Here is a 72,089-nt window from a genome sequence, read left to right as displayed (position 1 = left end):
AGCTGATTCTGAGGAGCCTGTGGCTTATGAATTGTATTTGCTCTCAATCTCTTCCTCCCTTTGCCAGTAAAATCTGACCAGCATAATATGGGAGCTAGTTCTGGGTTAAACTGAACATTTCTCACCATTTTAGGAATATGTTATAGTAAGTTATTTCTGCCTCTGCTCTGACACATTTACCATATATTCTGTCAAATTTAATTAACTAGAATTCCCTTTCAAGGTCACAAGTACGTCCCTCACCCATCTTCAACCATTGCAGGTTTCTCACCAGACAAAATTATTGCTACTTGGAGGACTCCCCTGGTACTGCCATGAATGCTACTATTTTCTCAGGGGGGTCTAAACATGATCCACAGAAAATGTGACACGGAATCGATTTATAGATAAATACACATACTGCATGTGTTCCTCATCTTACCTAAATTTTGAGAGAACTAAAATGACATCATTTATGGTTACGTAAATATAAATTTGAAATAAGAGTAGCTTTTTACTTACATTCTTAAGTTTATTTTTTTACAAAAGGCTTAAATTTGTTATAAGAAATTAGGACAATAAAATTACATAAAATTATGGAATCCAACTGTCCAGCGGTAAGCCCTATTAATACACATGTCTTTTCAGACCTTCTGTAACATATACACATGCCTGTGCGCACATATTTTACAAAAATTGTTGATATAATATTGTCATGCAAATTTGTTCTTTAATTTCAACACTGTAACATAGTCAGCTTTGCATACCAGGCATAGAAAATGAACCTAATTATTTTTAATAGTTTTATAAGTATTCCATGGTACAATTTTTTTCCCTCTTTTAACATATGTAAGAAAGAAACCAAACACATGAGCAGTTATAAACAATCCTAAATATTCTGTACTCTGCCTGCATTTCTAAAAACCTCTTAAGTCAATGTTGATTATAGACTTTTTACCAAAAGGTTCTTTTTTGGTGGATAGCACCCCACTGACACTGAAGAAAGATGCTTCAGCTGAAGTTGTTGCGGTCTTCCTTAACTCACAGTTGATGAATGGACTTGAAACCCTGTGAGTCTCTCTGAGAATGGGATAGCCTCAGGGATGATAGCCGTTATTCTTTGATTTTGTGAGTTTTTTCTTGTATTAAAAAATTTCAAAAATATCCAGTTATTCAAACACTACTTTAAAAAGAGTATATTTGACTCAAACAATATTTAGATAAGTATATAATGTCCTTTTTAATTCCTATCAGTGAACATTATATGATTTACATGAGTGAAGATCAAGAATAAGAATTCATGATGTCCTATGTAACAATCTGTTTCTAGTCCCGTTTGTGTCAACTTAAGCTAGTTCCTTGCTACTGCAAGAAAAGGGAAGTTTTATGCCAGAGAAAGGCAAAGCTGCTACCTAGAACTTGGAGACATCCTAATATTTAGATGACTGTATTCTTTGAGGAAGAAAAAAATGAATTATTCTTTTTTGTTGAAGTATAGCTGATTTTCAATACTGTGTTAGTTTCAGGTATATGGCAAAGTGATTCAGTCATACGTGTGTGTGTGTGTGTGTGTGTACTCTTTTTTTCAGGTTCTTTTCCATTATAGGTTATTACAAGATATTGAATATAGTTCCCTGTGCTATACAGTAAATCCGTTTTGTTTATCTGTTTTATACATGATAGTGTGTATCTGTTAATCTCATGCTCCTAGTTTATTTCTCCCCCTCCCCTTTCCCCTTTGGTATCCATAATTTTATTTTCTTTGTCCGTGAGACTTTTTCTGTTTCATACATAAGTTCATTTGTATTATTTTTTAGATTCCACATGTAAGTGATACCATATAATATTTGTCTTTGAATTACTTCACTTAGTATGATAATCTCTGTGTCTATCCCTGTTGCTGCAAATGGCATTATTTCATTCTTTTTCATGGCTGAGTAATATTCCATTGTGTATATGCCACATCTTCTTCATCCATTCACCTGTCAGTGAACATTTAGGTTGCTTTCGTGTCTTGGCTATTGTAAATAGTGCTGCAGTAAACACTGGGGTGCGTGTATCTTTTCAAATTAGAGTTTTCTCCAGATATATGCCCAGGAGTGGGATTGTTGGATTATATGGTAACTCTATTTATTATTTTTTTTAATTAATTAATTTATTTATTTTTGGCTGCATTGGGTCTTCATTGCTGCACATGGGCTCTCTATAGCTGTGGCGAGCGGCGACTACTCTTCGTTGTGGTGTGCGGGCTTCTCATTGAAGCAGCTTCTCTTGTTGCGGAGCACGGGCTGTAGGTGCACGGGCTCCAGTAGTTGTGGCTCGTGGGCTCTAGAGCACAGCCTCAGTAGTTGTGGTGCGTGGGCTTAGTTGCTCCATGGCATGTGGGATCTTGGCGGACCAGGGCACGAACCCATGTCCCCTGCATTGGCAGGCGGATTCTTAACCACTGCGCCACCAGGGAAGTCCCTCTATTTTTTATTTTTTAAGGAACCTCCATACTGTTTTCCATGGTGTCCGCACCAATTTACAAAAAGGAATTATTCTTGTGAGGTTTCTGTGAGTATTTTGACAGTGTGGACAGATCTTAGTGGCAGTATCAGAAAATTTTAACAGCAGAAGGATGGAAATAGCATACAATAATAATAACAAGAATAATGCAGTAGTAGCCGTAATCCTAAAAATAAGGTACTGAGGAGAAAGAGCTACACATGGAAGCTTCCTCAGGCCCAGCATGCATTTGACAGTGTGTGGTTCTTTTCAGGACACTGGCTGGTTTTGTTCCTTTGCTTTCGGCAGTGTCAGCGTGTTGAAATGATTTGTGAGTAGGGCGGAGTGAGGTAGCTCCAGAGTTGGCCTGTAGGGGGCCTCAGCGACCACCTCTGTGAAGCTTCTTTTGAAAAGAAGTGACCTGACTGGTACCTTAGTGTGTCCTCTCTTGGCTTCTTACAGGCTTCCTCAGTCTGGAGAAAGTGAGCTCTGTGATGACTGGAAAGGGCTCAGAACATGCCACCCCAAAATATGCTTCTCTGACGTGTTGACTATTTCGAGTCAAAGGCACTTGGAAAACAGCAGATACAAGGAAAACACTCTAACTTTCCTTCTTAAAAGCAGGAGACGAAATTCCCTACTAAAAATGTCCTCCCTCTATGAGGACAGTGACGTTCTTCTCATCAAGGATGGGAAGTTGAGACTGAGAGGATTCTATACGGACGGACCTTGTTAAAACAACCCTTATCTTCCTGTAGCTCCCACAGAGCTGAGTCGCTTTCCCACAGTCTACCTCTTCTCTTCAGCCTAACGTGAGAGCAAGCACATCTCCCCATTTTTGGGGGTCTTCATTGCATGTGAGGGCTCCCGTGTCACGTAAAACTTGTATGAAATAAATCTGCGTGCTTTTACCTGTTGATCGGTCTTATGTCAGTTTAGTTCTCAGGCTCAGCCAAAAAGAACCCTGGGGAGGGGATAAAGGTAAACATTTGCCTCGCCTAAGGCTCACCCCACTCAACGCCCCGCACTCCACAACTGACTTCATCTTCCACATTCTCCTCTACGTGCCTGAGACCGTCGGGTCCTCCAAGTCACCTCCCGATTGTTTAGTGCTATGGATACCAAGACTGGGCAAAAAAGCGCAGGTGCTTGGAGCAGAAGGGCTTGGTGAAAGAGGCTGTCTGTCTTCGTAATTCAAAGCCGAAAAGGGGGAATACATCTGAAAACCTGGGATGAGGAATGAGAGTTTTCTATTGTGTTTTGGAGGCTGAGAGGCTAAAAAAACTGTGGAGTGAAGACTCTGGAGAAAATAGAGCACAGTTGTCAATGAGCTTGATGTATTAGATTCTACTTAATATACTTAAATTATCAGTTGTGTCAAAATGTGCTTTTTTAAGTGTAAATTTATTTTATGGAATATAACTGACGTATAGCGTTGTGTGAGTTTAAGGCACACGATGCATTGATTTGATACATTCATATCTTGCAGTGTGATTACCACAGTAGCATTAGCTAACAGCTCCATCATGTTCCATAATTATCATTCCTTTTATGTAGTGAGTACATTTAAGATCCAGTCTCTTAGCCACTTTGAAGTATATGATACGGTATTAACTGTAATCACAGAACTGTCCATGAGATCTCCTAGAAACTGTCATACAGAGTGAAGTCAGAAAGAGAAAAACAAATACCATATGCTAACACATATATATGGAATCTAACTGCAAGATTGTACCCTTTGATCTTTTTAAAATGTGACCTAGCTCCTGTAGTCAACCACCTGATCTGACGCTTCAATAAGGTTATTTTCTTAAACAATAACACCAGTGTGCTAGAAATGCTTGGCATTGAGATCTCTTCCTATGCAGCCCATGTGCTCTACATCTGTGAGGAAGGCTGGGAATTTCTGTCTGGTTTAATTATAGGAGGGAAGGAGATTTTAGTCTGTCTGAAAATTCAAACTGTTGAAATGAATTAAAACCCAGAAAAAGGAATCCATTTTCAGAGGAATCTGAAGATGCATTTCTTTTTTTTTTTTTTCTTTTTCTTTTTTTTTTTTTGCGGTACGCGGGCCTCTCACCGCTATGGCCTCTCCCGCTGCGGAGCACAGGCTCCAGACGCGCAGCCCCAGCGGCCACGGCCCGCAGGCCCAGCCGCTCCGCGGCATGCGGGATCCTCCCGGACCAGGGCACAAACCCGCGTCCCCTGCATCGTCAGGCGGACTCTCAACCACTGCGCCACCAGGGAAGCCCGATGCATTTCTTTAATATCGCTTATGGAGATAAGGCATCTAAGGAGCTCACAGTATTGCCATTTATCTGGGTGCTGGAGAGAAGTCCTAAAAAAGGCCCTAGTCAGGAATGAGGTGAAAATAAAATGCTAAAGTTTCATGCTTGGGAAAGAAAACTCTATTGGAAGCTTCCTGGCTGTTAAAGATCTAGAAAGGTTCATTTAAAAATGGAGATGAAGCTGACAGGGGGAAGGAGGAAGGTCTGGAGTCAGTGAGCTTGAAGACGTATGATAAACAGTGGTGAGAACAGTAAAGTGAATCATGATGGCAGCCCCGAATGACTAACATGGGAGTGGTGATTTTTTTAATGCAGCTTTAGTGAAGGCAATAGGAAACGCATTCAGGAAAATTCTGCTAAGCAGTATTCAGGTGGCTGAAGGGAGACAAAGAGTACAGGGGAGGAAAGGAACATGAGAAAAGGAAAGGAAAGGATAGAAGGAGCCCTGCCCACCCTCACCCCATACAAACAAGAGTTTATTCTGTCCAGAGGATTTGTGGTTTTGTTGATGTGGTTTGTAGAGTTGTTTGGGTTTTTTTTTTTGGAGCAAGCTGAATTGGAGCAGCTGGGGTTTCCAGAAGCCTCCGTAGAACTGCAGGCCACAGATTGAGAAAACCCAGAAAGATCAAGCCCCCTCAGCTGTTCCGGGTAATGCATGTGCAAACAAGCCTAGAACAGGAGGAGGAAAGGGGATTTGAGTCTTACCTACTTGTCTCTGAATTAGTAAGTCCTATTTCTCATTGGATCTGTTAAGAAAACCTGTGTGTGCTATTGCTGCTGTAACAAGTGACTGCACGCTTGGTAGCTTACGAGGCACAAATTAATTGTCTTACAATTCCAGAGGTCAGAAGTTTCACGTGGGTCTCGGGGATTGAAATACACGCTCTTAGGCAGAGCTGCTTCCTTTCCGTAGTGTCTCTGGGAAAATCTGTTTCCTTGCCTTTTCCGCCTTCTAGAGGCCTGTGACTTTCCTGGACCCACGGTTCCTCCTTTCACTCACAGCCAGCAAGGCTGCGTTTCTCTGACTGTTCATTCACAGCAGCATCTCCTATGACCCTCCCTCATCGGGAACAGTTTCTTTAAATGTGATGAAATTGGGCCCACGTGGATAATTCAAATAATTTTATATTTGTTATGTTGATCAGGGATCCTCAGCGTCCTTCATCTCGATCACATCTGCAAAGCCTACTTTCTACGGGCAGACCTCGTTTTGTTGCACTTTGCTTTATTGTGCTTTGCAGATACTGTATGGTGCTTTTGTTTTGTTTTGTTTTGTTTTTTTGTACAAATTAAAGATTTGTGGCAACACTGCACTGAGCAAGGCTGGGGTACCATTTTTTCCAACAGCATTTGCTCACTTTGTGTCTCTGTGTCACATTTCATTACTTCTCACAACATTTCAAACTTTTTCATTTTTATTATATTTGTTATGTTGATCCGGGATCCGTGATCTTTGATGTTACTACTACTCCTCTCTGAAGGCACAGGTGATGGTTAGCATTTTTTAGCAATGAAGTAGTTTTTAATTAAGGTATGTATGTTTTAGTATTTTTTAGACTTAAGGTTATTGCACACATAGCAGACTACAGTATGGCATAAACATAACTTTTACATGCAGTGAGAAACCAAAAAATATTACTTTTTACTTTATTAAGTAAAACATTTTTCTTTTAATTAAAATTTTATTTTTTACTTTATTATTTACTTTATTAATTTATTACTTTATTGCAGTGGTCTGGAACAGAACCCGCAATATCTCTGAGGTCTGCCTGTAATACAATATATTTACTGTTTCTTGAGAATAGGACCGAACCTTTTGGGGGTGGGAGGACAGATGTTATTCCGTCTACCACACTTTGTAAAAATAACTTTTCTTCCCCATCTGTTAAATGAATGAGGAGTAAATGACATTATTACATATTGCTGTACCTGATCAACGTCTTGATGCATGAAAGACTTTATGTGTTTCCAAACAGTCACGTTTTATAACAAACATGCAAGCACTCTGGGAATTACAGACACAATAATAGGATCAAGAGCAATTGGCCTCTGTAGCCACAAGTATGTGTTTCGTGCACAATTAGGTGAATAAATTTCTACTCTGAGTCTATGAAGTACGCAGTCCAGAAATGGAAGTCGGCAGTGACTTTCATTTCCATCAGTTTAGTAACGTGTCTTCATCTTTCTTGCATGGAGCACACTTCTAGGTGAGCAGCCACATGACATAGTCAGTGTGCTCATTCTTACCACCCTGCCCAGATGATTAAGCCTCAGAGTAGAATTTAAAGTCAATGTCATCTCCTTTATTCTGCCCTTATGCTCGGAGCAGAAGGCTTAAATGTTTAGATGCATAACTTTCTTGATAGTGTAGCACCTGTTTATCTTATTTGCAGATAAAATAATGATTTGAGGACTCTGACAGTAGGAGAGTTCAGTGGGGCAAGCAGCATCTTTTCAACTGTCTGTGGCTAAAGTATCAGTGTTACGTGGTGGAGAGAGATTTCTTGGAGGTCAGAGAAATTCTGGATAAAATCCCTGTTGTAACAACAGCAAAAACAAATCTGTGACTCTTGACGGCTCTAGCCAAGCTCATGATTCGAGGTATAAAACCTGAAGTGGTACCACGAACCTGAGATTGAGAAACTGGAGTAACACTGGGGTCATTATTCTCCACTTGAATCAGCAGCTTTTGTGCAGTATAGGTGTGCATGTGTTTATGGAGAAATTAATTAAATGGAATCAACAAAAATAATAAAACTTCTCTTCCTCATTAGCAATTAAAAGATGCTGATTTGGGCAAACACTCATCACCGTTCTGTGGTCACCATAACAATTTTTGTTCCTTCATTGGCATAGCAGTTCTATAAAACAGGAAGACTGTGTGTATAACTTGGGCATGTGCACTGAGGAAACATGAAGATACATTTGAATCTATTTAATTAAGCAAATGCTATTTTTAAAAACTTGAAACAAAGTATTTTTTCCTTTAGAATTCAAAGTCATTTGTCCAGGTTTTCAGAAATAAGAAGAGAAGTCATATTTATTCCTGTGAGTTGGAAAACAGTGACCTTCATTGAGATTTCCAACAATGATAAAGTATTTAGAGCAAAAAGAGATTGGGGCCCACTGTTTCCAATTTGTAACTGAAAAAACCCCTGATTTGTTTCATAGAGTTCATGGTTTTGAACGCTAAAACCAATTCTCAATTTCTCTGGAAAATGCATGCCCTTGTGAGTTCCTGTATTTGGGAAGGTATGCCAATAAAAAATAATGGAAAGCAATATCTTTCAGTCATGTTTTGAATGCAGTGAAACTAAGGGTGTTAAACAGAAATCTGAGATATAAAGAAGAAGGCCTCAAGGCAAAAGGAGAGAGGTTAGAATTTATTCATCATATATCCCTACATTGTAGCTTATAGCTATATATTTTTAATAGAATGTGCCAGAAAAATAAAATTTGGAATAATAAGTATTACTAGCTCATCTCCTACAATTTTAGGAAAGTTACGGTTGAACTTGTGTTGCAAAACCCTTCACATGTAATTATATTTATGTTACATATCTAAGTTATTAAGTACATTTTTACTATTATAAGTTCTCCAGCACAATATACTACTTATAATCAGAACATTGCAAAAGGAGTCATGTAGAGAGTGAGCTTCGGAAATAGTCCTAGAATCCAGCCTGGCCTCATATTTTCACTGGCCTTGAAGAATTTATTATTCTCCTAGTATCTCAGTATTCTCTGTGGAAATAAATATAGTCATATCCATATCTCACATATGTGGTGATTAAATAAACTAAATGTGCATGGAAATGCCCAGAAAATAGGCAGTCAGAAATTACTTATTTTCAAAATTGAGTTTCATTAAACCAGCAATGAGATACCACTACACACTTATTAGAATGACCGAACTCTGGAACACCGACACCACCAAACGCTGGTGAGAATATAGAGCAACAGGAAATCCCATTCACTGCTGATGGGAATACAAACTGGTGCGGCCACTCTGGAAAAGTGTTTGCTGGTTTCTTACAAAATTAAACGTATTCTTTCAGTAAGATCCAACAGTCATTCTCCTTTGAATTTACTCAAAGGAGTTTAAAACTTATGTCCACACATAAAAATGAAAAGATAGATTTAGACCACATTTAATCAGTTTAGATTATGAATATTCAGGAAGTTACTTTTTAGTTGAAGTGTAGTTGATTTACAACCTTGTGCCAGTGGAAGTTACTTTATAATGAAAATATGACTAATTTTGTTGTTGTTTAAGAATAATTAGTCAAACTGGAGATGCTAGAAGGATTGAGTGAAGTAAAATATTTGAATGAAAAGACCAATTAAATAGTCAAAAAAAACGTACATCCACACAAAAACTGGAACATTGATGTTTATAGCAACTTTATTTATAATTGCAAAAACTTGGAAGCAACCAAGATGTCCTTCAGTAGGTGAATGGACTGATATAGTGTGGTACATCCAGACCATGGAATATTATTCAGCACTAAAAAGAAATGAGCCACCAAGTCATAAAAAGACATGGAGGAACCATAAATGCATATCACTGAGTGAAAGAAGCCAGTGTGAGATGGCTACATGCTATATGATTCCAAATATATGACATTCTGGAAAAGGTAAACTACGGAGACAATAAAATGATCAGTGATTTCCAAGGGCTGGTGGGAGGGGGAATGAAGAGGTGGAGGGCAGAGGACTTTTAGGGCAGAGAAAATAATCTCTATGATACTATCATGATGAAAGCATGACATTATACATTTGTCCAAACTCATAGAATATACAGCGCTGAGAATGAATCCTAAAGTAAACTGTGGACTTTAGGTGATTATGATGTGTCAGTGTAGGTTCATCAGTTGTAACAAATGTCCCATTCTGGGGGGGGGGGGGGGGGCTGTTGAGAAAGGGGTAGTCTATGCATGTGTGTGAGCAGGGGCTTTAAGGGAACTCTCTGTACCTTTCTCTCAATGTTGCTGTGGACCTAAAACTGCTCCCCGAAAGAGTCTTCAAAAATTGAATGTCACAAGAACATTACCTCTCTAAAATTTCAAAATTAAACGATAGTATATTTTTGATAAGAGATTATACACACATATATACAAACACATACACATGTCATTTATCCCAAAATTAAGAATTCATGTTAAGTTGGATAATTTGTGAATGTTGATTTTCTTTATTTTAATGAATATGTCAAATTATCCATATACTTTACCCTGAAACATCTATTAGTAGTAAAATATTACAATAAAAACATAACACATTTTCTAGATTACATAGATGAGTTTTAATTCGCATATTGTAAATGTGAATTAACTCATATTTTCTAAATATGCATACAAAAGGGATATGTGTGTTTCTCCATTCACGGGTATATTGTTTCCGACTGTGTTTTTACAGTGCGTGCACTGTGGTTTAAGAGATGCACCAGCATGTTGTTTTATCCTTTCGCTCTTCTGTTCTTTCCTTTTCTCAGTGAAGCACTGAATTCTAAATGACCACCTGTCTAAAGAGCTTGTGATGCAGGTAGGACTGATTTATTTACAAGGCACATCCTGGCAAACATTCTTAGATCTCACCGGCAGTCTCAGGAAAACCAGAAGCGCTTTCATCGTTCATAGGATCAAACGAGAGTACTTCACATCACTTTTTGTCATCAGCCAGGAGCATATAAAGTATTTAAACTATCTGAAAGAGGCTGAAACCGTGCTTTCTCGACTACTTTGGGCACTAACCCATGCATGTGGCTAACATAGAAGGTTAGAACGGCAACCCCCGGCTATCTATAAGCCCCAAGAAAGTAGATCGCCATCATCTTAAATAAGGAATTTGCCTTATGTAGCACTTGTACAGAGACACACTGACACACAGAGACAATGACAAACAGACATGTGGCTATGGGGTGAGATCACGAAGAACTTATTGAACTCACTTCTGTGGAATAAACATCTTTTTAAAGGAAAATGATACTACACTGATGTTAGTCATATAAAGGACATTTTAAAACTGTTATGCTTTGACCAAACATTTGGACTCAGATAAAAAGGAATGCCACAGCAGTAGTCATTTTGTGTTTTGAGTCATTTCTATGCTGTTCAGATCTCCCTGGACTTACAATGGCGTTACATCTTGATAAACCCATTGTAAGTTGACAATATCATTCATTGAAGATGTATATTTAATACCGAACATCGTAGCTTAGCCTAGCCTACCGTAAACATGCTCAGAACATGTACATTAGCCTACGTTTGGGCAAAGTCATCTAACACAAAGCCTATTTAATAATAGTGTTGAATAGCTCATGTAATGTATTGAATACTGTACTGAAAGTGAAAAACAGAATGATTGTACGTGTATGGGGTGCTTACCCTCGTGGTCACATGCTGACGGGGAGCTGAGGCTCACTGCTCTGCCCAGCTTCATGAGAGAGGATCTTACAGCATATCGCCAGCCCAGGAAAATATCCAAATTCAAAATAAGGTTTCCAGTGAATGTATAGCCCTTTCGCACCATCATAAGTGGAAAAAAATCATACGCTGAACCATCATAAGGCAGGGAGAGTCTGTGTACAAATATGGTACCTGGACTTTCTTTTACAAAGAAACAGAACATGGCAATATTCAGATACTAAATATATTTTGTTTTAAAATATACACTGTTTTAAGGTGGTTCTGTAATATTCAGTGATGCTATCAGTATTGTCAAAGACCCAACTAGGCAAAGTAGATTAGCTGATAAAAGGAAAATAACTCAGCTTCTCATCTCTGTTCTGATCTAAAGGCTTCTAGTGGTGAAGGATCAAAAAACAAAAAAGTCGTGGTGTGATGGCCAGATCTGCAGGAGATTGTAAGAGGGCTGGGTGGAGTGCTGAGCCATCCTGTAACCAGTTCAGATGATGTATTCAACCCTAAGTATGCAATGAAATAAAAACAAATCAGTCGACCAAAAATGTTTAGGCAACAGTAGCTGAGTTGATCCAAAAGGAATTGATTAACAATACATTTGTTACCAACCATGTCCCACTGATGGAAGAAAGCTTGGATCAAAGTATTTTCTCCTGTGGGGCATAAAGGGATTAGATTAAAAGAGGAACAAATTGCATTTCTATCTTTTCCTCTTTATTCATTGTACCTAATAGCTCTTTAGGGAGAAAAACAAAATACTGGCCCATGTGTTTCATAAAAATCTCTTACTTCCATTGAATTAAATCATGCCTAGAGATAATTAAAATAGGTTATTCATTAATCAAATATTCCAGAAGCCATTTTCCAATAATTCTTTATCAGGGGACTAATTTAACAAAATTAGTTTTCTTCATTTGGGACACCAAGTCAGGAAAACTGAACTACCATCAGAAACTAGTAATAGGTCTTGAAATGTAAAGACCAAGAAAGGTCTCGGGTTTCTTGGCTTCATCGACACTTCTCAGAAACGGAAATGTCAGTCACTCTCTTATTTTCTACTTTTGGCTTTATGAAAATTATTTTCAGATCTGTACTTGCATCCTCATTAGCACATCTGATATATATTCTTCTACAATAATCTTATGCATTTAACTTTCTCCTGGACAGTTTAACTGAGATGCCCTATGCTATCATCACAGTCAGGGTGTCAGGAAGTCAATTCTTGACCCGGGTGTAAATGATGGCGATAGTGAAAAGGATTGCTAAATTTATATGGCATTTTACTATCTATATAAGACTATTTTGTACATTCACTAAAAGGCCAAACACACATTAATAACTTGCCAATGTTCATGGAGTTAGTGACACAAGTAGAATATAAAATTTATCTCTTTTCAACAGTGTATTTATTCAACACATATGCACTTAGTACCCAAAAGTTTTATTGGTTCTGAGGATATGAGCACGAACGTGAGACATTTCCTTCCTTTGTAGAGTTTATGTGACATTTTGATATTGAGTTAGTTTCTTAATAGGTCTCCTTGCTCTTTGTTCCCATTACACATCCTCCTATATTATACTGACAGAATCAACTTGCTAAGAATATCACAGAACACGTGTTCTCCCATAACCCAGTAATATAAATGATTGTGTTATTAACCACAATTTGAAGTTCAACAGTCTTAGCTCAGCATACGTGACCCGTGATGAATTATCTCCTTCATTTACAACATCCTTCTTGTCTTTTAATATTGGTGCATTCAATTATTGCCCCAAAGCATGTTGTAAAATATTCCAGGGATGCCTTGGTTAATGCCACTCATCTTCACCAGCCTCACCCTTTTTCGGTGTGAGACCAGTCCTCAGCACTTCACCTCAGTCCTGCACGTTCCCAGAATCCTTCCTTGACACCCATAGCCTCTGTGAGGATCTCACTTTCTAATATGCCATAGCAATCATGATTTGTATGATTGCTGGTACTTACCGTAGATTCTAGCATTATTTTTCTTTTGTATGTGTGTGTGTCTCCTCAAACAGATTGATAATTCAAAGAAGAGTTTTTACTACACTATCAACAATCAACACAATGGTTAATGAAACATAGTTTACTAAATAACAGTATAAAAATACTTGCTTAATTGAATAATTCCTTGATTTATCAGTTCTATTACTTATTATGGCATGTGCCAGATGAGGTGCCAGAAGCTAAAAGTGGAAGTAAACATGGAGAAGAAAGCCAGTGATTCCTAGCAATAATAAAGATGACACCCAAATAAATGTATAATGTTCACAGTGCTTATCATTGCATGTGACTTATTGAATTTTGTTAATATATGTTTATTTTTACCTTATAGTCAAACTAAATAAATATTTTCATAAAATAGAATTGTCCCTAAAACTTATTCTCTTGTTTAAATTAATAATTTACATAATCCCTTTTAAAGAAATCTAAATGTGAATATTATCAATTTACTAATAGTTATCCTCGCTCTGTCCTAAACAAGATCTATCTTTATTCTCTCCCTGTGTCCATGAACAGGCTGCTAAAAATGAGAAAATATCAAAATGCAGGAGGAGGATATGAAGTTACATACTCAGGAGCAATCCAAGATATGACAGGCAAAACAATGCAGTTATGAAAAGGAAAATAATTTAGCAGAAATCCAATAAAATCTCAGTAGTCATTTTTGAATTAACTTGGGAATGTTATCAGGTAGAGAAAGAAACCTTAGTATTTAGTAGATATATTAAAATCCATTCAGTAATAAAAAGAACATGCCTTAAACAAATCAAAAGGAGAAAACTAATAACTTTGAGTCAATTAGAGTAATTAGATGGCACTGGGAAGAAAATAAGAGTCTAAATAGTATACTTTCCCCCATTGCTGAACAAACTCAATTTCATACTTTTGTCTCTATAAAACTGTTTCTTCCTTTATATTCTTATATTTTCATTTATTTTCCTCCAATTTCAAAATACATAGCTGTAAATTGGAATTTACTATTTATCTATAATGATATTCCCTGACATTTATTAGATCAGTTTATTACATATGTTTCAGCACAGTTAAAGGCAGAAACACATCATCACATATTTCTTGACTGCTTCTTATGTGAAGAGTACTAGTGCTACTACAGTCTTGAATGCTATTATCCATGGATTATTCAGGAGTCATAGTAGATTAGAAATGGAAAGAAAATTTAGATGCCGTTGAATCCATGTCTTTAAATAGATTGAAGTACTGAACTGAATTGAATTCCAGATGTTTTCACAATCAGAAAGTGAGTCAGTACAATCCAGGTCTTCTAACAGGATTCAGACCTAATGCCTGTAAATTCTTGCTTTAATTTACACACTGAAAAATTGCCAGTAGGTCTGTGTAAGAGTTCTGAAAATTCAGAGACCAAAACCAGTGCATCATTCCACTGTGCAGAATCGTTTCATTGCTCTGAATATATATTCTCTCTCTCTCTTTCTGTGTATATATATGTACATATATAAAATTCACATACATATGTAAATTCCTTCAGTCAATAAAATTTTATTTCATGGAAAAATATTTAAAGCCTTATGCCAAATAACTGGCATTAAAAATGCAAATAGTGTAAATGTACTAATTTCCTCGCCTTTTATGGTGGTGAATCAACAAATGCAATTTAAAGGTCATAACTCAAGTAATGGAAGTTTAAGCGTATCATATTAATATAATGCCAAAATCTAAAAAATAGAAAAGCAGAAATCAAGTGTAAATCATTCAGAGTATTTAAGTGCAATTAAATACAAGAAAGACTAATAGCAAACAAGGAAATTATGCATTAAAATTAATAAATGAAACATGAAATAAGGTGACATATCAAGATGTGAAAATGTGATAAAGTCAACCCCCCCAAAGAGAAAAAAATAAATCATTGGTTAGCTAATAGGGGCAACCATGACATCTGTACTAATATCTTTTAAAAAGCAATTGAATAGTTTGGAAGTAAAAGGATAAGAAAACATATACCAAGCAAATAAACAAAATAGCAATCAGGAGACAGTATATTACCATGAAACAAAAGCAGCCACTTTATAATGGTGAGTGCATAATCTGTGATGAAGATCCAGTATTTATTTCATGAAGAAAATAACATAAAACTATGAATTAAAAAATTTAAAGGGAAAACAACAGGAGAAATAGGAAGACGTATTATGAGAGTAAAAGGCTTTAACTGTCTTATCTCAGGGCACAGTTAATAGAAGTAATAAAATAGTTGACCTCCAAAGCAGCAAGCAAAGTTTCTCACCAGCTGCCTGAGAACCTGTTTACAAATTGACTTGTGAAATCACAAGGGAAATAATGGGAAAATAGCAACTGGTATCTAGGAAATTAAAAATAGTAAGTAAATATTTTATTCAATTATATATACAGAAATCTGGATAAAATTAATGCCTTTCTTTGAAAATATATATTATGTTAACTCACCACAGAAGTTAATAAAAATAAACTGTAAGCAAAGAATTACATACATCATATGAAACTTATGAAACAAGTATCCAGGGTAAACATTTTAGGAGGAAAATACTTTCAAATTGTCAAAAATAGCTTTTATCCCAAATTTATTTAACTTATATAAAATGCTAAGAGAGGAAAAAATGGTTTCTTTTTTTTTTAAACAAAGCTAACACTGTACTAATAAAACCCAAACACTGTAGAATATTTGTAATTAAATATGTTGATAAAAATTTCCCTAGATAATATATTAACAATAGAAGTTTCAGATTACTTTAAGGTCATTTAGCTAATTTCTCAGAAATTAAGACAAGAAATAGACATAAATGCATGTAAGATTTCAGTGTACTACTAGAAATCATAGGGGAAAGATGGATTATTTAACCAGTATCTACAGCACAATTTGGTACTATTTAGAAAAACACATATGCTGCCTATCTCCTTAAAGTAGCTAAATTCCAGATTTAGAAGATATTACTTTGCTTTTTAATATCTTCATACCCACATGCAGGGCCATTTATATAAAACTTTACATAAAATAATATATCAAGTATGTTTTTTCTCTGCAAATACATTTTCGCTCCTTGTGCTTTTTTTTTTCTTTTTTTCCTTTGGCTCTGCCCTTCTTGTTTTCCATCTGTGTAGAAAAGCAATGTCATCTATCTCCTGTGGTAATACACTAAGACAGATTTTTCCATATTTTCTCCATGTTCATATAACCCTAGGTAGATGAATATGCATATCATATGAACATGACTATTTTCAATCATAGTTTTTAGGGTTTTGTTTTTTTTAAAGATAGTTTTTGTGCCTTGCTTTTCTTCTCAACAACACCTCATAGTAATTCTTATAAGTCAGCTTGTCAAATGCCAACTTGTTTTTAAAACGGCTCTGTTGCTGATGGCAAATTCTGAGACTGCTCTTAAGAATTTCTTTCTGTATTTTTGTTTTCAGCAATTACACTGTGATGTACTTGGTGTTGCTTTCTTTGTATTCATACTGCTCAGGAGTTGCTGAGTTTTTACATATGTTATTTGATGTCGTTCGTCAGTTTTATAAATTCTCAGACATTGTTTCTTTAAACATTACTACTTTTTATTACTTTGCTCCTTGAACTTCATGCTTTTTAAAAAATATTTTTACCTTTTTTTCCCTGTTGAGTGCTTTTATTTGGTTATTTTCCCTTGGCCCGTCTTCCCTTTCACTAATCTTCCTTTCATTCTTATTAAAGATAATAAACCTGATATTTTAAGAACTTTGATAACAAAGCCATTATCTAAATCCTCAGGAATCATTTTCTAATATCACTTTTTTCTCTTATTTTACCTCACTTGGTCCTATATTGGCCAGCCTTGTTGTTTTTTAATGGATGCCAACTGTTTGTATGAAAAACAGTGGAGATTCTAAAAGAGCTTACCTTCCTCCAGAAAAATATGACTCTTCCTCTTCTCTCATGATTTCTCTAGGATTAAGGTATCTGAAGTCCTGGTGGATGAAATAGCTTTTCAATGTGATCCAATACATTTTTTTCTTTATGTGATCCTTTCATAGGAAATTTTCTACTGTTTCCTAGTTACATGTTTTCAGAGGGACATTGACCTTTCACAAGCAAATGCATGATAGCCAAAAGCAGGTGATCCTTAATTTTGTAAAACAACATTTCTACCTGTTAGACTGACAGATAAGTAATGAGAAAATGCATAACTGAAAGTTTCTCTTCACTCCTGATGACTGCATGTAAATTGGTAAGAACTTTTTCTAGTATATTTTTAAAATTCAGAATTTTTAAAATTCAGAATTGTACATAACTTTTACCTAAGAACTGCTTTCTTTTTCTTTAGAAATCTTTACTTAAAAAGTACTCACATAATACTGTAACAATGCACGTAAAGGATTTTACTGTGGCATTTTAATAAATGTAAATGTGACTATTGGCATAAATATTGATTGATGGGTGCCTGTATGATCACATGATAGATTATTAGAAATACATAGAATATTTAATTATAATGCTAGATATAAAATTATATCTTTGGCTTATTTTCACGGAATTCGACTTACATAGTACACAGTAATACACACAATTAATTGGGTGGATTATGGTGAGGTTATTTTCATAAGAAATTATAAAAGATCTAAAATACAGCTTCTTCAAATAGGCCATGCCTTTTAAAAATTTGTATGTAATACTGCTGACACAAAAGCATGAATTTGATTTATTGTAGGTGAAGTTTTTGACAATCTTAATGGCAAAGTAAAATATTTAATTTTCCTTTTTCCCTCTACTACATTGCCTCTTTCTGTCTCAACATCCAATGGCTCTTACACTTTTTATATAATTTTACAGTATTCATTTAGTCTCTATGGAGGGAATTGCTTTCACAAGATTAGATGGAATCATATCCATGAGGAAGATTACATGGGAAGGAAGGGATATTTTACTATAATCAACCAACAAACTTTATTTTTGTACAGCTACTTGTAATATTTTTCTACTTCTCTGGTCTTTGAATTTCCTTTATTTTACTCTTCATCTTTCCAATTAATTTGAGCAGGAGGTAGAATAAAAATATTGTAGTTAAAACAATTGAGGTAGAAATACAAATCACTTTTCAGATAGCAAGGGAAGGAAACATTTCAGAGATATCTACCCCCTAGTTGTTAGGAATTCAGTTTTTCAGTGTTTCACTTGATGATAAATAATACAATGGCAAATCTTGAGTTTCACTTATATAGAATTCCGTGCATATTCTCTGTGAAAAAATTCTGAAGCAAAAAGGCATAGTTAACATTTAAAGGTTCCTCGACATTGAATTTTCCTTCTCCTTTAGAATACTACTGCTGATGCCTATGCTCAGTAGTCTTACAGCAGAAGCTCAGATTTTCCTCCTTGCTGCATGGTGCCAGTGGTTGGTTGATCAAGCAAATCAATTCTAAAGATATGAATGAATTAAGGAAATCGTGGTTTAAAATGAACCCCTTAGTCTTATATCCTGTTTTCATTTTTTCTTGCATGTCATTAATTATAAAATATTAGCACTTACTTTTGAGGTCATAAAAGTCGAGGATATCAGAAGAGGGAAGCTTCCAGCAGAGATGGTGAGCCAGTCAGCTGTGTCTCTGCTCAGCATGAGGCTTCTTCAGCTGCAAGATAAAATGAATCAACCATGGAATTTCCCCAACAAGCTAATAGCTATGACTGTAGAGGTCAGATCATGGTATCTCTGTGTAATTAAATTTTGAATGTAAGTGGCTTTATAAAATAGGTGAATATATAAATCATAAACATCAAATATTATAGTAATAAGAAAAACAGGGCTTCCCTGGTGGCGCAGTGCTTGAGAGTCCGCCCGCCGATGCAGGGGACACGGGTTCGTGCCCCGGTCCGGGAAGATCCCACATGCTGCGGAGCGGCTGGGCCCGTGAGCCATGGCCGCTGAGCCTGCGCGTCCGGAGCTTGTGCTCCGCAACGGGAAAGGCCACAACAGTGAGAGGCCCGCGTATCGCAAAAAAAAAAAGAAAAAAAGAAAAACAATTAAAACTGTGGTTGCCTCGCTTGGTAATTTGCAATTTACTTCAAGTTTACCAGAGTATATCATATGTAATGGATAAGGAGATATTTATGCATGGGCTCCTTTTTTTTCTGGGATGGATGCTGATTCTAGAAAGGGTTAGAAGTATACACATCATTTTACTTATACTTTTTTTTTTAACATCTTTATTGGAGTATGATTGCTTTACAAGGTTGTGTTAGTTTCTGCTGTATAACAAAGTGAATCAGCTATACATATACATATATCTCCATATCTCCTCCCTCTTGCGTGTCCCTCCCACCCTCCCTATCCCACCCCTCTAGGTGGACACAAAGCACCGAGCTGATCTCCCTGTGCTATGTGGCTGCTTCCCACTAGCTATCTATTTTACATTTGGTAGTGTATATATGTCCATGCCACCCTCTCACTTCGGGCAAAGTGTTTTTTATTGTAGATGCAAAACAATACATGCATCCCTCTCTTTAGAAGCTAGCAGAGGGAAAACACACACACACACACACACACACACTCTCTCTCTCTCTCTCTCTCTCTCTCACGGTTTCAATTTCCAAATATCTGTATCAAAGGCTATTTGCAAACAATAAACTGTTATATGTCAGAATAGATGGAAAATGAAAAGCATTCTGAATCATCTTCTTTTAATGCTTAGAGCACTGTTCTGTTTTATATATAAAATTTTCCTTTTCCTAATGTTAGATTGAAAATATGATACTGTGCTGTTGGGAATATTACCCATATAGAGTGAGGAAAACAGATTACACTGATAAAACACTTAGCCATTAAAGGTTGGATATGTGTACAGAGATACTGTAAAACACAGCTTCTGAGAAGATCGTTATGCCTTCACCTTCATCCATTTATGTTTGATAGAGTCTGATTTTATTTTATAAGTGTGTGTGTATGTGTGACAGTGAGCGTTTTACCTAAGAGAGCATTTCACACACACAAAAAATGTTTTTTGCATTAATTTCAAGGTTAGAGAAGGTGACAGTGTTAGAACCTGCAGCAATTAAGTTGACTGGATAAGCTCCCAGTTAAAAAAAATAAGGATATATGTGCCACATCTTCTTTATCCATTCATCCGTCGATAGATACTTAGGTTGCTTCCATGTCCTGGCTATTGTAAGTAGAGCTGTGATGAACACTGTAAAGCAATTATACTCCAATAAAGATGTTCAAAAAAAAAAAAAGGATAAAGAGCACATTGGAAACAATTTAGAAACAGTCACATTAAGTATGAATTTACACATGAAAAGGAACACACATCTGTGTGAATGTATTTAAAGTAATATGTTTTGTCTTCATTTCAATAAAAGTATAATAGTTATGTGTGATATCTGTGAATATGTCAGGACTAAGGAATCTCGGAAATTTTGCTCTAAAATGTTAAATACTGGACAGAATAAGATGCAAAGTACCAGCTTATGTAATGACCATTAAAAAAAAGAAAAAAAAACTATACATCAAATCATTAAATGATCCAAGAGCCATGAAAAAAATCTCCTGGAAAGGGTTGTTCTCCCAGTAGCTCCAAAATTGTAAATATTTGGAAGATACGCTGGAGAGACTTATAGAAAAATCTCATTCTAGATTGTTACTTAGCAAGTCTGATATTCTTACTGCAGAGAGGAGTGTGAAGGAAACTCTGGTCCAGCAGCTCTATTACTCTGGGCTAGGTTTTTATTATCATCATTTCTTGGTGGGCTTCAGGTTGAACATAAATCACGAAAGGCGCTCAATGACTTGACGAGAAAACAGATTTTCCAGCAGTATTTATTGCCATTCCAGTACCATGGAAATTGTATGTGTGTAACAGCAGATTGAATAGTTCTGCAGAGGTTTGAAGACATAGGTAAGTGATACATAATAAACTTTATAGACATTTCCTTCTATGGATTTGAGACGCACCTTCAAGACTTGTTTGATTTCTTCCATAACATTTCACCTTGGTGAACTTACTATTTTTTTCAGGAAAATCCAAGGTAAATAAAAGTTAAGCTGTCACAGATCCACAACTTTTCGGAATTTAATATAGCTGAATCTTTCTAGATTTATAGGTCATTTCCTCACTCTTGTTAAGTCACCTTGGCCTCCATCCAAAGGATTTCTGAATCTTATTTCACTTAGAAACACTGACTGTATTTTATCTTTATTGGCTTTGCAGTTTTGAACATACCCTAACAGGATGCTTCTGAGGATCATCTTACGATACACAATTACTTAGGACCAATTATGATACAGAAGAAAGGGGTCCAAGAAAAGTCAGGCAAGGGCTTAACAGATGATCAAAGGGAAAAGATAAATAGAAATTCAGCTTGATTGTTAGTTTCAGGTGTGCCTGAAAACCAAAGATGAAGGTAGCAAACTGAATGATGACTGTGTCAGCCTTGTGTATATGAACATCAACAGTAACACGGGTCATGGCACCGACTTTACATAAGGTTCATTATGACAATAATACGTGGCTTACAGATTGAGCAACAATCATACAGATGTATACGTGAACTAAATGCGATGTTGGGACATTGAGCTTGTAGGTATAACTGTAATTCATAGTTTTGTAAATGCTGTATATGAGGTAATGATATATGACACATCTTATAGAAGTTAATTTTATTAGTAAAAAAATTTAAACAGTCCCATAAATGTTTTGAACTCTGTATTCGCTTCCTATTGCATGTGTATCAAATTACTACAAACTGAGTAGTTTTTAAAAAGTAGCAATTTATCCTAGAGTTCTGGAGCTCAGAAGTCCAAAATGGGTCTTGTGGAATTAAGTCAAGGTGTTGACTAGGCTGGTTCCTTCTGGAGGTTCTTAAAGGAAACTGTCCTTCCTTAACTTTTTCACCTTGTACAGACTCCTCCATGCCTTGCCTCCTGGCCCCCAACCCAGATCACTCCAACCTCTCCTTCTATTATCACATCTAATTCTGACTCTGACCCTCTTGTCTCTCTTTTATAATGACCCTTCTCATTAGATTGGACACAGCTGGATAATCCAGGCTACTCTGTCCCAGTTCCTTCATGTAGTCACATCTGCAAAGTGCCCTTTGCCATATAAGGTGACATTCTCGGGTTTCAAGGACTAGGATGTGTACATATCAGGAAAGAGGGCACTATTCTATCTACTCAGGCACCTTCTGTGTGTATGGTGGTGTTCTATATACTAAAGTGAGTAAGACAAAATTTTGTTACCCTCAAAGAACTTACAATGCATGTGAGAAAAATACCTACTGTAGGTTTGTGGGGGACTAGGGGTTGGAGGGAATCCACTTGGGAAGACTAGAGAAAGGACTGGGAATAGGAAATGAGCCCTGATAGAAAAGATCTAAGTTGGAGAAAATGGGTAAAATGGGTTTTCCAGGAAAAGGGAAATGTGTGTGAATAAAGGAGCTTGTCAAGTTCAGGAGAGAGGAGGGTTTGAGGAAGGGAGTGATGGTTTATGAGCCCTACAGAATGAGGACCAGACTATGAAAAGCTTTTTAGGAGAGCCTAAGACGCTGCGTGTCTACCTTGACCACTCATCAACTTGCACACATCTCTGATGTCGGGATGCTTTATCAGATTTGCTTGGTACAAAGTGGATTCTGAGCATGAGCAATGGTAACATTAATACCATTTTTTTAAATGTACACTCAGGCTGAAAAGCACTTTAAATTTCTAAAGACTTTTAAATTTTATCCAAGCACAGTGGAAAACTAATGAAGGAGTTGAACAGGTTCAGATGTGACATGGTCAAATTTCTACTTTTGAAAGATAAATATGGTGGATGTATGGACGTCAAATTGGATTACACAAGATCAGAAACATAAAGAGGGGCTTCCCTGGTGGCGCAGTGGTTGAGAGTCCGCCTGCCAATGCAGGGAACATGGGTTTGTGCCCCGGTCAGGGAAGATCCCACATGCCGCAGAGCGGCTGGGCCCGTGAGCCATGGCCGCTGAGCCTGCGCGTCCGGAGCCTCTACTCCACAACAGGAAAGGCCACAACAGTGAGAGGCCCGCATAACGCAAAAAAAAAAAAAAAAAAAAAAAGAAACATAAAGAGTTAAAATGAATCTGTTATTTTATTTTTTTTAATTTATTTATATTTTTTGCTGTACGCGGGCCTCTCACTGTTGTGGCCTCTCCCGTTGCGGAGCACAGGCTCCAGATGCGCAGGCTCAGCGACCATGGCTCACGGGCCCAGCCGCTCCGCGGCATGTGGGATCTTCCCGGACCAGGGCACGAACCCGCGTCCCCTGCATCGGAAGGCGGACTGTCAACCACTGTGCCACCAGGGAAGCCCAGAATCTGTTATTTTAAATCAGAAATTACAAGGGCTTGAAATAGAGGAATGGCATTTTTCATCCCTTAATGTGGTTGATGAGCACAGAGATAAATGATGGTTAATGGATAATAAGAAATTCGAGTGATGCTTTGGGGTGAATTTGCAGGACAGTCTTTCCTGTATGTCATGATTTTCACACCCTGATCCTCAGCCCTGACTTCACTCTTAACACTAGATGTCTTCATGACTTCTGCAGTTGTATGTCATCTAAGTATTTCAAATTTATCATAAAGAAGATAAAAAGCTTGATTAATTACTGCCCCTTCCCCACTGTCAACCTTACCCATTGTACCTATGGTAAATTTATTCTTCCATCTGTTCTGGGAAGATGTTTTGGGATTATCCTTATCTCCTCTTTTTCTTTCACTCCACCACTAAGCCAGCAACAAATCCTGGAGTCTCTGCCTCCAAACTACTTTCAGAATGTCATCACTTCTCAAAAATTCCATCGTGACCACTTATATATCTTAGTTGACATTGCAATAGCTCCTTAATAGATATTTGGATTTTGCCTTCTTCTAACTCTATTCAAATAAGCATCAGGGAGATGCTTCTAAAATGTAAGTAAGGTCTTGTCACTTTGCTGCTCAGAATACCCCATTTGCTTCTCATTTCTCTCAGAGTAAGATCCGGTCCTGATTGACTAATGTCACTTTTCTGTTTACCTGAAACCGAAGTCCATAATTGTATCTACAAAATACATTTATTAATTCAATCAAAGTGTAAAAAATATAAGTAGGATTTCTATGAGCTTCCTATGTTTAAAATGTGACGATTATAAAGATGATTTCAGGCAAACTGTAAAGGATATTTATGGATTTAAGGTTTAGCTGACTGTTGGACATGTATACTTTAAGTATTTAAAAGAAACACATTCACCTATGTTCTGTATCTTGTATGCTACTGACCCTGCAAACTGGTAAGAATGAATAAACATAAACAAAATTACACGCCGTGTAGAATTTGAAAGGTGCTGAAAATGATAAGTGGAAATACATTTTACCATGAATAATAGCAATTTACTACTAAGATGTAATTTTTAGGATCAGGACTTGACTATTATTCTAAATTAGAGTCAAAGAACATTTTACAATTTTATGTTGTTAATTATTTTAACATCCAGTGATATTTTATGGAGTAAGATGGAGAAATTTTTAAAAAATACTTGAGTGCTTTGTCCTTTAAATCGTTCCTTTGTTTACAGTCATGAAATCAATGATTTGTTAGGCCAGTCCATCTCTCAAATACAAAGATGCTGTAAAATATTGAACTCTGACAAATATCTAGGAAAAATATTGAATAAAGAAGTCAAAAGATGTACTGAAAATGATTTTTTGCTTATAGTCAAGTGAAACATACGTTTTGTACTTTCTGTTTCTGTTTTACCAGGGATAAAATATCTAGTGTAGTCCTGTAAACTATATTCTTAGAGTTACAGCTAAAATGGCTTAGAGCTCTAAATACTTTAGGGTATGCTTAAAGGAAATCATTTGGGGTAGTTTTTTTTTTTTTTTTCCTGTTGTAAAACAGTATTGTGATGTAGCTGAAAAATAAAACAGAACTGACAATTTTGAGAAGAAAAAGTACACATGGCTGTGAAATCTAAAATTAGCTGATAAATTCCCCTGCCATACAGTTAATACCAAAGATAACATTGATTAATAAATCACTGTTTCAAGTCTGAAGTATGAATTGAAATCATGGGACCCTCCAGAGTAGGCTGTGTGCTATAAGCTGGTGAAAACGTATTACTGTGATTGACACACCTGTGCCTTCACGCAAATTACAGCATAGGAAGAGAGACAGAAAGATTGTTAGACTGTATGATTATGTACAGTGTGCTATGTGAGCATGGAGAGGGTTTCTAACCCCAAGTTAACCACAAAGGAGGAACAAGGAGAAGTTCAGGTCGGAGGAAAAAGCGTTCAGTATGTTAAGGCCTTAATATGATAAGGGCGCAGGAGAAATATAGTCTGCATGGAAAGTAGAGGATAAACCGTGAGTCAGGACCACAGCCGCTGGGAAGGTTCTAGCATGTTTGCCAGGAGACCTGATTATTTCTCCAGAATAATGGGAAGACAGTGAAGGATTTTACGATTCATAGTTTTAGATGATTTTCATTTTCAGAAGGAACAGCATGGTGGAAATATGAAGAGAGAATGAAGAGGCGGCAGGGCTAAGGCATGGAGGAAAGTGATGGGCTGAGACCAGGTTAGGAAGACATCTGGTACTGAGTAGAATTAGTGGGCGTGGAGAGAGGTGATGTATTTGAGTTGTATCTCACAATACACAGCAAGTGTGTGCAAGGAATTATCCCAGTCTTTCTCCGAAGAACGCCATGAGCTCTTAACCATATAGCCATATACTGGGGAAAGTAAAATGCACACATGTTTTGAGGACTGTTGTATATAAGACATGAGCTAACAATTGATCTTTATGGACACATAGTGTTCATGACATCCCTGTTGGGGGGCCAATGAGGGTTAGGTAGTAAGTGGAGCCCCTTCCTCCAAAGCTCTAGCAGTGGATGTGGACACTCTCAGTGGTTCCAAGTTAAGGGTTCACAGAGATGTTGTCTCAGTATGTTAGTAAACACCAAACAATGCAACTGAACAGTTTTCATTCAGAAGTGATCCTGAAAGAGTAGAGGGCAGAGATTCAGGCAGTGTCCTTGGCCATCCATTTTGGATGGGCAACGGTGAATGGCTTGTCCAGTTGGTCAGGGACCTGGAAGGAGCAAGGGTAGAATGTTCTAATCTTGATACCAACTGTGTGCATGGCAGCATAGAAAGATTCGGTAGACTAGCTCCCATTTATTTTTACAACCAGTGGCTTTTAGAGATAAAACTGAGCTAACTCTGGAAATCCATAGATAATCTCCAGGGGTACCCAGGCACATATAGCTTTAAGGATCACGGGGCAAACTTTCATTTTCCTTAGCACAGCTTCTTAAAGCTGGTCTGCCTGGAGGACACTTGTCAAAGCACCGTTTTGCTTTCCCACCCCCCTTTTCATAAGCATTCTTCTCCTCCTTTAAATTAGACAAGTATATTCCATCTATCCTGACTTATACTATGGTGTGTTGACCTACAGTATAGAAACCTCTGTGGACTCAGAGAATAACTGGAAACATTGATCCCTTCAAAGTCTCCACTAATTCACAAACTGAATGAGGTAAATCTTCAAAGTTTACAGAAAATCCACGTGAAGCTCATGAAAATATATAAACATTTTTACTGATAATGGCAAGTTCACAGTATTTCTGTTGTCTCCAGTAGTTCTGAGAATAGTAGGATAAGTGAATGTTTGTAAATAAAATAGTAAAGTTAAACTTAATAATAATTTGATAATTCCTTATAAAAAATATTGGATATACTTCCCAGAATGTAAAGAAAAACACTCTAATTAGTAGGTAAGAAATCTTGTTGCAAATATGATGTAAAATACCTTGCTTTCAATAATGTAGAAGCAACTAAATGATTCATCAGTAGTAAGATATCACTAGGTAATTTTGTCATAAAAACTGAAACGAATTTAAAACTAAAGTTGCATTGCTATAAAATAGTCTTTCAATTCTAATATACTTATTTATGTAAATAAATGTTCTCAACTCTCAAAACAATGTACAAAATTAGAGATGGAGTTAGTGCTGAGACCTGTCTTGTTCTCACAGTAACAAACAAATTGAGGCCAAAAAAATCCTATCTGCCTCCTTGAGAAATGCATTTCCAATAAAAGTTCTCTTTTATGTTTCATAATTATTTATCAAAATTATATCTATTTGGGGAAATATATTCAATGTAAATAGAAGTTGAACAAGAAGAGGGATTAATGTAAAAGTCTACTAAACATGGAGTGTGTGCGTAAACGTGTGTGTGTAAATATATAATGGATATGGCAGTGATCAAATCGCTGCTGTATATGGAGGATCCAGTTAGATAAAATTAGAAGAACATTTTATTATCTTTATTGCAATGTGCCAGTATGTATTATATTCAGCAGTTATATAATATCATCATATCAACTACAGTTGACCCTGAACAGCATAAGTTTGAACTGTGTGGGTTCCCTTTAACACAGAGTTTTTTCAGTAGTAAATATTACAGTCCTACACGATTTTACAGTACTCAGATTGTCAGATTTTACAGTACTCAAATAATAGTACTCCGAATTTCGACTGTGCAGTGGGTCAGCACCCCTAACCAATGCATCATTCAAAGGTCAACTGTATTTGAATGAAAATTTAGGTTTCTAATAGAAATATTTGCGGCTTTCCATAATTTTTCAAAAAATTAAATATTCAGAGAATAAAACAGGTTAAAGTCAGTAGTTCTAGAGGGCCATTGGATTCTCCCAGTTGAGGTATTTCTGATTCAGTATTATCTGAAATTTTTTATTATAATGACTATAAGAGAAATAGTTAATAAAAATGAAATATGAAGAAATTATTATGATTATTTACCAAAATATGTATTTAAACAACCTTTAAACCACTGTGGAAGGTCGTCTCTTAAAAAAACTGCATGGGACATGGATATCTCTGTACTCTAAGTTTTGGCCACTTGGCTGACTAGGGCTTTGAGTTCTGACAGTAGATTTTTATGCCTTCCCACTCAGATTACCTGTAACGAACAAAGTAAATTGCCTCTACGCAATGCCAACCATTGTTTGATGGATTAATACATATATTAATTTATTATGTGTTCTAACAGATCAACTAGTTTATTCAGACAATCAAATTAACTTTAATTATATACACAGTTTCTAATGGCAGAAGCATGATACGATCATTATGGGATTGATTTGAAATTTCCAGTTAAAATTTTTCAGCTATAAATTTGGAGGAAACTCATGAGATTTTGTTTTCAATAAAAATTATATATCATTGGTTCAATTCCAATTAAGTTGGAAAAATTCAATTACAAAATATGTCTATTTAATAAGTACCTGAAAATCAGACAGTTTTATTTCTCATACTGTTGAAATTCTAATTAGTACCTGTCATTATATTGAAAAAATTACTATAAAATATACACTCTGGAGAAGAACTATAATATATTATTTAAGTTTTCAGTAAGTATTTTGTGGAGAATATGCATTGCTTAGGTTTTATTCAACTTTAATCCTACATTTCAGTTTTCAGGTTATAATGGCATTGTGTGGCCAGGGTGAGTGCCATTAAGTGGACTGCAGGTTTAAACATTTTAGTTTAACAATCAATGGTCACTATTCACCTTAGCAATAAAACTCAGATTCGTAATTTATTATCTTCTGTTACAGGCATTGACCTGTAGTCACTCTTTATGGTATCAGATGAAGACACCCAACTCCAAAATCTCAAGTTATATGACAAGAAATATGAATAATGTATTCTTTAGAAAATATCCTCTTCATTCCCCACCTCTTTTTTTCACCTAGTGAATCAGAAAAGTTTTGGATGATTGTTAAATTATGCTTTTGTCAACAAACTTTCTGAGTCTAAGCGTCTTAACATCATTGGTCACTTTTGCTTCATTATATGAAATTTTTTTAAGGAAATAGGACTCTTACTATTCCTAGCCCAGAGGCTTTCATTTTGTTCCAGGCTTGAGTACTGTTCCATGGTGCCATATCTAGAACCCCATACATAGTATGTATTAAGATGTTCTTGGCAGGAAATGGATGGGTGGTTTCCTAAAGGAGTTATTGAAGAGAGTTTTTAAAAGGGATTCTTGCAGAGATTCGATAGGGTAAAGCAAACAGTAAGGTTTAGCTAGGGAATCAGTGACTAATACAGAAGAAAGTCCTGCCATGCCTTGGTCTAAAAGGACAACGGCAAGCAGTACAGGTAACTGAAGGAGAGCTGCAGAGAGGGACAGCGACCCCAGCTGGCTTTCAATGGAGATGCAATCACTGACCAACTTGACCCCTTATAGAGAGTGGCAGGGATTTGAGATATCCACAGTTCTCAGTCCCCCTATCTCTAATCCCCTGCAATTTCCTCCTATTGACTGAAAAGTCATATATAAACATGTATTTTCCAGAGACAGGAAAAATAACATTTGTATTTAGTTTTTGTGGAAGAATACCTTTGCCAGTCTCAGCAATCATCACCATCACTGAATGGATATAAATTGCCCTCGACCATTTCCTGATAATTTAACAAAAATAGCAATGGTTATAACATGCTAAAGCATCTTGAAATTGGCATTATTCATCTTAAAGTCTCAGGAAACACAAAATAACCTATTTCCTATAGGTATGGAAAAATGATTCATTCTTTTCTTTGAATGTGCATTTCCTGTTTTCTGCCTCCGAGATTAGATGTTCTTCCCAGTGTGCTTGAATTCAAGAAACTTGCAAAATTTGGAAGCTGCTCGTATAAGGACTTCCAAGGGTTTAAAAGGCAGGCACAGAGACGTTTCAAACCAGCAAATTTTCAACATTTTACAGATTATTTTGCATGCGGTAAAATGGTATCAAACTAGGAGACTGTGATTCTGTAGACAGAGATACATGATCCCCAAGATTTTCCTGCACATTCCAAATATCCCAAGCCATTTTGTGTTTGAAAACTGGAGCAAGCATTTCTTCCAGTTTGAATCTACTTCACACTGGTAAACTGAAGAAAAGGACAAGGGTCGAATTGACAAGCCTGTTTTACACTTTGGCATATATCCTTGTAAACCTGGGTCATTTAGGGGTGATGTAGTTTTGTTTTTTAACAAGAGAATTTTTAAAAAAAATTTTATTGGATTATAGTTGATTCACAATTTTGTGTTAGTTTCAGGTGTACAGCAAAGTGAATCATTTATACAGATATCCACTCTTTTTTGAGATTCTTTTCCCATATAGGTCATTACAGAGTACCCTGTGCTCTACAGTAGGTCCTTAATAGTTATCTATTTTATATATAGTAGGTGTATATGTGAATCCCAATCTCCCAATTTATCTCTCCTCTCCTGATTACCCCCTGGTAACCATAGATTTGTTTTCTACATCTGCGACTCTATTTCTGTTTTGTAAATAAGTTCATTTGTATCACTTTTTTAGATTCCACATATAAGCAATACCATAGATATTTGTCTGCCTGACTTCCCTCAGTATGACAGTCTCTACGTCCGTTCATGTTGCTGCAAATGGCATTATTTTGTTCTTTTTTTTTTATGGCTGAGTAATATTTTATTGTATCAGTATATATGTGCCACATCTTCTTTAGCCAGTCCTCTGTCGATGGACATTTAGGGTGCTTCCATGTCTTGGCTATCACAAATAGTGCTGCAGTGAACATTGGGGTGAATGTATCTTTCCGAATTATGGTTTTCTCCCGATATATGCCCAGGAGTGGGATTGCTAGATCATAAGGTAGTTCTTTTTTAAAGGAACCTCCATACTGTTCTAAACAAGAGAATTTAAAATGCTTTATGAAAGGTACTGAATATGAGAATGTCAATTAACACAGATCTAGAAAATGCACATTGTAAAAATAAGTAGTCATAAAAGATGAAACCTGACATATATTCTTTGCAGTTTAAAATAATGTAATATTTACTCAATATTCTTCCCTGCTTTCTAAAATCTTAAATTCCTAGTCTCTCAGTAACTTATCCAGTATGCCAAGCTCAATGCGTTTTATGTGAGAATTCATTTCAACGTTTAAAGTAACAACAAATAAAGTCAGTTTAAATAATACCACGTGTAAGTCTATATAAACATATATAGACTTACATGTGGTATATAAACATATATAACATTTTATATAAACATAAAATGCTCCCGAGAAACAGCAAACAAGTGTTTGGTTGCAAGCAATTAACTTCTTTCAGTGCAAAATTATTTTTTCCTATTTAACTTGAGTGTGAAGAACCTTATGTTGGGATGTTGGGAAAATCAAAAGGAAATGATTTAAATATATGAATTAATTCATTATGGTTATAAAATTACAATAAGCATACACTTTGAGAAAATGTTAAGGTCTTTCACACCATATTGATTTATCAAAATAAATAGAAATATATATTTTCTCCAGAGAATATTCCCACTCCACCTGTATATCCATATTAAAATAACCCTACTGATGGAAAAATATGATTTCTTTATGTTTAAAATTAATGCCATGATAGTCATTTATAAACCGGAAATCGTTTCATAAAGTTATCAACTGGCTTATCCTTAAAAGCAGGTGAATTGTGAAGTTTGTTTTTACAACTTTTTCCCTCAGCTTTGTGAGGAGCTGGGTATACCTTAGCAAGCATAAATTCAAATAACAAAAATTCACAGTCAATTCTTTGGGCTTGGATGACATTAAACGTAGTATAAAAATTTATATGACCAGTCATGATGAATGTAAGTTATTTATGCCTATTTAAATATGCATAGATATAGAGATATATACACACGTATACTTGTACATATTACAACTAGAGTATATTGTCTATTTTACAAGTAATGGATATTACGTGTATTATGCGAACACACACATAACTTTCTACACACACAACTTTTCCTTTGGGTGAGGGAAGGGAGGAAAGACCACAGACACATAGAAATGCAAACTTGTGGGGAAGGAACAGAGAACCAGGGAAAAACACCATTAAAAGAGAAATTACGAGGAGGTTTATGGACACCTCTGATATATATACATACACACACACACCCCTTGTGATTAACACATGTGCTAATATAAATATATCTATATATCCTTAAAAATGTTACACAAAGTTATATATATATATATATATATATAGTTATTTACCTATATTGATGGACTTGTCTCCTATTCGTGAAGTATAATAAAAAGACACACATGAGGTGTTAATTTCGTGTCCCCCAGCCGCTGACACTGAGCCACTAAGTAGTTTGTCTGAAGGGGCAGGGAACACTGATAGACCAGTGGGAAGTGATACAGGAAATAGTATGTTAAATGGTGTTTTATGAAACCAAGAAGCAGTGTGGATGCTTGGAACTTAATACTACTGGGGAATTCTGAGGTTTATCTAAAACAGATGTCTCTGAATTATTTCACTCAGTTCGCAAGGAGGCTGAAGTGTCTACACATCAATTTCCTAGAGTTATTGTTTGAGGACAGCTCTCAGGATGTCTTAGTCCTGTGGCATTCAGGCCTGTGGCCACGTGGGCATAGCGGTTTTCATGGCAGACACAGAGACTGGCAGCCGGAAATCTCTGGAACACACTGTGAGCTCCAGTGGAAATAGAGGGGCCCCAACGACATCTGTAATCATTCACGTACACATTTATGTATATTCCAAAGTCAGAGATCTGTGTTCAAACATGCAACATTTATATGTAAATCATAGTAAATACATCTCCATCTCTATATTGACTAAGGCATGACAAGAGTCAATGTCTCATACAAATGATTTTTTTGTGCGTAATATAACTTGATAAAGTACGTTACAGAATGCTAGGCATTATTAAAATGTTAACATAAAGAAGTACTGGGATTCATTTTGAAAAACAATGGCGAAAATGAATAGTGTCCTTTTTTTCCCAAAGCATATGATGCCCTTGTAGAATTTCAACACACAAATATTCAATTTTAAAACCTTTATCACAAAAAGGGCAAAATCCTTTCGGAGAGTATATGGACATTTTATCTGTCACTTCTGAATATTATTAATGAGCAGTAAATGGTATTTTAAAGTTGTTCTTTTCAGGATAAAAAAAAAATTGTATAATTTACAGAATTATACTTTCTCATTCTCTCTACATTTCATGAAAACCTAATGGTGTGATTAAAAAATTTTTTTAAGAATTTCCCTACATTTTTATATACTATATTTTCTATTTTTATTTAAGAGAAAACAGAAAAGTTGTAATCTCTCTTGTTACAGGTTTTTAAGATTTATCCCTTAGTAACGAGGGATAGTTCGTACAGACAAAAATGCTTGTTTTTCTCTCTGACTCACTCATTTTTCCAGGCAAATTCTTTTTCTCAAAATAAGTCATTGTCTCGTCAAGCCATTTGATTCAGTACCTTCCCAAGCCACCTATATATAAGTATTTGTAAATAAATCACTTCCAACATATAAAATGTTAGAAGTTGTAGTCTATAATATTACTGGTAGCTCTTGACAGTAATTCCTTAATTGAATGTGGACCACATTGAGAATACCGTGTAGATATTTCTATCTTCTATAGAGAAATCAGTACAAAACCTTGCTTTTGCAATCCTCTAAAAATATAGAAATTCATATCATAGGTTGTGACTTTTAAAATAAAATGCACTCCGTAGGTAAAAACATTTCAGTTGAAATGCAGAAGCCAATTTTGAATTAAGAAATCAAAGTAATATAAATAGACAAGGAAAATAATTTGGGGGTACAATCATATAATATTATTTTTCTTTATTATTATTTCTTGTCATAATATTATAGCACCTTCATAACATAAAGGTATTAAAACAGGTATTAAGGATATAAGATATACAAGGCATATCATTTAATAAGTTTGGAATCTAATGATAAATTTTATTTAGAAAAGCACATTATTCCTTGATACTTTTTCTTAATAATTTGGCCTGAAGGTTGTTTCTAAAATATTTTCAGAACAGCGTATTATGCATATTTATACATATTATGCATATATTTTATGCATATTATGCATATATGTTATGCATATTTTCATAACAACCAACCAGAGTTATGTTTTTTCTTTTCCCTAAAGTCTCTAGGGAATTAAAAATGTCTAGCACTAATTGTCAGTCAGTCTGGTCTCCAGTCCCCCTAAAGCATAGCCCCTGGACGGCTGGCAGGATGACAGTGCTGGTGTCTCTGGGTAGGAGTGAGCATTGATGGTGGAGGGAATTGACTGTGAATTACCAGAACCAATGCAGAGAGAAAGTGGAGGATCTCAGCTAAAGAGAACAAGTTTATTGTTATCAAGGACATCTGTTCTTGACATTCCTGCTATTTTATTCCTATTTCTTCCAATTCCATCACTTCCATTCCTCCCACGACCTGTACTCCAAAGAAGGTGAGTAAAACTCATCTCCTAGGGCATAGCCAGTTCTCTCGTCCCTCGTGGGCTGTGCACCATCGCTCTCGTCTATTCTCTCCCTATCCCTTTCACGGCCACTGTACCTGGCTGACTTGTAATCAATGTAATCATAGGGCTTCCCTGGTGGCGCAGTGGTTGGGTGTCCGCCTGCCGGTGCAGGGGACGCGGGTTCGTGCCCCGGTCCGGGAGGATCCCACGTGCCGCGTGAGCGGCTGGGCCCGTGAGCCATGGCCGCTGGGCCTGCGCGTCCGGAGCCTGTGCTCCACGACGGGAGAGGCCGCAGCAGTGAGGGGCCGGCGTACCGCAAAAAAAAAAAAAATTGAGTGAGAACACATTGGTCTTGATCTCCTCAGGGAAAGTGTGGAGAAAGAACACTTTTTAAGGGGAGAGGAAAACAAACCTGGTCCTCAAGGCTTAGCGGGGCTGAAGAGATTTGAAGCAGCTCTGAGGAAACATTTGGAAGTGATACACTGAAAAATAAGAATGAGAATTTATTAGAAACAGAGAGTTGTAGGACATCACACATTCAGTCCATGAATGTTGGACTAATTTACAAGGTTGCGTTACTTTGTAGCAAAAAAGGGGGGCATATTTTCACAAATTCTGGTATTTTGGAAGCAGGAAAAGAGGAAGTGGACACGGTGGTCCACCCATAGTCAGGAATAGCAAAGATAGGTAAGGCAGAATGACAAGGGATGGGTATTTAAATTATATCAAATTGCTCATCATGAAACGGTCTGGGTAGGCAGGTGAACTCAATGGACAAGAAAGATGGTAGCCCACAGACCTACGAGAAAGTGAATAATAAACCTCATCTATCCACAGCTATAATATTACCGTGTTTAACAGAAATAGTGGACTTGTTTCATAGAAGGCTATTAACATTTAGTAGATTAGATACTGCAAGTGTGTGAAACAACTTCCAACTGTGTTTCTACAGATGTGCTTCGGTCCTTATACAACTTTTCTTATATAGACCCTGATACAATAACAACTGTAGTCACCTAAAGAGAACGTTTAGTCTCCTGATTAAAACGCTGTTTCTGGCCTGCTTAATACATACGGTACGAGAGCTACATATTCAAAACCAAAGAAAAACTAACGGGTGGATTACTGTGCAAGCCCTAAATATGCTAATGTGACAGATTATATCAATTTTCCACTTGTGTTTTGCTCCAAGTTAATGGAGCAGTGGTCTTTGAGTTCCCTTAGCACATCTTCTACTATCAGGGAATGATTGTGGTCTCATCTAACATTCACATGAAAAATACGAGCTAGAGTATAGAAAGATATTTTTAAAACGCCACATTAAAAATCTATAGTAATAACCTAAATGGGAAAAGAACTTGAAAAAGAATGGACAATGGGTACAGCGGAATCACTTTGCTGTATACCTGTAACTAACACATCGTTGTTAATCTACTATACTCCAATATAAAGTAAAATTTTTAAAAATCTATAGTAATCTAGTAGCACATGTGAAATCATGTGTTTTTATGCAGAAAACATTTTAAATGTATACATTTATGTCTATATATGTTTATGATATATACACATATATGTGTGTACATGTGATAAATATGATAAAAATATATGCGTATATCTAATACCGCATTTTTAACCATTGTATATAGATACAGAAATTCAGATAAACTACAGAAAAACAAACATGTAGCTAGATGTACAGATGAGGCAGAAATAGAGTTCGTGTGTCTGGTCACATTCTGAAAGATTGTCCTTATCCTGTTTTGGGAGAGTTGAACTAAGAATATCCATACTCAGGGAAGCATTCCATAGGCTGGAGTTGAGATTTGTTTAGTTTCTGTTAAATCAATAATAAAGTAAACACCAAAAAAGGTGATGTATCTTGATAATGAAATAAGAATCTATATAAGTAACAAGTAGAAGTAGTACATTTTATTACATATTGAAAACATTTCTTAAACTGCTAAATTCTGGTATTTAAACAGTAATGCTTACTGTATCTTTTGCTGGAACTGAATTATATTTGCTTTCAACACCACCAAAAAAAGTAGATCAATACAGGTAATAAATCTTTAAACGCATTTTAACCTTACAAGCTGTTTAGATGCTGAAGGATAATCAATAAGCACGGCAGAAAAACGGTGTGTGATTCATGTTTTAAGGCAGTGTTATTCTATGACATAATGCCAATAACTCTGAATGTAGATGCCAAGATCAATTTTGCTTCTGAAAAATTATTCAGAGTGATACGAAGTAATCACTTTTATTTGCAAACATGCTAGATACATTTTCATGAATGCAATAATTATTTTATCTGTGATATTTTAGAAAAAACAGTAACTTTATTTCACAGTGATTTTATTGAGATATTAATAGTCACCAGAATATGTCTTTAAAACAGATATAAATTCAAATATGAATTTTCACTTACCTAGTATATGGCAATTCATGCAAACAGTGTACCTGATTCAATTTTTAAAAAAACTTTATTTTTCAAATTCAAGAGCAAACACAAACACAGTAAACAAAGATTTTTAATATTTTTCCCAGTGAGCGCACATTTTTATATCACTTTAACAACTTTCTGAATTTTATAGTTATATTTGATTATACTTATGAACAGAATAACAGAGAATCTCCCAATGGATAAGTACAGTGAGGCAAATAACAGTTTGTATGATTTTATCTTCCTAATATAGCAATAATTGGGATTATAGAGTTAAGATTTCAGATTCACTTATAATATTATTTCTCAATAGAGAAGTTTTATGCATTTGTCAGAAATCATAAAGCTTTACAGCATAAAGAGGCAATCTTACAGTATGCAAATAAAAAAACATAGAAGAGGTTGGGGGATCATAGGACAGAATTCAGACTGTGAAAACATTATCTAACTGTATTGCCAATATATTGATAGTAAATTATGTCACAGAAGGGGGTGGGGTTAAAAGTTAATGTCAGCAACTCTGGAAGTGAGTGGCTTTTGTAAGATTAAAAGCAAGAGAATTTTACGTAAGCCTGGAACTCGAGCAGGCGATGTCATTTTCTGCAGTAATATTCTATTCTGAATCCATATGAATGTGTACTAGGATTGAAAAACTAAATGAATGACAGGAGCTGAGAGTAAGGTGTCTCCCTGTTATCGTGGAAGCTTACAGACAGCCAAAGAGAGTAAGGTTGGGATAATACATACAGTATAGACAGAGATTTGGTGACATCGGTATGAACTCATGTTACTTAATATAGGTGAAAACGATACATGATGCAATCAATACTAGATCCATTCCACTGATGACTGATACTACAGATGAAACATAAAGCAACTGACAAAAATTTATGGAAAAAAACTCCCTTTGGTATACAAACTGAAGAGAATTCCAGTGTACCAGTATGTAAGTGGAAAGAATGCGGACGTGGCTTTAAATTAAAAAAAAAAAAAAATACGATGCAAGGGTAAAAAGAAGCAACAAACATATAAGAATGTAATCTGGGGGAAAAAAGTTACTTATGAATGGGAATAAGGAATCATACTTCTCTCTAACTTTCAAAAGAATAAAATACACACACAAAATATTAACAGATTGACGGCTCTAGAATTATTTGCTGAGTCCAGATGTACTCCAGTAACAAGGGTTATAAAATGTTACTTGAAGATTTAAATCTAGACTTCTGAGAGGTTACTCAAAATAAAGAATTTTATAAAGGGCAGTCACAAATTTTTAAATAATCAAGAACTAGTAATACTTTAAATTAGTTTAAGTAGTTCTATTAGCTTAAATATACTGTTATGCAAATGACAAAATATTCATGAAAAAGTAAATAATGATATAAAAATTTCTTAATATTAGTCTGTTCTTTTAACTAATATTAATTTTGTTCTTTTAGCAATAATATAATGAATATGGGAGAAAATGAAATTGTGTTGCCTTTCTCAGTTTACACAATAGCAGTTGACAGATTTTATCATTTGTGCTATAGATAGAGATAAACTGATCATTTTTAAACCATATATTTATCATTAAATTATATGAATTTATGTATGTGCGCATATGTCTAGGAAAACATCTGTACACATAGTGGGTTAAGTAATGTTATTCCTACATTGTAAGATTTCAGTTAATGTTTATGTAGTGTATTATTCTAATTTATTTTCAAATTGTTATGGTAAAGATATATGGCTTATCAAATTAAAAAGGAAAATAAATGTGACTGAATGTTACATAGCTATTGATAATTCTAGATAGCTATTTTGAATAGTTATATAATATTCATCCACAGTACTACAGTAGGGTCATAGCAACTGACTCACTTTTACCCAAAACAGACTTTTAAACCAAATTATGTGGGGGGAAATATTCTTCACATGGCCCAATGGTTCATATAAATCTATTAAGTTTTCTTTTTTCCTTAAATATGCTTTCATATTTTTAAAGAAACTGCTAGTTTTGTATGATGACCACATAAACAGAGACACTCCATTAAATACCCTATTAAATGTGAACAAAGTCTCAGGATATCAAATCATGTATTAAGTAATTCTTAATTCCAGTATTTTACAAAGGTCTGTGCTTAGGTCAAAGTTTCCTTGCAAACAAAATTTGATCACGCTTTAAAATTCTGAGAAGTAATCTTAACGTGTATTTGTGTCTGTTTCTGTGTATGTTCTATTGGTAACAAAATACACCATAATATGAAGATTTCATAGCCATTTTATAGCCATAAAAACCACTGTTACCTCTAGTACAAGTCTGACATATATCTGATCATTACAGTTTCAAATAATTTAGCTGGATAGCTGGACAGCTGAATATTATATAACATACATATTAATAAAACTCTGTAGATACACACTGAACAGCAACTTGCCAAATGAACACAGGTTAAAGTTTGAAAAATCAATACAATATCCCTGTTACAATGTGGCAAATACTTATTGATTTTAGACATTGCTACTTTTTCCTGGAGGTCAACGCTTTCTACATTTTTCAGTTTTATATTACTGGCTAGATGCCACTGGTTTTATCAAGTAATGTTCTTTTGCTTTTTTTCTTGTCTTTAGTGTTTTGGTGATATCTTAATACATTTTTTGCTACATTTAATCTTTTCCAAAATAAAAAAAAATCAGATAAAATACTACTCTATTTATCAATTTTACTTTTTTAAATAAATCAGTACCCTACAAAATTGAATTCTGATTCCCCTCCTTCATCAGGAAGGAATGGGGAAATGTGCACATTCGTAAGGAGCTTCGGTTGGGACCTGACAGTTCCCTTTCCTTCCATGGAAAATAGACTTTCTATTCTCATGGAAGTCACAGCACACTGTGGGAATTAGCTGTCACAGAAATGTCCATAAAAATACTGAAAACTACAACGTATAATTGGTTTAAATTAAGGGAGGACTTTCAATCCCATTTTAAAGTATTTTCATACTATTTCAGAGAGAGAGTACACTGAAAGGACTTTCTGATATATCTGTGGCGTACCTCCGTTTTTCATCAGTCTATAAAAGGTTCGTTATTTATCCTGCAGTTATTGACATTCACCGGTACACATACTAGGCCTTTGCTGAAGGGCCATCAGTGTGAGTGCTGTCCATCCGAACTGCCTTCCAGCTCCTCCGCACTGCCCCTGTCTTACCAGCTGGGCATGCTTGTCCCATGAAATGGTACCTCACTCTAAACCTGACCTTGCCTAGTGAGGACAGAGGGAGACCTTGACTCATGTTATTCATCATCAAGTTACGTTTTGGGGTAGCCTGATTTTGACTGTCAATTTTGTCGTAATTGTAAAAGCTGCCTTGTTCCTGAAATCCCTGTGTGCGTTTTGTGTCCGTCTGAGATTCGGGACAGGCACGTTCTTTGCAAGGTCCATCTCTCCATCCTCCTGCCTACCTGTCCGTGCACTTCTCTGCTAAGGCCCCATACCTTCCATGAACACTCTGAAATAAATAGATGTTGGTCTTGATTATCATGAATTAGAATTCTTTCCAGCCGCCTCTTTGTTTGTCTTTACCCACCTCAACCCGGTGTCAACCCAGGAACGGATGTGATCCCACACTCCACCCCTTTTTAACATACCTTTTTCTCTTTGAAGTACCTGGTATTCACAGATGAGACTCCCTTTACATCCGGTTTTTGTTGTTTGTTGCTGTTGTTATTTTTCTGCTTTTAGTAAGGCGATTCAGTTAAAATGATTTTGAATTCAAGTGTGAAAACAAAATGAAATTTCTTAGCTAATCAGAGACTGTATTATTATACACTTGCAGGAGAACAGAATGAAGTACCTGTACATTTGAAAAGCTCGGCGATATCATTAAGACTCAGATTATTTTTAAATCTTTCAGCTATGCTGTTCCCTGTTGGTTGGCAATGTCTTCAGTCTAAATTTCCACAAGAGGGAGAGATGGCTATAGAGGCTCAGGGCACTATATTTAGACACAGCAGAATCCAGAAAAATATAAGAAATCCTCTCTCTCTCTCCCCCCCCATCCTAAGAGTTGTAGCACCACGCCCATAAACAACATCACACCTGTCTCACTATCCAGAATTTTCCCATATTCCTTGACCTTACAAATCACTAACAGAGCTCTGTGAGCACCTTAACTGGCTTGGCCAACCAGTATCTAAGCCCTGGGGATGAGTCAAGTCCAGCCTCCCTTAAGTACAAAGTCTCATAGAGAAAGGTGGGTACCTGAACAAATGTCTGGTAGTACTGGAGAGAAGGAATAAAGGAGAGAAGGGTTTGAACTTTGATGTCAAACATCAATAGGAGAGACTCGTAGAGGCCACTCCAGTGGATGCCAAAGATCTACTCATACTCTTCCTATTGACAAAGCTTATGCTTATGGAAAAGACGCTCTAATTCATCAGCAATGTGGCAAAACCTGTGTCCTGCTGTTGCATCCAGCTGTAATTCCAGGAACTGATTTATGTGCAAGTCCTTCTCATTAATCTTTTTTCTTTCTCAGTTTTCTTCCTTCTTCTTTAGGAAAGGCTACACAAGATCGAATATTCTTTTGTACAATTATATAACTATACGTGAATGCATTTATGCTCAAGCGATCTGAAAATTTATGATACACCCCCAATAATTCTTGTCCAGGAATGACAACCACACTCAATTTATTTTCTTCTCATTGGCTATCAAAACTTTCATAGGTGGAAATAAACCTCTTTAGTATGAAAATTTTCATACACATAAGACACTCTTAATCTTAAGACATTCTTAATCTTCTTTGACTTGTATGTAATGTACTACAACTGAGAAACAAAAAGAATAAACTGTTCTAAGGATATCATTGTTATAAGGAAAACAAAAGAACACAAAAAGAATAGAACTACATTCTAAGGATATCATTTTGCTATAAGGAAAACAAACAATTGATATCTTGAATTTTAATCATTTTCCTTTATCTTTAAGAGAAAGGGAAACAAGAAAGAAATAGAATTAAATTTTCCCTAGATCTTTGAAATCCATGGGAGTACTCTTCAGGAGAAACAAAGCCATCTGTTTTTACTTTTCAGACCTAGAAATCAGCACCACACACCTGAATTACCAGCATCTTAAGTGTTGCAAAAGAACCAGTGTTTATCTTCACCAGGAGAACATTTTCACTAGATCCCTCAAAGAAGTTCCTTAACAGGATTCGGGATGATACCATTTCACTGACGTGGATTAACAATACATTTATAAACACAGTTAAAAACATTCAGTAGCTCCTCTAACCAACTCACTTTGTGAAGTCAGTCACGTGGATTAGGGGTGAATTGTCTATACCAGCCTGTAAGTCTTTCAAGAAATAATTATCAGAAGATACCAGAACTGGTTGTTTTGAGTTCTTGATTTTAAACGTGAATTAAAAAGAGAAGAGAAATAATAATTTTAGTTGGTATGTTTAAGCATAATTTCCTTATGGTACAACAGTCTAGGAGGCAAAGGATAAGATGACAGTAAAGATAAAAATTAGTACCAAAGGTATGTGCAATATTGTCACTTGATCTCTATGTAACCCTACCTTCTCCGTGATTTACCATCACCAGTAGTCACCAAGCATGCCATGCTCTGGTGCTTCGTATGGTAATCTTACGATGCGGTTGGTAGTCTGACGACATTGCACAGTGACCACTGAGATTTGGTTGATTACGACTAATTTGTATTTTGATATAATTGAAGAACTATGACAAGAAAAAAAAGGAAGGAAAAAGCTATGTAAGGTTACATCAGTGCTGTAACAACTTATTGATAATTCTTTAAGAACAGGGAAGTATATTTGTCAGAGTTACTTTTAGAAAAATAGAGATTTTTCTTGTCACACAGTTTCTTGTTAAATTGCTTCAGATAGAAGGACAGACTACCATAGACTGGAATATGGGAAGGATTACCTCGGGGAATGATAGGGACGTAGCCCAGGATAGAGGAAAGCTACATTTTATAATACATTATTCATCCTCATAGTCCAGAGTATTCGGTAAGTGATTCAAAAGCATAAAAAATACTTGTACTGAATATATAGTTGGTGGAAACTTAGAAGGGGTGTAGTTCTGCATCCAGAATCTTGAGGAGCATTTTGAGACTGGAGAAAAGATACGACATCCTGTAGGTCTTTGTAGATAGATGGATATAACTTGGGTTTGATCCCTAAAAATAGGGAATTGGGATCACTTCCAACGATTGCTCTGAGACAGGGGAAACCCAGAAGACACCAGACAAAGCAGGGCAGAATAATTCATTCTATTTTGGTCTCATTCATGAAAATTTGAATTAAGGTTCTGTCCACAGCTGTAGCTCTGATTTAATCTTCCAATCTCTCATTATTTGTTATTGTTTCAAAAGAAGATCCAGATATATGCAGCATTATTTGAATAGGACATCAAATCCCCACAATTTCTATATGGATTAGCTAGCAATGGAATTGTTATTTTTAACCAGGCCCACGTGGAAACACAAGCCCCTGAGGGCCTTGGCCGAAACTCACTAGGCTATCCTGGCTTAACTCTAATTTAGAGGATCCAGGAAACAGTACTAAAGACTTTACAAAGTAATTTCACTCAAGCTCTTAGAAAGAGGAAAGAAAAAGTGTCTGGGCTCGGGAAGCAAAGTGTATAGCGCACTCTGACTTTTACCTAAAGCAAAGGTCGGTAATCTGTATTTGCATATGTCGTAAAATGCATTTGCCAGAATTTATTTCAGGCAATATGTGGTGCTAGTTTGTATTCATCCCTTGATAATCTCTGAAACTGAACATGAACAGAATGTTCTTGTAAAGTCAGGGGAAGATAGGGTGGGTGGAAAGTGAAAATACAGCTAAATAGGAGGGATATAAATAAACACATAATATATACATTTACATGTGTATATACAGACATACATTTTAAATATATATACGTTTCTAGAAATGTATACAGCCTTTCAGTGAATGAGGCACTTTTTCGTTTCACCTATCCCTCAAAATATTCAGTAATAACTTGCACAAATCACAAAAGTCTAGAAGCAACATATCTGTTATGAAACTTGTTTCAGGAAAATGTTTTTTTAAAATATGCTAGAGAAAAATAGAATAGAGAAGCCCCATTCAGGAAGAAAAGGTAAGTCAGCGAGAAGTAGGAGGCATGTGAGATGCTGGAATAAAGACAGGGTAGGCAGGGCTTGGAGCTGCGCCAGGAGTTTTCTCAGATTCCGTCACATTATCCAGAGTCAGTGGTTTCCCCAGTGACATCAGGGCATCATGGCAGACTCAAGACGAGTGACGTGCTAACATTTTGATTAATATTGTACAACTCGCGGGGAACTTACTGACTTTCAAACAAATTCGGCCCAATTGTTTTCACTCGTATCTCTGGAATTAATAAGGATTTTTGTGTCCTGAACAAAGACAACTGATATTAAGGCCACAGCCTCCTAGAGGACAACCCGGGATGGAGCTTGCCTTTCTCCCCTTCCTTCTGCGGCTCTTGCTATGGCAGTTAGGAGAGTGACCCCAAATAGAACAGAAAAAGGGAGAGCAGACCGAAATAAGGCTTTGTGCAAGTTTGAACCAAAGTGACAGATCTCAAGTAAGACAGGGCATCCAGATATCCTGCAAATGAGCTGCACTTGACTGTGGAGAACTATACTCAATAGGAATAAAAATGGAAATTACAACGTTTTGATTTGGGCCTATTTCTTTAGTCACATGTGTTTCATGGTGGGTAATTTCACCTTCCTTTGAAAAATTAGATTAAGTATCTTTCATTCATCGGGGTGAGATTGATGGGACTATCTGAAAATGTTTTGAGTTTCTTAAGAGAACTACATAAAAATGACGTTATTTGGCCAAAATTTTTATGAACTTTTGAAGCGATATTTTTTCAAAAGATCTGTTTTTGATGTGGACCATTTTTAAAGTCTTTATTGAATTTGTTACAATATGGCTTCTGTTTTCTGTTTTGGTTTTTTGGCCACGAGGCATGTGGGATCATAGCTGCCTGATCAGGGATCGAACCCACACCCCCTGCACTGGACTGCCAGGGAAGTCCTGAACCGATATTTTTAAAAGAAAAAATTTTCCAAACACAGGGAAAGTCTGAATGTAATGAAGGAAAACTTTGAAACCAAACGCCTTATAGGAAAAGCAAAAAGAGTGAGGCAGGTACTCTAAACTTCGATTTACAACATGCCAACATTTGATACAGGCATACCTGCAGATTTTTATCTTCCATTTATGTAAGGAAATAAATCATTTAACAAATACCTTCGATGGGATGTGAAGCTTTTTGGAATAAGCAAAATGATATAGCTGTTTCTGGAATCCAAACATATAGCCCTTCTTCCTGGACTGTAAAACTGTAAGGTGAGTGGAAAATTCTCACACTAGCTATACATCTGTAAGGTGTCATCTGACAATGAATTCACTGTCAGTTTATTCTAAGCACAATTAAAGGAGTTGTCATGCAGGAATAAAAATCTTTCACGATGGAAATATTTTCAATACAGCTGCTGTCATAAGGGATACTCAGATTAAGAGAACATTACCAAGTTCATCATTGAATAAATTATTACAATTCATCAAAAAAGTCTTTTAAGAAGTCAACTGAAGCAAAATGAGAGGAGTTTATAAGAATTTGTGGCTATAGATCTGAGGCTCTTAGCCATTTTAGGTCTAATGGTTGACTTCCAGGGAGAAAATGGTTAAATTGCTCTGTTTATCTGTTCACCAAGAATAAATGGATCAAACTCAGAGTTCTTCGTGTGAAATGAATAAAGCCACAGTGTTTCGAGAGTAGACTTCATGTCTTTGACCAAATTAGACTCACTTTGTAATGTTTTGTTTAATACGTATTGCATTACTCCTCTTTTTTGCTAGGGAGCGCTGGGCTATCAACCAACTGAAAAATCCCACTAGTTTAACAAAAATCAGGCTTATTTCATTTTCATGCTCCACATCAGCTGTGGGTTGGCTGTAGATAAGTACACGTCTGTCTTATGAAATTCCGGTGGAAGGAGCTGCCATTATGATATAGGACACAAGTATCTAATGTTAGAGGAAAGAGGATTAAATGGTGGGACCACTCATTGGCTTTTTCTTTTTTTTTTTTTAAACATCTTTATGGGAGTATAATTAATTGCTTTACAGTGGTATGTTAGTTTCTGTTTTATAATAAAGTGAATCAGTTATACATATACACATATCCCCATATCTCTTCCCTCTTGCATCTCCCTCCTTCCCACCCTCGCTATCCCACCCCTCTAGGTGGTCACAAAGCACCGAGATGATCTCCCTGTGCTTTGTGGCTGCTTCCCACTGGCTGTTTTACATTTGGTCGTGTATATATGTCCATGCCACTCTCTCACTTTCTCCCAGTTTACCCTTCCCCCTCCCCATATCCTCAAGTCCATTCTCTAGTAGGTCTGTGTCTTTATTACCATCTTGCTGCTAGGTTCTTCACGACCATTTTTTTGTTTGTTTTTTAGATTCCATATATATGTGTTAGCATACGGTATTTGTTTTTCTCTTTCTGACTGACTTCACTCTGTATGACAGACTCTAGGTCCATCCACCTCACTACAAATAACTCAATTTCGTTTCTTTTATGGCTGAGTAATATTCCATTGTATATATGTGCCACATCTTCTTTATCCATTCATCTGTCGATGGACACTTAGGTTGCTTCCATGTCCTGGCTATTGTAAATAGAGCTGCAATGAACATTGTGGTATATGACTCTTTTGAATTATGGTTTTCTCAGGGTATATGCCCAGTAGTGGGATTGCTGGGTCGTATGGTAGCTCTATTTTTAGTTTTTTAAGGAACCTCCATACTGTTCTCCATAGTGGCTGTATCAATTTACATTCCCACTAACAGTGCAAGAGGGTTCCCTTTTCTACACACCCTCTCCAGCATTTTTTGTTTCTAGATTTTTTGATGATTGACATTCTGAGCAGTGTGAGATGATATTTCATTGTAGTTTTGATTTGCATTTCTCTAATGATTAATGATGTTGAGCATTCTTTATGTGTTTGCTGGCAATCTGTATATCTTTTTTGGAGATATGTCTATTTAGGTCTTCTGCCCATTTTTGGATTGGGTTTTTTGTTTTTTTCATATTTAGCTGCATGAGCTGCTTGTAAATTTTGGAGATTAGTCCTTTGCCAGTTGCTTCATTTGCAAATATTTTCTCCCATTCTGAGGGTTGTCTTTTCGTCTTGTTTATGATTTCCTTTGCTGTGCAAAAGTTTTTAAGTTTCATTAGGTCCCATTTGTTTATTTTTGTTTTTATTTCCATTTCTCTAGGAGGTGGGTCAAAAAGGATCTTGCTGTGATTTATGTCATAGAGTGTTCTTCCTATGTTTTCCTCTAAGAGTTTGATAGTCTCTGGCCTTACATTTAGGTTTTAATCCATTTTGAGTTATGGTGTATGGTGTTAGGGAGTGATCTAATTTCATTCTTTTACATGTAGCTGTCCAGTTTTCCCAGCACCACTTATTGAAGAGGCTGTCCTTTCCCCATTGTATATTCTTGTCTCCTTTATCAAAGGTAAGTGACCATATGTGCACGGGTTGATCTCTGGGCTTTCTATCCTGTTCCATTGATCTATATTTCTGTTTTTGTGCCAGTAGCGTACTGTGTTGATTAATGTCGCTTTGTAGTATAGTCTGAAGTCAGGGAGCCTGATTCCTCCAGCTCCATTTTTCTTTCTCAAGATTGCTTTGGCTCTTTGGGGTCTTTTGTGTTACCATAGAAATTGTGAAATTTTTTCTTCTAGTTCTGTGAAAAATGCCAGTGGTAGTTTGATAGGGATTGCATTGAATCTGTAGATTGCTTTGGGTAGTAGAGTCATTTTCACAATGTTGATTCTTCCAATCCAAGAACATGGTATATCTCTCCATCTATTTGTATCATCTTTAATTTCTTTCATCAGTGTCTTACAGTCTTTTGTCTCCTTAGGTAGGTTTATTCCTAGATATTTTACTTTTTTTTTTGCAATGGTAAATGGCAGTGTTTTCTTAATTTCACTTTCAGATTTTTCATAATTAGTGTGTAGGAATGCAAGAGATTTCTGTGCATTAATTTTGTATACTGCTACCTTGCCAAATTCATTGATTAGCTCTAGTAGTTTTCTGGTAGCATCTTTAGGATTCTCTATGTATAGTATCATGTCATCTGCAAACAGTGACAGCTTTACTTCTTCTTTTCCAATTTGGATTCCTTTTATTTCTTTTTCTTCTCTGATTGCTGTGGCTAAAACTTCCAAAACTATGTTGAATAATAGTGGTCAGAGTGGGCAACCTTGTCTTGTTCCTGACCTTAGTGGAAATTTCACTTTTCACCATTGAGGATGATGTGGTCTGTGGGTTTGTCATATATGGCCTTTACTATGTTGAGGTAAGTTCCCTCTATGCCTACTTTCTGGAGGGTTGTTATCATAAATGAGTGTTGAATTTTGCTGAAAGCTTTCTCTGCATCTATTGAGATGATCATATGGTTTTTCTCCTTCAATTTGTTAATATGGTTTATCACATTGATTCAGTTGCATATATTGAAGAATCCTTGCATTCCTGGGATAAACCCCACTGATCATGGTGTATGATCCTTTTAATGTGCTGTTGGGTTCTGTTCGCTAGTGTTTTGTTGAGGATTTTTGTATCTATGTTCATCAGTGACATTGGCCTGTAGTTTTTTGTCTGGTTTTGATATCAGGGTGATGGTGGCCTCGTAGAATGTGTTTGGGAGTGTTCCTCCCTCTGCTATATTTTGGAAGAGTTTGAGAAGGATAGGTGTTAGCTCTTCTCTAAATGTTTGATAGAATTTGCCTGTGAAGCCATCTGGTCCTAGACTTTTGTTTGTTGGAAGATTTTTAATCACAGTTTCAATTTCAGTGCTTGTGATTGGTCTATTCATATTTTCTATTTCTTCCTGGTTCAGTCTCAGAACGTTGTGCATTTTTCAGAGAATTTGTCCATTTCTTGCAGGTTGTCCATTTTATTGGCATATAGTTGCTTGTAGTAATCTTTCATCCTTTGTATTTCTGCAGTGTCACTTGTTACTTCTTTTTTCATTTCTAATTCTATTGAGTCTTCTCCCTTTTTTTCTTGATGAGTCTGGCTAATGGTTTATCACTTTTGTTTATCTTCTCAAAAACCAGCTTTTAGTTTTATTCATCTTTGCTATCGTTTCCTTCATTTCTTTTTCATTTATTTCTGATCTTACCTTTCTTTCTTTCTGCTAACTCTGGGGTTTTTTTGTTCTTCGTTCTCTAATTGCTTTAGGTGTAAGGTTAGGTTGTTTATTTGAGATGTTTCTTGTTTCTTAAGGTAGGATTGTATTGCTATAATCTTCCCTCTTAGAACTGCTTTTGCTGCATCCCATAGGTTTTGGGTCGTTGTGTTTTCATTGTCATTTGTTTCCATGTAATTTTTGATTTCCTCATTGATCTCTTCAGTGATCGCTTGGTTATTAAGTAGTGTATTGTTTAGCCTCCATGTGTATTTTTTACAGTTTTTTTCTTTTTTGCTGTAATTGATCTCTAGTCTCATAGTGTTGTGGTCGGAAAAGATACTTGATACGATTTCAATTTTCTTAAATTTACCAAGGCTTGATTTGTGACCCAAGATATGATCTATCCTGGAGAATGTTCCATGAGCACTTGAGAAGAAAGTGTATTCTGTTGTGTTTGGATGGAATGTCCTATAAATATCAATGAAGTCCATCTTGTTTAATGTATCATTTAAAGCTTGTGTTCCCTTATTTTCATTTTGGATGATCTGTCCCTTGGTGAAAGTGGGGTGTTAAAGTTCCCTACTATGAATGTGTTACTGTTGATGTCCCCTTTTATGGCTGTTAGTATTTGCCTTATGTATTGAGGTGCTCCTATGTTGGGTGCATAAATATTTACAATTGTTATGTCGTCTTCTTGAATTGATCCCTTGATCATTATGTAGTGTCCTTCTTTGTCTCTTGTAATAGTCTTTGTTTTAAAGTCTATTTTGTCTGATATGAGAATTGCTACTCCAGCTGTCTTTTGATTTCCATTTGCATGGGATATCTTTTCCATCCCCTCACTTTCAGTCTGTTTGTGTCCCTAGGTCTGAAGTGGGTCTCTTGTAGACAGCATATATATGGTCTTGTTTGTGTATCCATTCAGCCAGTCTATGTCTTTTGGTTGGAGCATTTAATCCATTTACATTTAAGGTAATTATCGATATGTATGTTCCTATTACCATTTTCTTAATGGTTTTGGGTTTGTTATTGTAGGTCTTTTCCTTCTCTTGCGTTTCCTGCCTAGAAAAGTTCCTTTAGCATTTGTTGGAAAGCTGGTTTGCTGGTGCTGAATTATCTTAGCTTTTGCTTGTCTGTAAAGATTTTAATTTCTCTGTCAAATCTGAAAGAGATCCTTTGTGGGTAGAATAATCTTGGTTGTAGGTTTTTCCCCTTCATCACTTTAAATATGTCCTGCCACTCCCTTCTGGCTGGAAGATTTTGTGCTGAAAGATCAGCTGTTAACCTTATGGGGATTCCCTTCTATGTTATTTGTTGTTTTTCCCTTGCTGCTTTTAGTAATTTTTCTTTGTATTTAATTTTTGATAGTTTAATATGTGTCTTGGCGTGTTTCTCCTTGGATTTATCCTGTATGGGACTCTCTGTGCTTCCTGGAGTTAATTAACTATTTCCTTTCCCAAATTTGGGAAGTTTTCAACTATAATCTCTTCAAATATTTTCTCAGTCCTTTTCTTTTTCTCTTCTTCTTCTGGGACCCCTATAATTTGAATGTTGGTGCGTTTAATGTTGTCCCAGATGTCTCTGAGACTGTCCTCAATTATTTTCATTCTTTTTTCTTTATTCTGCTCTGCAGTAGTTATTTCCACTATTTTATATCTTCCAGGTCACTTATCTGTTCTTCTGCCTCAGTTATTCTGCTATTGATCCCTTCTAGAGAATTTTTAATTTCATTTATGGTGTTGTTCATCACTGTTTGTTTGCTCTTTAGTTCTTCTAGGTCCTTGTTAAACGTTTCTTGTATTTTCTCCATTCTATTTCCGAGATTTTGGATCATCTTTACTCTCATTACTCTGAATTCTTTTTCAGGTAGACTGCCTATTTCCTCTTCATTTGTTAGGTCTGGTAGATTTTTTGCCTTGCTCCTTCATCTGCTATGTGTTTCTCTGTCTTCTCATTTTGCTTAACTTACTGTGTTTGGGGGTCTCCTTTTCGCAGGCTGCACGTTCGTAGTTCCCGTTGTTTTTGGTGTCTGCCCCCAGTGGGTAAGGCTGGTTCAGTGGTTTGTGTAGGCTTTCTGGCAGAGGGGACTAGTGCCTGTGTTCTGGTGGATGAGGCTGGATCTTGTCTTTCTGGTGGGCTGGTTCATGTCTGGTGGTATGTTTTGTGGTGTCTGTGGCCTTACTATGATTTTAGACAGCCTCTCTGCTAATGCGTGGGGTTGTGTTTCTGTCTTGCTAGTTGTTTGGCATAGGGTGTCCAGCACTGTAGCTTGCTGGTCATTGAGTGGAGCTGGGTCTTGGTGTTGAGATGGGGATCTCTGGGAGATTTTCGCCATTTGATATTATGTGGAGCTGGGATGTCTCTTGTGGACCAATGTCCCGAACTTGTCTCTCCCACCTCAAAGGCACAGCCCTGGCACCTGGCTAGAGCACCAAGAGCCTGTCATCCACGCGGCTCAGAATAAAAGGGAGGGAAAAAAGAAAGAAAGAAACAAGACGTTAAAACAAATAAAATTTTTAAAAAATTGCAAAAAGTAATAATGAAAAAGAAAGAAGAGGGCAACCAAACCAAAAAACAAATCCACCAATGATAACAAGCACTAAAAACTATGCTGAAAAAAAAAAAGGGACTGAACCCCAGGACAAATGGTGAAAGCAAAGCTATAAAGGCAAAATCAGACACAGAAGCATACACACTCACAAAAAGAGAAAAAAAAGGAAAAAAAAATATATATCTTTGCTCCCACAGTTCACCACCTCAATTTGGGATGATTCATTGCCTATTCAGGTATTCCACAGATGCAGGTACATCAAGTTGCCTGTGGAAATTTAATCTGCTGCTCCTGAGGCTGCTGGGAGAGATTTCCCTTTCTCTTCTTCGTTCTCACAGCTCCTGGGGTTCAGCTACAGATTTGAACCCGCCTCTGCGTGTAGGTCGCCTGGGGGCGTCTGTTCTTCGCTCAGACAGGACGGGGTTAAAGGAGCCGCTGATTCGGGGGCTCTGGCTCACTCAGGCCTGGAGGGAGGGAGGGGCGCGGAGTGCGGGGCGGGCCTGCGGCAGCAGAGGCCGGCGTGACGTTGCACCAGCCTGAGGCGCGCCGTGCATTCTGCCGGGGAAGTTGTCCCTGGATCCCGGGACCCTGGCAGTGGCGGGCTGCACAGGCTCCCCGGAAGGGAGGTGTGGAGAGTGACCTGTGCTCGCACACAGGCTTCTTGGTGGCGGCAGCAGCAGCCTTAGCGTCTCATGCCCGTCTCTGGGGTCCGCGCTGGTAGCCGCGGCTCGCGCCCGTCTCTGGAGCTCCTTTAAGCGGCGCTCTGAATCCCCTCTCCTCAGCGCACCGGGAAACACAGAGGGAAGAAAAGTCTCTTGCCTCTTCGGCAGCTCCAGACCTTTTCCCGGACTCCCTCCCGGCCAGCCGTGGTGCACTAACCCCTTTAGGGGTTCACGCCGCCAACCCCAGTCCTCTCCCTGCGCTCCGCTCCGACAGAAGCCCGGGCCTCAGCTCGCAGCCCCGCCCGCCCTGGCGGGGGAGCAGACAAGCCTCTCGGGCTGGTGAGTGCCGGTCGGCAACAAACTTCTGTGCGGGAATCTCTCCGCTTTGCCCTCCGCACCCCTGTTGCTGTGCTCTCCTCCGCGGCCCCGAAGCTCCCCCCTCCGCCACCCGCAGTCTCCGCCCGCGAAGGGGCTTCCTAGTGTGTGGAAACGTCTCCCTCCCACTGGTGCAGGGCCCGTCCCTATTCTTTTGTCTCTGTTTATTCTTTTTTCTTGTGCCCTACCCAGGTACGTGGGGGAGTTTCTTGCCTTTTGGGAGGTCTGAGGTCTTCTGCCAGCGTTCAGTAGGTGTTCTGTAGGAGTTGTTCCACGTGTAGATGTATTTCTGGAGTATCTGTGGGGAGGAAGGTGATCTCTGCGTCTTACTCTTCTGCCCTCTTGGAGCTCCTCCCACTCATTGGCTTTTGAAGCTTCTTCTCAGACCTGGCAAACGCCACCTGAGCTTACATTCAACTGGACAAAAGGCCAATGCTGCAAGGGATAGTAATTCTGTCAGAGAAGACAGAAAGCAACAGCAATCATAAAATATACCACCAGTGCATAAAGTAACTTTTTTTTTTTTTAATCTGTTACCTTGTGTGTTTAGTGTACAGGATAGAGAGAGGTTATGAAGCAGAGATGGCAGTTCAGGAGTCTGGGGAAGGGAACAGCCTGAGCCAGGACATAGGAGTTGGAAAATTCCTTGAGAAAAGATAAAGCTCATAAGTGACTTGGCTTTGTGGGTCAGAGCCATGAACCGCTGTCTCCAGGAGGGTGGGAATAGGGAAGTCAGAAAAGGTATTAGGTAGTTTCCCACATTCTTGTCTGAATATATAAGATTCTTGGAGTAGAGGGCAGAGAAGGTGAGTGGCCAGGAGTCAGTATAAATTAAATGTTCAAATACTATCCATTAAGAGCATGAGTGGGGGCTACCCTGGTGGCACAGTGGTTAAGAATCTGCCTGCCAATGCAGGGGACACGGGTTTGAGCCCTAGTCCAGGAAGATCCCACGTGCTGTGGAGCAACTAAGCCCGTGCACCACAACTACTGAGCCTGTGCTCTAGAGCCCATGAGCCACAACTACTGAGCTTGCGTGCTGCAGCTACTGAAGCTCATGCACCTAGAGCCTGTGCTCCACAACAAGAGAAGCCACTGCAATGAGAAGCCCACACACCGCAACAAAGAGAAGCCCCCACTCACGGCAACTAGAGAAAGCCCATGTGTAGCCACGAAGACCCGATGCACCAAAAAATAAATTTATTAAAAAAAAAAAAGAGCATGAAAGGCTGGTCCTTATCAACCCTCCTGTCCGTTTTCCCCCTGGTAACCGTAAGTTTGTTTTCTACATTTGTAACTCTAATTCTGTTTTGTAGATAAGTTCATTTGTACCTTTTTTTTTAGATTCCACCTATGAGTGATATCACATGATATTTCTTTCTCTGCCTGAGTTACTTTACTTAGTATGACAATCCCTGGTCCATCCGTGTTGCTGCAAATTTGTGCCTCTTTTTTGAATTGATAGTAGAAACAGACACTTACGTATACTGTTGTCTGGGAGGAAGACATTTTCCTCTACCCTTCTGGGTTCTTCTGGCTGTTCTAAGAATTAAACTGACATCCGGCAGATTAACAGGAGAAAATCAAACAAAACTTGAATAACATGTATACACGGGAGAGACCTTGGAGAACTGAGTAACGCACTAAAATGGCTAAAACTCTCACCTTAAATACAGTCTTCAGCTAAAGACAAAAAAGGATGTTGGGGGTAGGTGGTTTGGGATTTCGAAGGGGAGGAAGGCAATTTACATGGTGATGGAAGAGCAAGTGTTCGATAAACACATGTTTGCTGGACCAGGCAGAGAAGGTGGGACACAGAACAGACTCTGATCTTTAGGCCCTGCCTGGAGTTTCCCCACCTCACACCTAGCCCATATTCTTTGCAGTTGTCTGGTGATATCTCTATGCCAGGAAGAGGTACTCTATTTAAATTCTTTTAGACAGCGAGGGAGAAGGTCAGAGTTTCTTCCTGAGTCTTTTGGACCTTAATTATTTTCAGCTTGAGATAATCCATACGCCAGCGATTTGGGGGGGGGCAAGTTTTGCTCCCCTACATTGTGGAGTGCTTTATGCTTAGAGAGTTGAACTACAGATTCACTTCTGAACGAACTAACCTATTTATCTTGGGACATTGGAAGCATCTTTGCTCTTTTATAGCTGTTATTTATTGAATTAAAGTCAAAAATATTTAGCAGCTATTTGCCAGATATATGCTACTTGGTGGTCCATACTAGGAAAAAACATACAGATTAAATGTGGATACAAAGCATAAACATTTAGAAAACTAAAGACACTGTGTTGTCAAGCAAGGGCTCCCGTGTCCGTGGCACCAAAAGCCAAACCCTGAGAGTGGGTGTTTTTAGCAAAGCAAGGGTTTATTGCAGGGCGCCAGCAGGGGAGTGAGAGATAAGCCTCAGATCCACTCCAACTTGGTCTTTGAGTTGAGGGTGTTTTTAAAGGGGAAGAACAAAGAATTTGAGATTGATCATCCTCTTGTGGTATTTCCTAATTGTAGTTTAGGGGGTCAGGATGTCTCCCGTTTATGATTCTCTGGTCAGGTCGTCCATGGCTTGAGGGTCTGTTAGCTAATCTTGCCCTGGAGAAACAACCTGAGTTTGTATGTTGATGATATCTACAATCGCAATTTTAGTACATCAGTGATGTACTAAAAGAGAAGACTAGGAGTTCCACTTTAATTGGGGTTGACGGTGGGCTGTCTAGAGCTTCATAGGTTCACTCTTCATTGGTGAATTTAAAACATAAGAGTGAGAATTAAAGCTCAAAAGGGTACAGCAAGCTGTCAGTCAAATGGTCAGTTTGTCTAAGTCAACCTGAGCTTTCTTAAAGAAAAATTAAAAAAAGAACTTCATGGGTGGGGCAGCCCGGCTCTTCATCTCCTGGTGTAGCTGAGAAAGGTGTTCATTGATGATGGATGTCTTTGAAGTGGAAGCCTAGGCAATCAAAGGCTTGATGCCAGGCACATATATTACAATCAAAAAAGGTGATTGTCAGGCTCTTACAACACTTTTTACCATTAAAGAATTGAAAATTTGGTAGCTGACAATACCAGAAGATATCACCCAGACAAGTAAACAGGCAGAATATGAGAAAGAATATTCCAAGTGACAAAAGAAATATTAATAATATGTTAGTCTGTGAAAGAGGGAGAGTAAGAATTGGTTATTTGAATGAGGTTTGAAGTTTCAGTAGAATTTCCAGAGGTGAAAAGTTTGGACGGAAGTCTATCAAATTGTAGGCAATACCGTGAAAAAATAGGTTATATATGCCAACAGCTTTTTAAATTAATTTTTATTGTAGTATAGTTGACTTACAATGCTGTGTTAGTTTCTGCTGTACAGCAAAGTGAATCAGTTATACATATACATACATCCACTCTTTTTAAAATTCTTCTCCCATATAGGTCATTACAGAGTATTGAGTAGTGTTCCCTGTGCTATACAGTAGGTTCTTATTATCTATTTTATATATAATGGTGTATGTCAATCCCAAAACAGCTTCTCAAAATTGTCTGAATAATGCATTAAGAGAGTAAAAAGAAAAAAATCTTGAAATACGATCTGGGCAATATGGTGGATGGTGTTGTGTCTTGGGACCTGGAGTTTATACATGACTTGGTGATCAAATGAATCCACTCAGTATTTGAGCAATAATATGACTGTATCACAAATACACATTTTTAAAGGTCAATATGGCATGTAGAAATGTAACCCATTTTTATCTGATTGCATCCTGCAACATTACTGATTTCATTCATTAGTCCTAACAATTTTTTGTGTAGTCTCTAGGCATTTCTACATATAGGATCATCTCTACTCTGGAAACAGAGGTAATTTTACTTCTTCCTTTCTGATGCGGATGTGCTTTATTTATTTCGTTATCTAATTGTTCTGGCTGGGGCTTCCAATACTGTATAGAATAGATATGGCAAAAGTGGGCATCCTTGTTTTGCTCCTGATCTTAGAGAAAAAGCTTTCAGTTTTTCCCCACTAAGTATGCCGTAACTGTAGAACCCCTAGAAGAAAATATAGGGAAATTTTTCTAGATATCAATCGTGGCCATGATTTCTTAGATATGACACCAAAAGCACAAGCAACAAAATCAAATGTAGACAAGGAGGGCTACATTAAACTGAAAAGCTTCTGCACAGTGAAGGAAACAGACAGCAGAATGGAAGGAAATATTAACAAATTATATATGATAAGGGGTTAATTTCCAAAATACCTAAGGAACTCCTATCACTCAAAAGCAAGAACAAAGAACCCAATTTTAAAAGTGGGCAAAGGACTTGAATAGACATCTCTCCAAAGAGGACATGCAAATGGCCACCAGGTATATGAAAAGATGCTCAACATCACTAATCATCAAAGAAGAAATGCAAATCAAAACTAAAATGAGATCTCATCACACACCAGTCAGGATGGCTATTATTAAAGAAAAAAAAAAGATAAGTGTTGGTGAGGATGGTTTCCTCACTGATTTCTGTATATGTCCAAATTTATCAAATTGTACATGCTGAACATGTGCAGTTCTTTCTATATCAATTATACTGTAAGCCGTTTAAAAGATATTAATTTGGCAAAAGGATGTATAATTGATTGGACATGAAATGGAGGTAAGGAACGCATTTTCAAGGCCATAGTTAGGGAACTGAAAAATAAGTACAATGATCTGGAGTTAGACTGAAAGAAGGAGATAAATGTGAGAGGTATTACAAGGTCACAAGTTTACTAGAAAATAACAGTGGATTAAGTTTGTGGGTAGTGCAAAAAGGCTGAATAAAAGATTGATATGAGGCTTTTGAAAGTAAGTGTCTGCAGGATATTTTCAATTTAATAGAAAGTCAAAAGGAATAGTTGATTTGAGTTGGAAAGATAAATGATTCTATGATGTTTATTTTCATTCATTTTGACTCAGAGTTTACTAAGAAAGCTTTCGAATTTTCTGTCAGAGGCTACTCTGAGACTTTAAGGTTGCAAAGAAACCTTCTTGCCAAGTTATCAGAATTATAAGCAGTTCTGAATGGTGGAAGAAAGCAAGCCTGGGGTTGAGGATGCTCCCTAAAAATCTATCCCGGGAAGGCATCTTAAATGGCATTGAGTATGCCTATGCCATCCTAAAACGGAAGTAGTACAGGTTCATTTACAAGAACTTCATGCTGAAACAGTGACAGCATGTAATATATTCAACTTAGTATAAAATACATGAAAGCACTTTCTTTTTATACACATATGCGTGGATAATAACATGGATCTCATCCATCACATTGTATTGTTTTACAGTGTCCTTAATATACTGTTAATACAATATGGGAAGTTTATTGTTCATTCATCAAGTGGCTTTAGAATTGTGTTTTGTTATTATTGTACCAAGCTAATATAATACGGTTCTTAATATATCATCAAAGTCCATACCGAACAGAAACATTAATATCAGGAAATTTTCAAGCACATTTCCACACGGCTTGTGAATCTTTCATGTGTCAGGATGCAACAAGAGGCTCGGAAACGTCTGTTGAGACTGCGAGAATATTTGTGAAGGGACATCATGAATGTGTTATTCCGGGCATTCTGAAGGCATCCCCATCGAAGCATGTCCCGTATGAGTCAGTAAATCTACTTTGAGTTAACATTTTCTATCCCAATTCTCATATATGGAGAAATGATTCTACTTTACTTTAGAGAAAAAGTAGGGCACGCATTTATCCTCTCAGTGTCAATTTGGTTTTGGTCACTATTTACCCTGAGGGAAATTAATATCCAGTTTAGGAGCTAAAAACTGTACAAACATGAACTAGTTAGGTAGATGCTCAGTTATCAAGCTGTTAGTGCTGATTACTTGAAAGACAAACAGTCTGAGATGCAGTTGAAGTTATAAACACAGTTTTTAATATGAAGGAGACTATAATTTTACACGAAAAGATATCTGAGTAACCGCCAAAATAATGGGGCAAATGATTCATACGATGGAAATTCATACGATGGAAATTCAAAGAAGTTTTCTTGCAGATGAGAAATGGGAAGTTACGTGGGAGAACATTCTGGGTAGAAAGAATGGTGTGAAGAATTTGGACTGATTGTCATATTTATAGCTTATAGTAAAGAAACCAGCTTGTTTAAAAGAGGACTTATAATAAATCAGTTTAGTATGGGAACAGGAAATAGAAAATCAATTATATTTTTAAAGGTTAATCCTGTAGAAATCAGTGGAGCTGTTTGAAGGTTGTTAGTATGATAATAGAATGGATAAATTATAATTTTAGGATGATCAGTGGTTTTGTAGGCAGGAAAGGAGGTATAAGGAGATAGGAACAGAAGAACAATTGGTAAGACTCTAGCCTCAGGTAAATAATGGGCTGGGGAGAGAGAGAGAGGTTATTTCAGGGAAATGACCAAGGAGGTCTATTTCACTAGGAATACTGTGCTTTTTTTTTTTTTTCCTACCTGACATTGCTCTTTTTCTACATCTTAATGAGTTTTTCATGCCCCTTCTGTACTGGATTCAATTTTCTGTTCTGTTGTATAATTTAGTTGTTTTAAATTTAAATTAGGAGAGACTTCAAAAGTCATCATCTATTTTGAATTTCTTATTTATATATAAGGCAATATTGGCAGAATTTGGGACCATTTGTATATTACCAATAAAGAATATGAAACACTAGTTGGAAAAAAATAATTGCACAAACTGATAAAGTCAAGAAAGAAATAAATGAGGGTTTAAGGGAGTGAGCCTGAATTTTATCCTTTGAAATATTGATTGAATGATACCTGGCTGACAACTGGCTGACAAGATGAAAACAATTTATAGGTAAATTATGGTTGTTAATACTGATTTTGAATCCAGTGATACCTGTAATCATAAATTAGAATCAACTCAATAATAGGAGAATATAGGAAAAATCAGAGCAGGTCAAGGATACTTATCTCACATTCATGATTTAGTAAATAGCTCATTTTATGATGTGAAATAGAAATCAAGAAAACAATCTGCAAATTATACATTTAACATGTAGCGTTAAAACAAGGATTTTTCTAAACAGGTGCATAGAGGCCCAAGTCCAATATCATAAAACTGTAAAGCTCCTGTAGCAAAGAAAAAATCACCATATTTTATTTTCACCATTTTCAATATTGACCCGAGCAGAAAAGAAAGAAATCTCTATTTATAGCCCCCATTTCTTTTGATGGAGAAGATTTTATTGCATTTTTGACACTTAGATCAAGACTTTATGTGAAATAGGATTTTGCCCCCTACATGGTCCACTGGGTAGCATGTCTTTTCTTATGTCAGAAAACATGATATATTGAATCAGTTCTGCCTTCCGAAGAACACGTTCAGTCAAGTAGTAGTAGAATTCCAACTGGTTGAATGCGTTTTGGGAGTAGACCGTTTTCTGCGCAGCTGGTTCAGACACAGCCCTCACAAGGTTACTGGAGTGGTAACGAGAGAGATTCATGTACAGTTCTCTGTCACTTCAAACTGGATATATTACACTGGCAGCAAAAGACTAAAAGACTAAGACTAAACCTGTTTCTCTAGCATCTTTAGTATGTGTATATATGCATGTATGTTTGAGAGATTCTAAAATAGGAATTTCTTGAAGTTTGCAAATTTGAACTTTCATGCTATCGAAGGAACAACCCACTACATCTTGTCTTCATATGTGAGCGAGTCACCATGAAGGTGCAACTTCACAACCTACCATTGAGTTTTGTCTTAAAATCCCAAACGAGTTGAATTTCAATGATTTCCTTACTTTGTGAAAATTATGGGCATGTGGGGAACTACGAATCATACAGAATATTGTATAAAATATTTTTTCCTGAATGTAGCTTCATATCAATTGTGAGTTAATTGTGTCTGTGTGTGTGTGCTTTTAGAACGCGGTCTATTTCACTAGGAATACTGTGCTTTTTTTTTTTTTTTCTATCTGACATTGCTCTTTTTCTACATCTTAATGAGTTTTTCATGCCCCTTCTGTACTGGATTCAATTTTCTGTTCTGTTGTATGATTTAGTTGTTTTTGAATTCCACACACATTTAAACACTTATATGCCAAATTTAATTTTTCTTCTAGTAAAAGACAATGAAGCATTTACTACAAGAAATATTCTACTAAAATAAACCTTGCATATTTATCTCTAGTTTATTCTTTTCTTGCTCTCTTTTCTGTAAATCTGTAAGTATGCTCCAGCAAGGAAACTCGCTATCTTTTTAGCTCTTTATGCTGTGATGAAAATTACCAAGTCATAGAATTCTGTCATTATCTCATTTTATCAATCCTAAGAGGTAGCTCAACCTGATACATAGGGTGCATTCCCATATGCATTTCTTTGTTAATTCTAATAGTAAAAAATTTTAAATATGATTGGTTTTATCTTAATTTTATGCATCTTATAGGAATTTTGAACATTCACGGAAATGAAGATGTAAAAATGGTACAACCATTGAGGAAAACAGTTTGGCAGTTCTTCAACAAGTTAAATGTAGAGTTACCATATGACTCAGCAAATTGACCTTTAGATATATACACAAATAACTGAAAATACGGACGCTAACAGACATATATGCCAATGTTCACAGCAGCATTATTCATAATAAACTAAAGGTAGAAAAAACCCATTTGAATGATTAAACAAAATGTGACATATACATACAATGGACTGATATTCAGCCATAAAAAGCAATGAATTTCTGACACATGTACATAACGGATGAACCTTGAAAACATTATGCTAAGTGAAATATGCCAGACACAAAAGGATAAACATTGTATGATTCCACATACATGAAATATCAATAATATGCAAATTCACAGAGATGGGAGTTATCATGGGTTGGGGGTGAGAGGAATGGAGAGGTCTTGCTGGAAGGGCACAGTTTCTGTTTGAGGTAATTAAAAATATTTGGAAATAGAGAGTGGTGGTGGCTGAACCACTTGTGAATATAATTAATGCCACTGAAATGCACACGTAAAATGAGTAAAATGTCAAATTGTATGTTCCATATTTTTACCACAATAAAAATATACTATATAATAAAAAACGTTAATGGAACCATTCTTTTTCTTGAATAACTGCTTTGTAATTCATTTCCTCTTATACATTTCAGCTTACTAAATGCTGTCGGCAGAATTAATTTTTTGAAAAGATTAATTTACACTGTTACTGCTGCTTTTCTTTATTGAAATACAGTTGATTTACAATTTTGTGTTAGTTTCAGGTGTACAGCAAAGTGATTCAGTTATATATATATATACACACATATATGTGTGTATATATATATATATATATATATTCCTTTTTAAGATTCTCTTCCCTTACAGATTATTACAATTTATTGAGTATAGTTCTCTGTGCTATACAGTAGGTCTCTGTTGATGATCTATTTTATATATAGTAGTGTGTATGATTTTCTTTCTTGAGAAGGGTGAGGAAATCATCTTGCAGCCTCTACCATAGACTAACTCTGATGTTATCACCCCTACCCCTCCATCAGAATCCAGTAGTGACCCCCTTTAGAACCACTTGGGCAGTATTCTTGTAAGAGATTAAATAAACTGAATCCATAAAATGAACTTCACTAATTAGAGTGACCACAATCACATTGCCTAAAAAAATGGGAATATCTTTAGACAGTTTTAGTAGGTAAAAAAGAAAATACATTATCCTCACTCTTCCAAAGGATAGATTCCCAGAATAAGGAGGGATATGGTGCTTAAGGTGACTTGTACTTACCCTATTCTTATTAAGCTTTAGGTGTACACTGAGATACTGTCTTTTAGGAAAATTAAGCGTAGCAAACATGAAGGGCTGCAAACATGGGACCCCTTTTGCTGAAATAGGATTATATTCCCTTATGGAGCTGTGCAGCTGTGTACAGACCTGAACCAGCTTGGTTCCAGGGTAATCAGTATACACATATAGAAAAGAAACATTGGGGGACTGACCAAAACTTTGCTTAATTTTTAGTAGGTGTAGAAGCTGCAATGATCCTCACTCCTTTGGAACCTGGGGTTCCCGAAAACTTGTGTCAACAGGTGAAAACCAAGAGGGTCATTAATACAACTGTTGACAAGAAGGTGATTGAGTATGTAAGCAATTATTTATGGAAAAAAAGTAATGATACGTATTTATATCGTGAGATTCCGAAGCTCTTTAGAACATCTGAGGTACATTATAAGAATATTCCTAAGGGAAAGCTGGAGTGGAGGGGGGGATATATTGAATTATATAAGATTGCAAACACAAGCATCTTCATTTAGATCAGGAGCAGTAGCTAGTGATGTATTCTACATTGTTTACCTTTTAGTGTCATTTTGGGCTCACTTATTTTTTGTGCAGGTAAATATAACCTCACTTATATACAGTATAATCAGGATTTGCACAGTCATACGTGATACATCATGATTTGTATCTTATCTGTTTGGATTTCTATAGCACCTATTACTTCTCAAGCTCCCTGAGGGTCGTGAAGAGTATGTGGTTAATCTCTTTGTATCTCCAATAGATTTCAAGCATAAATTTCAGATTAGATGCATTAGAAAATATGTGACGCTTACTCCTGATTTTGATTGCTGCTTTGCTTTTGGCAGAAAGATGTTGGAAGGATTGAACTCTCTGTCTCACCAGCAGAGTTGGCTATGTCCACATGGCGGAGTAATAGTCTTTGTACCCCTTACGAGAAGGCAGAGACTTTAGCCTAACATCTGCACTGTTCTGTTGGTATATGTTCACGTTGACATGAAGAGAGAAAGGATGTTTCCATATAAGTTTCTCCCTATTGAGTTACCTGTCCTGCCAGTTTCTTTGACTTTTGTTCTGAAAAGGGTCATAATCATTTCTGTTCAACCAGTGGAAGGCAATATTTAAGGCAATATTTTTCCCTTCTTAAGATGCAGGAAGATCAATGTTGTGTTTGAAACTAAATAGTTTAAACAGAATTGGATACTAAACTAACTTAATGGCTTAAAAATGGTATCCAAAATGCCATATATATATATATACTGATATACATGTATATAAATTTAAGATAACTTTGCCATTTTTTTTGGATTTTGAAACATGACAGTGATCAGAAAAAGTAAAATCTCATTTATTTTGCTAAATAAGTGCAGCTTCTCAGTAGAGTCCTTTAAAAATTTAGATCAGCTGCATATATTAAGAAATTTTTCTAAATGTTATTTCTGATTCATTTCTCAGCCATGATATTCTAGGTGTATTATGTTCACTAACCTACTTAGAATGCTATAATAGAGGCTTTCTGTTTTTTCCCCTTAAACAAGATGATGATACAATAAGAAAATCTTCACTTGGTTTTTAATATTTCTGAGTTCATGAAATATAGATTGCAACTGTTAAGAGCCCATTCTGGGGCTTCCCTGGTGGCGCAGTGGTTGAGAGTCTGCCTGCCGCTGCAGGGGACGTGGGTTCGTGCCCCGCTCCGGGAAGATTCCACATGCCGCGGAGCGGCTGGGCCCGTGAGCCATGGCCGCTGAGCCTGCGCGTCCAGAGCCTGTGTTCCGCAACGGGAGAGGCCACAGCAGTGAGAGGCCCACGTACCTAAAAAAAAAAAAAAAAAAAGCCCATTCTGTCCATGTAGATAGAAGACTGTCCTACTGCATGATTTTAGACCTCTTTGCTTTAAAAGATAATATTTCTAGCTGTGGAAGTGGGAGGGTGCTTTTTCTTCTGTGAAATAGTTACATTTCATCAGGGCTTTCTATTATGTGACACATACATTAAAAAAAAAAAACGGTGGAGTGTCTCAGTTTATGGTCCACTTGTGAGTGTGAACATAAACAGGAGTGATAACCTAGCATCTAATTATGGGGTGTCACCGCCTGCAGTAAACAGATACCAAACAGAAACATCAATTCCCTCCAGCAAAGCTATCATTCTTCTAGCCTTTCGTCTTCCCAGATCTCAGCTGTCCAAGAAACAATCCTGGCCTCCTCTCGGTTCCCCCTCCCTTCCCCCGTTTTCTCTCTGTTCCCTCTCTAGGCTCTCACGTGCCCGCTTTATCTCAACTCACAACTCATCTCGTTACAGCCCTTCCTCTTGGACATCTAATACAGCCTTCTCCTAAATCATGTCACCCATGATCCATTCACAATGTGCCAGTGACAACTTGCAGGCCTCAGGAGCTGACTTAGAAGACGATGTATATGCTTTCTCCCTGTGACCCATACACAGTGCCATTTTCCCTACAGACAGAGCGCGTAGCTTTGCACATCAAAGGGCGGAAGGGGTTAGCTCCTTTTATTATAATAAACCCTCATTTCCCACTTGCAAAATGTTGCTTTTATCTTCGGTATCTGCTGATCTAGCTGCCTACTGCCCAGAGGAGCAATGCTTTTATCGGGGGTCAGAAAACAGTGCAACTGCCTTAGAAGGCGGCGCTGCTAACTGGTCGTTTGGGCTTCTGATGCTGCTGCAGCCAAAGTGAAAATGAGGGAGATTCCAGCATAGGCTCAAGTAATTGATTTGATCATCAAGGGGAGGAGTGGGGAACGTATTTGCAAACCAAGGCATTCACCAGAGCATTTCTCATTATATTCCTACACTCACCTGTAAATCTTACTAGAAGACATCAACAAACTAACAGAGGAGCAACGTGAAAGACTTAGACCAGTCAGGAACCAAAGTTTGGGGTCAGTCTGCAGAGTAGTGAGATATCGTTAGCTCAGTGACTTTCTGAAACTAAAGAAAACGTTGACTGGAGGGAGAAAAATAAGATATACCGACCCACTGTGACCATAAGGTTCAGATATGAGAACTGTAGAACTGCAGTCATTCTGTATATTTTTCTCTCTTTAGCCACACAAGCATGCACACACACATGCACTTATACATGCACATATACATACAAATATTAATTTATAGGGAGTATATTTAAGCCACTTTGTATTTGAATGTTTTCCTCGTCACCATCCTCTACTCTTTTCTATAAAGTACTGCTGAAGATTAAATTTATAGCTGTCTTCTTTACTGGACATTCACAGGAGCCCTTGTAACTGAGCTGGTTAAAGAATGGAAATGACTCAGAGGACATACTGTGCCTCACAGGAGGACAACCTTGGTTTCGTGAGAAAACCTTGCATCTCGGTAGGTAGAGGCAGAATGGGGTTCTAACTGCACAGCAGTTTAAATTTCTTTAGAGTGTCTCCTACGGGTGCAGGGTTGAGACAGGGATGGTTTGTCTGGGACTTCCGTGGTTACCTGAGCGCCCCAAACACACCCATTGAGAGTCTCTTTAGCTCTTCAGGGAGGAACCCAGGAAGGAGCTTTCTTAGTATCTGATTTCCAGTAAATTTCCAGGTCAGAGTCTGCCAATGAGAGGGCCTCACGGGAGATTTAGAAACAGAAGACACGGAGAAGGCACCGTCCTCTGAACTCATTTTCAGGCAACACTTGCAGATAGGAAATGCTTGGAAATACCAGCTTTGGGGCTGTAGGGGGTTACGTTGACACCATCTAAAGACCCTCCCCCATCACTAACTAAACTTCTGGAGTTTCACGAAAGTGTCTTCCGGAACTCCTGAGAATATTCTCCCTATAATTGTGGCCTTTCTTTGCGCTCGAAGACACCTTAGTGGTGTGTGGTAAGTCTCCAGTTACCAGCAATGAAACACTGTCCACTTGGACCTAGGAGTGGCTTTCGTTTTCCTTATCAAATCCCTACTGAGGCAGCTGCCAAGAGTATTCCAGGGGGAGAAAACTGCTACCCAAGCCCCCCTCGAGAGCCAGAATGCACAACTTAAGGTTCTGGTTCATTTGCCTTTTACCTGAACTTAAATGAACTTTACAGTGTCATAGCTTCCTTGAAGGTGATCTATAGAAGAGTTCCTTAGGCAAAGAACGTAAATGATGTTTGATGGATTTTAATAGTAGAACCTATAGGAGAATTTTCTGCATCAAATGAAACCATTCTGCTTTATGCCAAGTCAGATTCCTGCAATGTCTGAACCATTTCCTATGACTTAAGCCACTTATCCTGTCCAGATGTGATGACCAAGCCCCTTGAGTCTAGTTAGTACTTCTTAGAGGCTTGAATGATTCAACTGGTTTAAAATTTTGTAGTTTTATAAAGTAACACTATGAGCATCTGTATCAATATTCTGAGTCGATGAATTGTGCTCACTGGATTTTTCCAGCACGGTAGATTGCACTCTGTACTGAAAAATGAAGTTTACTGTCATTAAAAATCAATGTGACATTTGTTAGCATTTGCATTTTAACTCAAGGAGTCATTGGGTTGAAGGAAATACCTTGAGTGAAATGAATATACCTAGAAACTGTCTTGGGTCTTCTAATAGCAAGTCATTTCCATAACTCATTACTGGTGCTGTCATTTGTGTATGGGTACACACAAACACAACACAAATGACTTCCTGAATATGGAGAAGGCTACCTAGGAACTCTCCATAACATCAGCAGAATCTAGACTAATTAATATGGTCTAAGTGTCACTGAGTTCAGAAATCACAGAACTCATGTGTCGTTGTCTGTAATTAGTGCAGACTTTACTTACTGCTCATTCATTATTTATTATGTGGCCATAATGTTAAAATATGCTGTCTTAGTGAATTTAATGTTTGTTTTACAACCATTGTGTATTGGAACATCCCTACATCCAGACTCATCAGGGATCAAGTATATAATACTTAAAATTTTAGTTCACTTAAACAGTGAGGGGCTTAACTGGTTAAATAAACACACACACACACACACACACATAAAAGATAGTTCCTAATGAGCAACATTCTTTCTACAAATTAAAGCATCTGGCATATCTCACTTCTAAGGAAGGAATTTCATTAAAGTCAGAGTCATCGAGGACGAGAGAGAGACCAGTTCATCTGCTAAATTCTATTTGTATCTTATTTGCTCAGGCTGGCGCTCCCAAGAGGTTGATATTCAGACGATATTCACAGACGGTTCAGTGCTTAGGAACAAGAAACCAACCTGAAAAATGTCTATTCTGTTGGGAAATTTGACCAGCAGAGACAGTCCAACTTCGAAATATGTGCTTTTAATATGATCATCGTGTCTCTGTTAAATATTTGATAGTGACTATTATTTATGAAAAAATTCTAGAGTCTAAAGACATGATGATCCCTTCTTTCTACAATTGCCAGGTTTTATCTTCTACTCCCACTTTCAGATGCTCTGGATTCCAGCCCCACGAACGTACCATGTATTGTTCGATCTCCCTCTTCCTTAGTTATTCTCACTTTGCTCCCAATGCCTAGACTAACTTTTTCTGTTTCATTTCGGCCTACTGAACTAAACTCGTCTTTTAAGAGGCCCAATTCGAATTTCATCTTCTCTGCTCAAGTAACTCTTTTCATTTTCTCCGTCTCCTTAAGTAATCAGTCAAACATTTTCTATATCCTTAAAATATCTTGCTTCACGTTAGTTGAACAAAAATTGATACCACCCCTGTAGACCATAATATGGTTCCAAGTGTAGGTAGAGGTTGGATTTTACACACCTGTACTTTATAGTGTACATTACTCTCACTTTAGGTCAGAGCCAGCAACATATTTTGTAGGATAAAGAGCAAAATGATAATGTAGGACCCAGACCAGGGCCAGGAAGTCAATGTTCCCAACACAGGGCAGACACAGGACCCCATGGGATGGCAACTGTCACACCAGAAATGCTCAGTCCCTGCATGAGGGATGAAGGAGGGCCCCACTGTGTCATCTGCTTGAATGTCCTGTGACATCATCATCCTGGAGCAGGGACAGATACCCTTTTTCCTGCCCCAGCTACAGAGCATACCTGGGACCCAATTTGTCTGAGTCCAAGGCTCAGCCAGGGACCGAGGAAAACGTAAGCCTCCCACCCCTCAGGGACCTGGTTCCCTCCATACATGGGCAGGTAGACATGGTCATGAGGTTCAATCAGGGAAGGGAAGGCAGGTGGGAATTGGGAGGTCAGGGGTCAGGGAGCGAGCAGCCAGGAACCTACCTGGGGCGACTGCCACAGAGAGCACTGTGTGTGAGCCAGGGATCCAAGCCCAAGGGGATGCTTCTCTGTCCCACCAGACCTCACCTTCAGGACTCAAGACAGTGACCCAAGGCATTAAACTCAAAGCATGGGGCTGTCCTGAGTAACTGTACAGGCCTCCAGCCCTGAAGCTGGCCCTTATCAGATATGAAGTAAAAATTGGCTTTTTATATAAGGTGTTTATGGGATTTAACCTTATCATAATTCTTAAAGAAATATAGACATTCAGTTACTAAAATGCCAAAGTGTTTGTATTCGATGAGATGGACGCATACTGTTACTATTTCTAATTTTGAGGGTGGCAAAAAGATCACCTAAAACCACTTCAGCTGTATTAGGGCTCAGCTGATTCAGACTGTAAGCTGGACTGGAAAACATTACCTTGAAATGCTACCAGAACCTTAGTAGTGCATAATTTTAAGAACACTGATAGACAATGATAAAAATACAATCGGCATTGGCAGACTATACAGTGATAACAACTGAAATTCTGTTGTAGGGACTTAGAAAGTACTAGATTATTTTAGCTATTAGCTGCCCTAGGTCTAAAAAAAAAATCATGATATTTGTTTCAAGTATTGTTAAGAATGTATCCTGAAATAAAGTCACAGCACGCAAAGAAGAAAGCATGGACCCATCCGTAAAGCATTTTTAAAAAATGAGGATTTCTCCAAACAGGATTTACAGTAAATTTCATTTCTTGATGACATCAGTAAATTTCATTAATTTATACTTATGAGTTATATTGATGTATACACCTTACCAGCTGCCTTTTGAACACTGTCATTCTTTATACATAAAGAGCTTTGCTCTTACTGAGTTAACTGAATTATCAGGTATCAATAATAACAGGATATGTTTGTGGTCATTCATTTCTTGTCTGTCCTCAGCTATAATAAATAAATACACACAAAATAGTTCTACATATCAAATAGAAGTGTAAATAGGCACAAGGTTAAATTTTTATCATATATGTGAGATATATATATGTGAGATACATATGTGTGTGTGATATATAGTAATTATACAGATCAGATTTGCCAGTTATATTTCACTCTCTCTACTTTGTGTATACCTCATTGCCTCATTGTCTGTGATGGGATAAGCCTGGTCCCTGTAGCCCTTTGCTCAATCTTAATTACAAAGTGCTACAAAACCACTGGTAGTGATGCTGGGATCATATAGTCTTTATGCTCTGATTTAGTTGTCCTTTTGCATAAAACATTGTCTACAGTTGAATGCAGATACTTTTTTATCTTTTGCATCTCTTAAAATTCTGTGTGTTTTATTATTAGTGTTTCACTTCAGTTAAACCTTTATTTTAGTAACTTAGCTCTTACTTAAAAACAACAATATTAAAGCTTTTAAATACTTTTCGGAATTGTTTTAGAATACAGTATGTCCTCATTATTATGAATTTGTGATTTATTGATGACCAGTCTATTCTTCAGAAGGTTAAAATGCAATTAAAGAAATTTCTGAGAAAGCAAACTAGTTTATGCATAGATTTCTGCTTTTGTGAGTGAGGCCTTTGCTATATACATCTTCCCCCAATAGTGTAATTGACCTCAATTTACTATTCAGGATAATAATCTGAAGAAGTTAACGCCTAAAAACACCCATTAATAAATTCATTTAATCATTTTTTTTTTTAAATGTGCTAATGGGCTTCCCTGGTGGCGCAGTGGTTGAGAGTCCGCCTGCCGATGCAGGGGACGCGGGTTCGGGCCCCGGTCTGGGAAGATCCCACATGCCGCAGAGCGGCTGGGCCCGTGAGCCATGGCCGCGGAGCCTGTGCGTCCGGAGCCTGTGCTCCGCAACGGGAGAGGCCACAGCAGTGAGAGGCCCGTGTACCACATTAAAAAAAAAAAAAAATGTGCTAGAAACTGGGAATATTAACAACAACAACAACAAAACACCCGTTACCTGCTCCTAAGTGACTAAGGAAAAGTTTTTTAACAGTCACAGTAAAGTGCATTAAATACGATAAGAGTATACTTCGTTCATATTTGAGCAGGGCCACCTCAGGTAAACTGAGATCAAGAAGGAAAAATATCTTAAAACTAAGACTGTAATTAAGTTCACTAGATAAGGAAGGGCTAAGCTTATTCTAATTGCTTTCATCAAACTTAAAATATATTTTAATGTGTTCGTGTTTAGCAAGTGGGGAAAAATAAACCAAAACATAAACACTCTAGTAAAAACAACTTCTCCTAGTTTGGAATCTGCAACTATACTTCTGAGTGTGAGTAAAATATGACTTCAGAATTATTTTTCTACATAGGGACAAGGTTGATTTAACCAAACTGACCAGCTAGACAGCAGTAGAAAGCCAAAGTAGCTTGCTGTGTATTTATTACATAGTATTAGTTTTCACAGTGTAAGTCCTTTGTAAAAAGATTGTCATATTTCTGTTTTTAGTAACCTGGTCTCCCCACACTGTCTAGATTCTTTTAAGATCAGTTGAACCCTGAGGGCAGTATATATTTTTAGTTGATTGTGGATTAGGAAAGATGTGGCTAGCATTCCATGACTTGTTTAAAACTAGCCAATGTATCACTGAAGAAAACCTTCTAAAAAGGAAAAAACAAAAGTTACTAAAACAAAAGTTACTAAAGGATTTGTACTCTTTAAAGCTGCTTTTATTGGTTTGTGTCTCTTCATAAAGAAATGGTACCCAGCTGGATTCCTCTAAGATTGAATGCTAGAGGGCTTTCTCAGGATCAGTGCAAAATATCTCTTAAGATAACATATCTGATAAATCAAGCTGATTCCAAAAGGACTAAATTCTCATTACAGTTCAAAGACTCTCCGAGAAGTATTGATAAGCAGGTAGCCCATCTTAGTGAACCGCAATGTGATGCCATCAGAAATACCTATGGCTGTGTTGAGGGGTGGAAAACAAGGAAGCCTTACTCCCTCATTATCCAGAGACTTCTGATAAACTAGTGACAATTCCTGGGGTTTTTATTTTAGCTGCTTCCCTGATACCCAGGCTTATTCTTTCATAACTACAGCTTTTTCTCTCTTCCCACATTCATTAGACTCTGAGATGTTTGCAGACTGAAAAATGTAGGCAGTCTTGAGCACAATGTAGTTTTTCTGCATTTAGCTATTTTTGTATCTTTATGTTTTGCATACAGAACTGATATTAAACTAAGAAGAATGCAGGTGAGAACATTTCTTTTTAATATATGCTAATGACTGCAGTTTGGCCCAAAATGTGCTGCTGTTTCTATGTA

This window comes from Monodon monoceros, unplaced genomic scaffold, assembly GCF_005190385.1.
Source record: "Monodon monoceros isolate NGI ecotype Baffin Bay Population unplaced genomic scaffold, NGI_Narwhal_1 Super_Scaffold_1, whole genome shotgun sequence".
Taxonomy (NCBI): domain Eukaryota; kingdom Metazoa; phylum Chordata; class Mammalia; order Artiodactyla; family Monodontidae; genus Monodon; species Monodon monoceros.
This window is presented reverse-complemented; position numbering follows the sequence as displayed.